Source organism: Notothenia rossii, assembly GCF_949606895.1.
Source record: "Notothenia rossii genome assembly, chromosome: 6".
Taxonomy (NCBI): domain Eukaryota; kingdom Metazoa; phylum Chordata; class Actinopteri; order Perciformes; family Nototheniidae; genus Notothenia; species Notothenia rossii.
In genome coordinates, this window is record NC_136909.1 from 59,679,700 (window position 1) to 59,751,788 (window position 72,089).

The 72,089-nt window shown below is 43.7% G+C and overlaps 1 long non-coding RNA gene across 2 annotated transcripts; it reads right to left on the reverse strand.

Moving 5' to 3' along the window:
• Window positions 1–47,403: 47,403 nt before the first annotated feature.
• Window positions 47,404–49,259, reverse strand: LOC307042645. Of its 2 annotated transcripts, none has more exons than XR_013809207.1 (3): window positions 49,090–49,259; window positions 48,536–48,650; window positions 47,404–48,187 (listed from the first exon to the last, which is right to left on the reverse strand). It is a non-coding gene; the product is annotated as an uncharacterized lncRNA (long non-coding RNA). The 2 variants fall into 2 exon arrangements; XR_013809208.1 differs by having other exon boundaries at window positions 49,027–49,259.
• Window positions 49,260–72,089: the final 22,830 nt, after the last annotated feature.

Consider the following 72,089-nt stretch of genomic DNA (forward strand, 5'->3'; position numbering starts at 1 on the left):
TCAGCAACACCCTTGTTTGCCCTGGGGAAAACTGAGTGCATGAAGGATGTACAGATAGCGCATGAATGTCACTGACTCGCTTGGCTGATGCCAGAGCCAGTAACAGCACTGTCTTTAGTGACAGGTGCTTCATGTCAGCTTCTTCCAGAGGTTCAAATGGGGTTCGAGTGAGCCCATCTAAAACCACTGTCAAGTCCCATAAGGGCACCAGTGACCTGGAGACAGGGAGGAGCCTGCGAGCTCCCTTCATAAAACGGCAGACCAGAGGATGCTGGCTGGCCGTCTTACCCTCAAAGCCCACATGGCATGCAGCAATAGCAGCCAAGTACACTTTGATCGTGGAGAAAGCTCTGTGTTTTTCAATCAGATCCTGTAGAAATGATAAAATCACTCCAACAGGACACTGAAAAGAGGTGTGCCCTTTTTGAAGGCACTATTCCTCAAACACTCTCCACTTACAGTCATAAAGAGACCTGGTGGAGGAGGCTCTCGCACTCTGAATAGTGTTTATCACCTTCTGCGGGAGACCCACTGTACTCAGATTGTACCACTCACGGGCCAGGTCCATAGGGCCATGCGCTCCGGGTGTGGGTGAAAGATCGTCCCCCCCGCCTGAGACAGTATGTCTCTGCGCAGGGGGAGCTGCCACGGCTGACCGCACAGCAACTGATAGATCTCCGCCAGCCAGTACATTGCAGGCCAGTGCGGAGCTATCAAGACCATTGCGTTGCGCTGTTCCCTCACTCTGGCCAGAGTTTGGGGTATCAGCTCCAGGGTTGGAAACGCGTACAGGAGGACCGGAGGCCAATTGTGCGCGAGCGCGTCCACGCCTAACGGTGCGTTTTGATCGTGCATTGAAAAGAAAAGCTGACAGTGAGCATTTTCTTTTGATGCGAACAGATCTACCGCGACTCGGCCGTAACGCACCCACAGCTGGCTCACAATCATTGGATGTAGAGTCCAGTCTGCATATAGTGGTGCACCTCTGGACAGTAAGTCTGCCCCGAGGTTCAATACCCCTGGTACGTGCGTCACTCTCAGAGAGAGGAGACGGCCGCAGCTCCACAAGATCAGTTTGCGTGCCAGCATGTGTAATTGGAGAGAGCGCAAACCCCCTTGTCGGTTTATATACGATATTGCGGTCGTATTGTCCGTCCTCACGAGGACATGGTTTCCTCTGAGAAAAGCCAGAAAGCGTTTTAGGGTGAGAAACACCGCTAAAAGCTCCAGGTAATTTATGTGCGCCCGCTGGAGGACTCTGCTCCAGAGACCCCTCACCGGGCGACCCTCGTAAATACCTCCCAAGCCTGTCAGACATGCGTCCGTGGTGACCACCTTCCGTGAAAGGACAGTCCCCATCGATACGCCCCGTACAAGAAAAGTCGGGTGTCGCCAGCGGCGCAGTGCCATTACGCATCTCGCTGTAACCATCACTCTCCGCGCACCATGACGCGCGGGGTTTAGTTTTAGAGCGGCTACCCAGCGCTGAAACTCCCTCATGTGTAAGCGTCCCAGTCGTACGACCAGGATGGCTGACGCCATGAGCCCCAGTAACCGCAGGCATGATCTGAAGAGAACATGTTTGCGCAGCTGGAAATGAGCGAGGCAAGCTCTGAAAGCTTTCACTCTTTCCGCCGACAAGCGGGCTGTAAAGGGCACCGAGTTTAGGCGTAAACCCAGGAAGAGTACAGTCTGTGCTGGGCACAGCCTGCTCTTTTCTGTGTTTATTATGAAACCCAGGTTGAGCAGGCGCTTTACGAGGACATTTGTCTGCATAATAGCCTCCTGCTCCGACTGTGCGAGGAGCAGCCAGTCGTCTAGGTAGGTTGCCAGGCGAATAGCCTGTTTTCTCAACGGGGCTATCGCGGCTTCCGTACACCGTACAAACACTCTTGGACACTCTGTATTCGTAACAGACACCCTGAAATGCGAACCCCAGATATTTCCTGTGTGGGTAATATACTGGGATGTGGAAATATGCATCTTTCAGGTCGACTGATGTAAACCAGTCGTTTTGTCGCACGAGACGCAGCAGAGATGTGTGAGTGAGCATTCTGAATTTGTATCTTTTTAGATACGCGTTCAGAGCCCTCAAATCTAGTATTGGCCGAATTCCGTTCCTTCCCCGTTTGGGAACGAGGAAATACTTGGAATAAAAGCCGCTCTAACTCCGCTCGGCGGGTATTATAGGTATAGCCTTCTTTTCTAGAAGCGAGAGGATCTCTCTTTCTAGAATGTGGGCTGACTCCCCTCGGGCCTGTGAATACAGAACGCCCGAGAAGCGAGGGGGGGTGACAGCGAATTGGAGTCTGTAGCCCCGTGTAACTGTCTTGAACACCCAAGCAGACGTTGTGAGCATCTTCCACTGTTCGCTCCTTAGAGCCAGCGGAGATGTCACGTCTTTTTCCCTCTGAGTCTCTATTTGTTGTGTTATGGGGCCCTCTAGTGTCTGAACACGGTGGTACCCAGATTTGACAGTCCCCACAGACACTGCGCATGCGCGTGACGGAGGAGCCTTCACAACCCCAGCCGGAACTGCGCCTGCACGTGACGGTGGTAGCCAGACAGCCCTAGTCGTCACTGCGCATGCGCGTGGCGGCGGTGCCTTCACAGACCCGTTCATTGTCCGCCTTTTGAGAGAGGCCGTAGCTGCTCTCAAAAGGGGAACAAATGGCGGGCTGTTTATTGTTTTTATTGTTTTTATTGTTTTCTCTTTCATCTTGAGCTGCGCCCTCAGCCTGAGGCCTGGATGCGTCAGCGGAAAATGCTTTATCCGAGAAAACAGAACAATATTGTGACATGTGTTTTGGTGCACTTGAAGATGGCGTTGAGGCATCTCTCGAGGCAGCGGGAACACATCTGGAGCTGGGGAACCTTCCAGCTCCATCACCGAGGGAAGAAGAGGAGGCTGTCAGGCCGCCAGCTTCTTCTTCCTCGACTGCTGGCCGAAATTTCGGGTTGGCTGCGCCTGGGCTGCAGCCGGAACCGGAGATTTTCTGGGCCAACTCGCCCTCGTCTCCTGCCTGGGCTGGGGACTCGGGCGGGCTGTGACCTCTGCTGTTTTGGTACTTTAAACCGAGCGGCTGACGTAGCTTGGGCGAAGGACTGCCGCTGCCCCTGGGGAACGATGGGCATGTCCAGCACATCCTCTCTTTCCCGGTCTGGGAGGTTGGTGAGGTTGAGCCATCTAGCTCTTTCCTGCACCACCATAATTCCCATTGCCTTTCCCGTGGCCTGGACGGCGCAGCGTTGAACGCGGAGACAGATGTCCGTGATCGCGGCTATCTCGTTCAGTACTGCCGCCCAGGATTACTTGACAGATCCTCGCAGAGCTCCGCTTGGTAAGCGGTTAGCAGCGAGGAAATGTTCAAAGCCCTGGCAGACAATGCTGCGGCTCTGTAGGACCGTTCAGTCATGGTTGACTTGAACCGGTCCGCCTTTGCCAGCAGTGTGGGGTTCCTGCTCGGTGTAGTCGCCATCCTCGGGAGGAGGTGAGCTGCCACCAGCGGTTCCATCGGCGGTATGCGGAGCAGGCCGAGCATCTCCATACCGTCGCAGTCTAGGGAGGAGGCACTCTGGATTGGGGCCTTGTTGCTGAAAGGCCGGTCTCTCCACGAGAACGACACCTCATCCAACATCTCCGGGAAGACCGGCAGGAGTTGCCTCTTTGTCCTCGTTGCTTGGGGCAAAAATGTCCCCTCGTAACGGGACCTGGAGGTCTCCTTGGCCATTTCGGGCCATGGGATGTCTAGTCTGGCTGCGGCACGCTGACATACGGCCTGCAGGTCCATACTCAGACAGGGCGAAGCTGGTGTGCTATCGCCCGGGAGAGCAGCCATCGCTCCCGGCGTTGCAGCCTGAGCCGATGACATGAAGACGTTGTCTTCCTGCTCATCAGAGTCGGACAGGAGGAATCCAGAGGTTTCATCCTCTTCGTCCTCTGTATAGTCCAACTCCAGGACATCTTCTGCGGGCGAGACCATGGTGAGGTCCAGCCGGGGGCCCCAGCTTGGTATAGCGTGGGGCCCCGCTCGCACGTCCCTCGCTGCCACCGAGTCCCAGCCTGACCCGGCGCGGGACTCCTGTTCTGCAGCTGCCACTACTGATGAGCCCCAGACCGACACAGTGCGGGGCTCCATCTCTGTGGCGGACGCCCCCGTGTCCTGATTTCCGTCCGGTAAATCAGAGGACATGAGGGAATCCTGACCCGACAAGCTAGCTTGGCGAGCTAACCGTCGGCGGAGGCTCTTCAAGGTGAAACGGGCACAATGCCCGCATGAGCAGGGGTTGTCGATAGCCTCCTGGGCATGTTGCAGCCCGAGGCAGGACGAGCAGACCTGGTGTGCGTCTGTGTCCGAAATCTTCAACCCGCAGCCGCAGAGCCGAGCCTCCGATTCCCTGGCTCCTCTGGTGTGAGGGAGAGACGGGTCCATCTTGTTCGCCATTATGGCGACGTGGGAAGGACGCGCTCGTAGCAGGTGCGTTGCTGAGAAAAGAGAATCACAACCTGTCGTTAATCCGGAGAAAAAGCGACGGTGTAGATTTTATTCTCAAAGAATATTAACTGGTGTGTTAATACCTTTTTTATCTTCTACTCCTCTGGTGTGAGAGAGAAAAAGAAAAAACGTCCTTGCTACCGTGGTGTCGGTAATGAGGGAAGACAAAATCAAAACCTTATCTTTATTTCTAAAGAAAAACGGCGAGGTCGATTTGCAATACTAACTGGTGTGTTAGTATTAACAGTCTTCTTGCAGAAGTATATATAGAAGTAGCCGGCGAGCGCCCGTCAACCGAAGTTAGCTTGGATAGCTTGGTTCCGTCTGTGGACTGTGTGAGCTAGCCCGGCTACCAATATAGAGATGTGCTCTGAAGCGAGAAGAGGTGTTTGAATGACGCATGCGGCATAGCGCAAGCTACTTATAGGGGGTGGATTCCCTGACGCTGACGTCAAGATCACCAGCCAATCAGGATTGGCGTAATGAGATTGATGCTTCAGTTTGCTCCGCGATGAGGCGCATCCCATAGTGAGACATCAAACGGAGTGTTACGAATGAGAACTCCTCATGTTGCTCTCAAAGTGCACCAGATTGATGCTTTTAACTTCAATATTTAAAAAAAAATCTTCCCGGGGGAGCAAGCCCCCGGACCCCCCGAGAGGAGGTTAGGTCCCCCCCACTTAAATCATGTTCACATGGATAGGATACTAAATACATTTGCACACATCTTGTGTCCATATCTCTCTGTTTTGGTGGTCATGCCACAACCGTGCACTTGAATGCATGCATGCATGCGTCAAACATGAGTCATGGTGAGATATCTGGATTAAGAGGTTGCTTTTTCTTTGCACAGCATGAAAGAAAGGCCAAATGAATGGGCTGTGATTTTAGTTTTTTTAAGCAGAGGTTGAGTTCAATAATTTATACGGCCCTCGGAGGATGTTGTACAAATTGAAAGGAAAAAGGTTCCCCACCCCTGCTGTAAATAATAATAAAAACCCTTGATTTATAACTTAACATCTCTGTCTCCTATTGATCTGAGTAAATTATAAAGAACAGCCAGTTAATTGAAGGATTATAGCACAGGCCATTGTCAGATGGTATATTACGCTGTTTTTTTTCTGCTTCGAATAGTTCTCTCTTTTTTCACCATACCTGTGTTTGCATCACTGGCTGTAAAAAGCACGACCAATCATCTGAGCCGGCCCGGCTAAAATAATTGGATGGCCTACCTGCCTGTCAGCCTTCCAACTGTGCACAAACTTATATCGTGCCCTCATTGGTCATGTGCACGTTTGTGTGTGTTGGAGGAGGGGCTCTGTAAGGTAGTCTGAAGGAAGGGGCAGATTTTTTTCGATTGTGTACTTTCAGATTCTAGCGCACTCGAGCTGGTTTTTCCATTCTTACCTCCTTACAATTAATAAATGCAGGCACATTTTTAGCGCCTATTCATACTAAATCAGTTGTCCCTCCCCCTGGTGCCAGGACCAACAGATCCATCTCAAAGCTCAGCAGCCCTGTCCCCCCATAATGCTGAACCTGAACCAGCTTTTCTCCCAACTGAAGGAGGTGAGCACCATTGTGTTGAATGACATGACACTTAACATATTTGAAGGGAGACTATATATATATATAAAAACTAAAAGCTAACATCTAATTTTAATTATACATTTCAAACACAGTATTTTCCCAGATAGCCAATGATCTATATAAAACTAAAAACTGCTTTTAGTCTATTTGGATGATGGACAGTTTGAAGCGTTGAGTGAGTCTGTATTAGGTAAACTACATGTTAATCACCGACATTTTGGTTATGATATTAATACTAATGTTATTATATTAAAGCAGGGGTGGGGAACCTCCGGCCCCCGGGCCGTATACGGACCGCTAGACCATTTGGTACGGCCCTTGAGGTAATTTATAAACAAAGTGGCCTGTGCCTGGTGGTGGGGCCCAATGTGATATATTTTCATGGGGCCCAAAATCCCTGGTGGCGCCTCTGGCTGTAGTACATCTCTATATACATCGATTCAACATTACGTGTTGATAGAAATCCACATTTAATGAAATAAGACCCCACGGTTTGATGATTGATAGGTGTGTGGGCTGTCTTTCATTTTGACACACAGAACAATGGGGGCTATCCACATCCACCCTTATCCACAATGTAAATTAATTCACACAGCCTCTCCCCTCTTCTCTCTGTGAGGAGCAGCAGGTTCAGCTTTCAGAACAAAGTAACCAAAAACTAAAATGGCATTCATTTTTTTAAATATCTCGTGGAGTAATAGATTTATTTATTTTTCTTCTCAAGAGAGTAACAGAATGTGTATTTTATGTTAGTATTTCAAAAAATCTCCTGGGGGAGAATCCCCCCAGACCGTCCTGCAGGGGTTGGGTTTTCAGCATGCCAACTCTTTCACTTGTGGGGAAATTGCAGGATTGGCTCCAGTTCGCCCTTTTTATTTACTACAAGAGAAATGTGCCTTTTTATTTCATACAGTTCAATTTGGATTGAGACAGGGAAGTAATCGAAACCTCACGCGTGGCATTTCACTGTCAAGCGGAGCGTACGTAATTGCAAATACTGACTTGAGAGCCCCACCACTGTATGGGTTAGCCGGCCCTACCATAGCCACTGTTTGCGGTCTACAATGACAGAGAAGAGTCTGTCAAGTTTGGCTGTACTCAGCATTGAATCAAAACGCACCATATCTTTAAATCGTTTGTGAGGCGTTTTGCTGATTAAGATGGTAATCGCCACATTCAGCTGTTATAGGCATGCCAACTTGATGCTCTGCTCACGGATGAGTTGATGAGAATAATAATCTGTTAAAATGATGACCTTACGTGTGTAAATATATTTTTCTTCTTTGTGGGGGTCTGCCCCCCAAAAACTGTTTGAAGTCCTGAGAAAGTCAAATAAGACGGTGTGTAAAACTACACTTCCCAGCCAAAAAAAAGTAACCACTTTGATTTAACCAGGCCAGTAGGTAAGGACTTTCCACTGGATAATAACTGCAGTGATGTATATGTTTGAGCTGAATACACGTTTTTTAACCCTAACTGATGGAGTTAGTCACTTCTTTAATGTTTGTTCTTTCTGATGTAAAGTCAAGGTAGGAAGTGTTTCCAATGAAGTTGTGGGGTGCTGAACTGTTCTTTTGATTATTTTGATTTATGATAGTAATGACTTATCTTTCAAATTTGAAGGAGGGTGAGCAAGCATCTTGAGGAACATTCATCATTAACTCCTCCAAAAAATATAATTTATTTAATAATAACACTGAATATGTGAATCATAACAGTGATTGACAGCTGATAGGAATAATATGATTGTTAATATTATCCTATTCATACAGACACACATCGATGAGACAGTTAATTAATGTACTTACTGCAGCAGTCTGCATAGATTTGGTACCCCTGCTGGTCTAAGAGTGAAACCAACTCATTCAGGTAAAATGCATTACATTATGTCTGCCACCTTATATATTTATATGTAAGGCTTTACTGATGTGCCACAATAATGTCACCTAATGTTATTGATTTAAAATATCAATATTGTGGCTTTCCAAGTTAACATTGATTGATATGACTGCGATTAAATCAGCATATACTTCTGCCAGGGGATGCCACCCCTGAAATTCTCCTGCCACCCTCTTGCCACCCCGTGAATATTTGTCTAGATCCGCCCCTGGGTGTAACTAAAGTCTGATTTAAGGGTTGTTTATATTTCAAATCATTAATCAGAATCTGCAAAGTAACTAAAATAAATGTAGTGGAGTAAAAATACCAGGTTAACCTCTGAATTGTAGTGGAGTAGAATTACAAAGTAACAATGAGCTGTCATGTGGGTATATATTAATGCTGCCCATTATGGATACAAGCGATTTTCCCCCATTTAGTACTTACATGTTTTAATACTATCAACTTCTAATTTTGGGAAAAACGAAGACTTCTTTTAAAACTATAATTCCCAGTAGAGACGTGCCATAGAGAACATGTTGCGAAACACAATAGCCAGCATGTGTAGTTCTCGGGGGGCGTTCGAGTCCAGTTTTGAATAGTCTGCCGTGGTTTCGTTCCATTTCAAAGAGCTTGACGCTCGGCGTAACCTTGGCGCACTGCCACTCCAACATCCAATCCTAGAGCTTGAAGATTAATCACTGGGTTTGTCAACGGGACTGCAGTCCCAAACGATAGCTGGGGATTATGGGTAGTGTAGAGTTTTCGGCCATCTTAAACTCCGAATTTTTCTTTTCGGATATCATATCTTATTAACACCATATCCCAGCGTGCATTGCGGCTAAAACATCCAATCAACGAGCTTCAAGCTGAGGATCTTGCGTAATCAGGTCAGTGGGTTTGTGGTGTGTATCGCTCGAAATGTCCCGTCTGTTTCCGGTGACTTTATTTATGGCTAAAAAGCATGCTAAAAAGCCCAAGATTATAGAATCAAACGAATAAATAAAAACAAGGATAATTGTGTGTTATTGTTGAGTAAACCCCACGCTGTATCTCTTATTCACCCCACGCTGCATCTCTTATTCATACATTCATCAACTTTTTCTTTCCTCTTTTCCATTATGTTGTCTTTTGCTCGTTGTCCTATGCTTGCTCCCCCCCTGTGTTGTCCTCTGCCTGTTCATGTAATGTTCATGTTCAATTTTCTTGTCCAATATGTTGTCTTCTGCCTGTTCACCCCCTTTCTGTACTTTTAATTTTTTTTGTAAGCGACTTTGGGTTATTGAAAAGCGCTATATAAATAAAAAGTTATTATTATTATTATTATTAAATAACAGTGTGTTATTTAGAAAAGAATAACAAATTAGAAGGAAAAAATAGATTTAAAAAAATACAGATTTCAGTATCTTGAGGCTAGTAAAAACAAATAAATAAAAAGATAAAACACTGGCATGTAATTTACGTTAGAATAAATAGAATGGTTTTGAATAATAGATGAGAGTAAAATCTAAGTTACTTTACAGCCCCGCCCACTTTTGGGGAAACCAACGCTGTCATTTGAACGGCGATCAAGCCTGAAGCCACAGAGATCTTCTGTTACTGTCCTTTATTCTTAGAGGAAGTACAGAAACACGTAACTCTGGATTTGTTTTTATGTTTGAGGTGCAATAAACGACAAAGCAGCTTTTTGGCATGTTAAAACTATTATTTTCTGCATCGCTCATGAGAGTAACAGCTGGCGAAATTACAGCCTCGCCGCATATATCGAGCCCGATTGTCGATTTCAAATGTTTGCTCTAAAATGATATTTATAAATGACTATTATTGTTATTATAAGCAAGACAATACATGTCAAAGATATGTAGAAAATAAACGTATTTAAGATACGTTCGTAAGAAACGTAACGTGGGAGAAAATATGTTTCTAGAAGATATGTAGAAAATAAACGTATTTGAGATACGTTGATAACAAACGTAACGTGGGAGAAAATACGTTTTCTGCTAAACGTAATTGAGAATGCATTTTAGTTCTGTGGGAACGTAATTTTTAGGAGACAGGTTTGCCCCACCATACGTCATCTCACATAATTCAGAGCTGATTGGCTGTAAGTACGTGTGCCGACTAGAGACGTGTCCTAAAACCCGGAAGTAAGCTGCGCATGGCTTCCCTCCAGAAAAAAGCAATGAGATTTCTCCATAGGATTTTAGAAAATAGCTCGAAATAAGATCTGTGGGAAACGTACCAGTTAGATAAATGCACGTTTTGTTCAGCCGGAAAATATCCACATGTCTACCCTACTTTTATCATTTGATCTTTTGAAACTACAAGAAGATAAGGAGTACTTTTACAAAAAAGTAATAGAGATTTTTGTCCAGAAGGATAGGCAAATGGACTTAATCTTCAAGTCAAGGTAAGACCGCAATTTTATTGAAAATGGGATCTTACTAAGGGAGAACAATTCAATATTTAAATGATAAAATTACATTTTTTGGGTATCCTTTTGTTGAAATTTAAAATTCATCGAAGCATCAGACAAAAAACGTTTTTGAAATAATATTAGATTTTCATTTAGGTCAAAATATAATATTTGTAAACCTGAAGAGTCAGTGCCAGTGCCTCACCAGCCATGAACCTCACTGCAGAAGCTTATATATTTAAGTTTTTTGTGCCCCACCAATTTTGTACATATAAAACGACAATGGCCCTATTGTCAAAGTAACTGGCAACTGAATATGTTTTTACGTTTTGAGGGTTTCTGCCCCGTTGCTGTCAAACTCTGTTGGTTTTTTTTTTTCAATCAGCCAGACTTTAAATAGTTACATAGCCCATAATGTGGTCCGTCTTTTTGCCTCTCTTACTTCTCCGCTGTTTTCTTGTCCCTCTTGTCTTTTTATTTTCTTCACTGTGACTCATCAGCTAACTAACTAACTAACTGGACCTCGTCGAATTTGAGTTGAATACCCCTGTCCTACACCCTCTTCAGCGAGCGGCATAGGAAGACAGGGCCCCTAAGTAGAGGGCTCCGCCTGTGCTTATATAACTAGGGTTACAATACGTAACCCCCCGTTCTATCCCACAAAGGCTCCCTCTACTGGACCCTATGGGTGGGCGGAGCCCCGATGGATAACCGCCCAGTCGTCCTACACGTCGACCCACCACACTGCCCCTGACCGGCTTTTGGTTAACAGCCACCGCACCCCAACTTCCTCTCATCCGGTTGTGACCGTGGAGAAGTCGGGGCCGCAGCCTACTTGGCTGGGTAGAGCCTAATTAGTCTGAATAAGCCCATAGCTCCACCCTGCAGGTGCCAGCGCACGTAACTAACAGTGCACACTACGCTTCCCAGGTCCCTAAGGAGCATGGGAAAAAACATAAGTGCATTATGTCCAGGGGTCAGATACAGCTTACTGACCCACATGCTGGGAACAAAGGAGAGGTTCGGTCTGAGTGTCGGTCTGAGTGTCGCCCCGCTACGGTCACCCCGAATCAAAAGGCAACTCGGGTGCACCGACAGGACGGTCAGCTCGCATACTCTGTTGGCCAAAGTCAAGGCAAGCAGCATAGCTGTTTTCCATGATAGAGCCTTCAGGGAGGAGAGCTCCAGAGGCTCAAATTGTTATGTGACCAAAGCCTCGAGCACCACCGGCAGATCCCATTGCAGGGTGGAGACATGCACCACTGGGCGCTGTCTCATTCTCCCCTGCAAGAAACGCGTCATAAGCGGCTGACTAAAGGCTGACCTGCCGCCAAATCCCTCATGGCAGGACGAGATGGCTGCTGCATACACCTTAATTGTGAAATGAGCAAGCCCCCTGTCCACCAGTATCTGTAAATTGGACAGAATAGAGCCCAACGTACAGGATAGAGGCTCTAGACTCCTTCCTTCACACCACCGCTGGAATCCCAACCACTTCGCCCTGTAACAGGCTGTGGTGGATCCTGCTCTTGATGCCTGGATAGTCTGAATAACCTTGTCAGACAGTGCCCCCCAGGTTGGCCCGCCTGTTCTCCTGCCCCGGGATGTGGAGGGCCCTCAGAGACAACACATTCTCTGAGGCCCTGTTATACATGCCCACAGCACCTCGTTGGAATGCGCACAGCGTAAAGCAAATACTTTCATTGATCTGTTCGGCAAAGTTAGGTTTGGAAACTATATCATTTCCTTTTGGCATGCATAAAACGGCATAATACCGGAGCCTCGCTGCGGGGAAACTTTAGCACTGTTCAGAGTTTGTTCTAATCCGTCAAAATGACGGTTGACTTTCTGATTTTTCTGCCATTGTTAAAAAAAATCTGTCATAGACGGAAAATATTCGGTTAACGCGACCTCTGGCCACGAGACCCAGAGTCTGCATGATGGTCAAAGCCGTCACCATTGCCCGCTGTCGCAGTCTGCGAACAGCCCGCAGCAGGGATGCCTGTCTGCTCTCTGACAGGGTGGCTCTAGTCTGCCTGCATCGAGCAAAATCCCCAGATACTCCACCTGCTGGTGAGGTATGGGACTGCTCTTCCCCCAATTGACCGCAAATCCCAACTTGGTTAGGTGAAGGATCAATTGGGCTGGTCTCGGCGGCAGTGGTGGGGAGGAGCGGTAGCGCCGCCATGGTCATCACCAGGGGGAAGTCCTGGCGGACAGACCTGGGTGGTAGACCTTCGTAGAAGCCGGACCCGGAAGTGCCTGACAACGAGGAGTCCTCGTCATCCTCCTCCCCGGGAAACGGAGCCATCCGCGCCGCTGGAATAGCGAACGTAAATGGCACTTCCCCGGCCATGTCCTGGTCCCCCATCTCCACCACATCGAGCTCCTCCTGGTTATCTGTGTCACCAGCACGCGGTGAGACGTAATGCGTCTGGAAATGCTCCCACCGGTGCTGGCGTCTGAGCTGTGGAAGCACCCGGCAGGCAGAGCAGGGTGGCGAAGGCTTCACGCCGTCCACGGCGTGGTCAGGCCCTAAACACTCAAAACAGAGGTGGTCGGCGCCTGCTATTAAGCCGGGGCACGAAGGACAGGCTCTGGTCTCGAGGATTGGTGACTCCATGAAGGTATGATACTCTTTCACTTTCTTTCTTCTTCTTCCAAATGTTTCCACCTTTCTCTGTGTTGCTGCTCGCTGAAGAGAAAAAGGATGACAGTTATATACTGTGGGCCTGCGGGCGCATTCAGGTAGGCTCGCCCTGATTGACCGGCTACGTTTATGCATCTTCAGTGTTCGAACGTGCCCGTATCGTTGATGAGGGGAGTACCCATAGAGTCCAGTGGAGGGCGGAGCCTGTGTGAGATGGAAATAGTTCTCTGGTAATTCTGCTCAAAGTGCACCAGATTAAAGCACTTTAATTTAAAATGTTTTTAAAAAATCATTTAGCCAGCTAAAATCTAGCCTAGGGCAGCAAATTGGTCAGAACCGGCCCTGCTACTAATCATCATCACACAAACACGAGATCACCGTGAGTTTAGCGTAGGGGATTCAGTTCATTTATAGCCTAGCATTAACTTTTCACTTCTGGTGATTGCATTTACACTTAAAAAAAGTGGTGTTGAACAAAATGTGTTAAGTATCATGAATGTGTGTTTGCCACGAAGTTTATTTTCTACAATATGCCAAAATCCAATTGAAAATCACATTGTTTTGTGCCGAGGGACCCTTTGTGATGCTAAATTCCGGGTCAGCCTACAATAATTTGCCATCAATGAATCACCCTATTGGACCAACAATTTGGAGTGAAGACCACTGGTAAAATGTTCTCTCACCTTAAAGAAGCATCAAAAGGTATTAATGAATCCCCCAAATATGTGGCTAAGAGGACATTCATTTGAGTTTATCTTCCTGCATTTGCCAAATGATTGTATGCATTTTTCCCTGTAGGCATGAATGATTTGGAATAACAAGCAGGGATTCACACACAGAGTCTGATCTGATTTAACTGAAGGGTCTCATGTCATGACGCTGGAGCTGCACATACTGTATGATCCGGGACATGATTCTACAGTCTCTTTGTTGGCCCATCTCTTGAGATAAATGCTTTTGTCTTTCATGGACAAGGAGGAGAGGCCTTTCTTAGAGTTTATAGATCAACCAGACAACACGAGGCACACTAACGGCATATGTTGTGCTTTAATGTAGATGCTTGTCTTACGTTATCACAAATCATCTTCAATTTCTCATGGTATCCTGTCCCTAAATGCCTTCGGTTCCCTCTCATATTTTACATTTCTCATGTTTCGTACTTCTCAATCCAGCTCCAGCCTCGCAGACAGGACTTGTGATAGCAGGCTGTGATTGTCATGCTAATGCCTTCCTTGACTTAAATAACATGCTGGAGAGACTCGTAGGGTGCGAGAAAGAGAGAGGCAGGCGGAGCTGCAGAGAGACAGAGAGGGGGGATTTGAGATGGATAGTTCGAGGCTTACGGGAAAAAAAGAAACAGAAGGAGTCAGGGGGAGAGATCAAAGAGGGAGAGGAGACAGAAAGAGGTGGGCAAAACGTCTTATTAGATATCATCACCTGGGTTCTTGGAAGCTACATTTTTAATGGTGCCTTTGTGTGAAAGTGTATAGAGATTTGTGTCTAAGACTACTGCAGTGGTGCAAGGAACTTAGTACAATTGGACATCAATTGCACCCACTAGTGTTCATTTACTCATCTTTGGGATAACTGCAAACCCTGTGTAAACTGTAGTATAATTACTTCTGAAAAAATAACCCTGATGTCATAATGATGTCATTTGGGTTATCTCTTATTTAAGGTTCTCCATCAACTGTTTTGACGGGTTAAATTTCTTTAGCTGCCGCAGGAAGAACATCCTCTGTTGGCCTTTTTTGATGAGGGATAAGATGTTCTGCTCATACTTGAGGTCCTGGCTGATGATGATGCCCAGGAAGAGGGAAGACTCCACAGTGACTGGGTACTGGGGAGTCACTGTGTTCCAGGTAGCAGTGAGCAGATTCCTGATAGATGCGGGAGGAGGCGGTGTGAGCCTAGAGCTTTATTTGGTGTCTTGTTGATCTTAAAAGTGACAGTAAAATTGGTTTGGCGTTTAAGTTATTGGTCATTCCTGCAGCAGGGGCCCTTAGTCTTGTTGCTGGTTAGCTGAGAACTGGTGCTGGAGTTTCTCAGAGTACAGTCATATCTCTCACTGTCTGTATACCTTGCCTAGTCCCCACTCGTCAACACCTCTTCCTTTTCCAACCTTAGCTATCTCAGAGACTTGAACCAGCAACCTTTTGGTTCCCAGGACAGGTCCCTATACGGACTTATTCACCATTGCCTCACAAAAGCTTTCCTATAAATCAAGCTCACATTATTTCGGAGGGAAATATTGCGCTGTAGTTTTTTTGTAATTTAGGATAAGAAAAGCTAAATATAAGTTTTGTCTTGTTTAGTCTTGTTTAGTCTTGTCTTGTTTAGTCTTGTTTAGTCTTGTCTTAAGTTTTGTCTTGTTTGTTTTGTCTAGTTTTGTTATTATTATTATTACTATTATTAACATTGTATGTGTAAAGTTATTTAACTTAGTAATACTTTAATGCATCTGTTATATTAACCCAGTGATATTTTTTTGTATGTGTCTTTTACTATCATTTTGAATTCTCTCTGACCTGTAATGGAGAATATTTACAAAGGCGTTTTTTACAGCATATATTTTGACATGTCACAGCAGGAGAAACATTACTACAGTGACTAATCTTATTCAGCTGTTTCAGTTTCAAGGTTCTGGTATTGTGTTTGCTGACTCACTTTTGACTTGAATAGAAAGGAGCCATTGTTAATGTTATAAGTTACATCAGCTGTGGCTAACGTGTTTGCTAACACCTGTCTATTTGCACATCAAGCCGACATGATTCACGGCCCGGTTTTCCCATACAACTGCATTATCAATTAACCATCATTATCAATTACATTTTCATAAATTTCCCCTGGATTAAGTTTTTTGACATATAACAATGTGTTTCTAATTATAATACATTCCTTGTATGTAAGTTGATGTATGGGTCATCAAACACAGGTATTTTACAAAGGACAGGTGTTTGTGTCCCGTGTGAAACCAAAAATCAATGATGACTTCAAATACATTTGTAACTTCAATTGCATAACATATACATTTTAAACCAAACTATGATCCATTACAAAACCAAACCATAAGTGTCTATTTTTCTGACTCCAATCCATCGATCAATCAAAATACTTTATTGAGCACAGGGAGGAATTGTTGAATTGAACAGTTGAACCATATTAGAATCAAATAAATAAATAATTTATATAAACATACGTTGAATTAAAAATGTGCAACAATTCATTGTAGCCACAGGGACACAGCTCGATGGCAACATTGTTGTCTGGTATATTGTGGTGCAGCCATGTTTCTGTAAAGCACACTAAACTAAACTCCATATTCCGTCTGACTCATAGCTAACACTGTTAGCTTATCCATTTTTAGCCAGTGATCTTAAGTTGCCCATGATGAGAGGGGAGGGGAGCGGAGAGACATGGCTGATATCTCCTTTTCTCCATAAATCTGGACCCAGCTCTCCTCCTTCGTCTCCACCAATAGTCCTTGTACAGATCACAATGCTAGCCAGTGGCATGGATGCACAGCAGCAGCAACTCAACTGCGAACATCTCTTTACAAGAAAGTTCAGAGAGGCTACAGCTTAATGAGTTACTAATACAAGTTATTAACAGAAATCAATTAAGATGAAGTAAGTTTAAAATAGTAAAGGAACAACTGCAACAGGCTGCACATGCTTCGTGGCCAGTCGATTAATGTAAGTCCAATATTCAATATAGACTTTTTGGTCTGTTTTGGTCTCCACCAACCATAAATAACTACACTGAACAAAAATATAAACGCAACACTTTTGTTTTTGCTCCCATTTTTCATGAGATGAACTCAAAGATCTAAAACATTTTCTACATACACAAAATAACAATTTCTCTCAAATATTGTTCATAAATCTGAAAAAATCTGTGATAGTGAGCACTTCTCCTTTGCCGAGAAAATCCATCCCACCTCACAGGTGTGGCATATCAAGATGCTGATTAGACAGCATGATTATTTCACAGGTGTGCCTTTGGGTGGCCACAATAAAAGGCCACCCTTAAACATGCATTTTTGCTTTATTGGGGGGGTCTGGGGGGGTCCGAAAACCAGTCAGTATCTGTTGTGAGGGTTAGGATTAGGGTTAGGGTTAGGGTTAGGGTTAGGGTTAGGGTAATGTTGTGAATCGAGTGGCCCATGGTGGTGGTGGGGTTATGGTATGGGCAGGCGTATGTTATGGACGACGGACACAGGCCACTCGATTCACAACATTACCCTAATCGTAACCCTAACCCTAACCCTATTTAGGGGCAATGGATGTCCACTCGCGGGAGACGACAGACAGTGGTGCGGTTAGCCAAAGTGACAGACCTAATGTTAGCCCTATTTACAGGCAATGGACGTCCACTCTCGGGAGACGACCGACAGTGGTGCGGTTAGCCAAAGTGACAGACCTAATGTTAGACCTATTTACAGGCAATGGACGTCCACTCTCGGGAGAGAGACCTCCAGCATGTGTCCCTGAAATGGAGACTGTTTATTTCACTCATCCAGGACAGAGACCGGGGAAATCTCCTCTCTGTGGCCCCTCCAAGACCCCCAAAGGACGGACCACAGATCTCCAGCATGTGTCCCTGACATGGGCACCTCCATAACCTTGCACACCGTGAGTCCCCGGACTCCCGGACTTAAGCACTCCCCCACGGACTAAACCCAGATGTTCACACCCTACAGAACTTCATGCCCCTGGTTACCCTAAAGGGGGTGGATTTTGCGGTGCTTTACCGTCCGTACATCGGCATCCATATTCGGCCTTATTCACGGCACCACCATCCCTTCTGTGGAGGATATTCTCATGCTCCTGGTAACCCTTTAAATAGTCTGATACTGTCAGGGCTCATCACCGCACTTTACAAGCCAGAAATAATGTTTAAATGGTCGGGGAAAGTGTTTTTAAACGTCTGGAAGAGAGTTGTAGCCTGTCATTTTGCAGGATATAATTGAACATGTAACCTCTCCTGGAAATGCACAGAATATGTCCATTTCCAGGAGAGATTCCATGTTAAATTATATCCTGCAAAATGACAGGCTATAACCCAGGAACAAGTGTTTGAAAGGCGGGGAAAAGTTGTTTAAAATAGTCTTATACCTCCAGGGCGCATCACCGCATTTTACAAGCCAGGGAAGGTGTCTGAATCCTGGGTAAACATATTTTAAATAGTCTGACACCTGGCACTGTATTTGCCCCTGGGAACCTTCAAGGTTATATTCATGTTTTATTATTTATTTAATAATCACATGATTTTTACAAAAACAGTATACACAGTATACATATATACAATAATAATAATAATATAACAATATACATAATAAAAACATGAAAAGTGGTGAAAATGAGAAAATGTATCCGAAAATAGTGCCTCATAATGCGGGCATGTGGACAGTAGCCAGAGACTCACAGGCACACACACATGCAGAGATCCAGGGGGCGGAGCACATGGCTTTTTTTACCCAGAAATAAGTCTCTGAGAGGCGGGGAGACTCAGAGGACAGGCTGCGTCACCTCACTTTGTAACCCAGGAAAAGAGCAGGAATTCTGGCTGCGTGAGTGTTAAAAGTGCATTCATCTGTGTTAATCCGACAGCCGCAGAGGTGCTGACGGAAAGCAGGCGGAACAAATGGATTATTTTAACCAGGAATAAATGTTTGCAAGGCGGGGAAAGTGTTCCTGCAGCCCCTCCATAACGGTAATAATGATTAGAAATGATTTCCAGGGCAGAAAGCGGTTTTTAAATGTGGAAAACAATATGTTAAACTGTTTAAAAAGCACAAAGTGATTTGAGTGCAGTTCTCATGTGTCCCCACAGGAGGGCGCGTCGTCCCAGGGAGCACAGTGCATGGTGACAAGGTACGATTTATACCCTAAAATAGCATGCTAAGCGTGGGTGGATTAGTTTCAAAGCATGCACACTCTGCTCATGTTAGACTTACATTAAAATAGACCGGGAAAAACACCTCTATTTAGCCCCTCACAGAGCCCCAAAGGACGGACTAAGCAGCTCCAGCACGGCTCCCTCACATGCACACTCTGCTCATGTCAGACTTACATTAAAATAGACCGGGAAAAACACCTCTATTTAGCCCCTCACAGAGCCCCAAAGGACGGACTAAGCAGCTCCAGCACGGCTCCCTCACATGCACACTCTGCTCATGTCAGACTTACATTAAAATAGACCGGGAAAAGCACCTCACAGAGCCCCAAAGGACGGACTAAGCAGCTCCAGCACGGCTCCCTCACATGCACACTCTGCTCATGTCATACTTCCATTAAAATAGACCGGGAAAAGCACCTCACAGAGCCCCAAAGGACGGACTAAGCAGCTCCAGCACGGCTCCCTCACATGCACACTCTGCTCATGTCAGACTTCCATTAAAATTGACCGGGAAAAGCACCTCTCTTGGGCACCTCACAGAGCCCCAAAGGACGGCCTAATGACCTCCAGCCTCTCTCCCTCACATGGAGCTCAGGTTATTTCATACCTCCAGGAGAGGGACCGGGAAAACCACCTCTCTGTAGCCCCTGACAGAGCCCCAAAGGACGGACTGAGGACTTCCGGCAACAGTGGTACTTCCATAACCTCATGCACCATGAGACCCCGGGCCCCCGGACTTAAGCACTCCCCCACGGACTAAACCCAGATGTTCACACCCTACAGAACTTCATGCCCCTGGTTACCCTAAAGGGGGTGGATTTTGCGGTGCTTTACCGTCCGCACATCGGCATCCATATTCGGCCTTATTCATGACACTACCACCCCTTCTTTGGAGGATATTCTCATGCTCCTGGTAACCCTTTAAATAGTCTGATACTGTCAGGGCTCATCACCGCACTTTACAAGCCAGAAATAATGTTTAAATGGTCGGGGAAAGTGTTTTTAAACGTCTGGAAGAGAGTTGTAGCCTGTCATTTTGCAGGATATCATTTAACATGTAACCTCTCCTGGAAATGCACAGAATATGTCCATTTCCAGGAGAGATTCCATGTTAAATTATATCCTGCAAAATGACAGGCTATAACCCAGGAACAAGTGTTTGAAAGGCGGGGAAAAGTTGTTTAAAATAGTCGGAAAAGTGTTTTTAAACGTATGGAAGAGCGTTTTAGCCTGTCATTTTGCAGGATATAATTTAACATGTAACCTCTCCCGGAAATGCACAGAATATGTCCATTTTCAGGAGAGGGTCAATGTTAAATTATATCCTGCAAAATGACAGGCTAAAACACCCAGGGATACGTGTTTGAAAGGCAGGGAAAAGTTGTTTAAAATAGTCTGATACGTCCAGGGCGCATCACCGCATTTTACAAGCCAGGGAAGGTGTCTTAATCATTGGTACACATTGTTTAAATAGTCTGATACCTGGCACTGTATTTGCCCCTGGGAACCTTCAAGGTTATACTAATGTTTTTTTATTTATTTAATTATCACACCATTTTTACAAAAACAGTATACAAAATAAACATAATAACAACATGATTACAACATGATTAACAGGGGCCTGGGGGCCATATTAGCCGTCTAACTTGTACAGTGCACCGGGGAAAAAAGGTTGAGTCCACTGCCCCTTTCCCCTCATCAGGAGTATCAATCAGTCCTGAAGAAGAGGTATCGCTGCTCTCCGCCCCTGAGTCCTCTTCGGAGGTAGCTGACGGTGGTAGACCTCCTTCTGATGATGATGCTGCTGCAGCTGCTGCCGCCGCCCTGAACATGGAGCGGATCTTCAATGCCTCCTTTATTCCAGGCGTATTCGCGTAGAACCGGTCTGCAGTGCTTACGTCGTGGCACATAAACCTAGCGAGAATCGACCTGCTTTCTGGATCTTGGTGATGCTTGATATTGTCAGCCAGGGCAGTGCGCAAGATGGTGAAGGTGACGGCTGTTTCTAGCCCAGCATCAGCCCAAGCCCTCTTCAAGTGAGCGTTCAGGTTCTTGGAAGCCTGCTTCCCCGATGTGAAAAGGAAGAATTCACTCTGAGGACCCGACAAGCCCTCTTTTATCCCCATCCACCGCATGACCCAGCTAAACTCCTTTATTGTAAGCACCAGCTGTGCTTCACCAAATGTCTTGGCAGTCTTGTGATCCTGCACGTGGATGATGTAGCCCTCAGCAGTGCCCCTTCTGTCCGCCTCAAAGACCTCCGTGTTGGTCATGTTTGCGTACACACCCGGACGGTGGCCATACAGGAGGCTCCAATGGAGGGTTAGATAGCCATATAGCAGGTACTGGGTGATTGAGGTCGGATTGCTAGCCATCAGGTCAAGGAGATCAGGGATGCGCTTCTCAGCGGCCGCCATGGCGGCGAGAAGCTCCGCCTGGCTCGGCAAACGATCCAGCTTGTCCCTCTTCACCTTAAACTGGTGGAGAGTGACAGACTTTTTCAAATCGTTAATGTTGGCTTTCACCTCTCTGATGATGTGGGTCATATCAGACTGGGTGAGCCTGCACCCCCGGAGCTTTGATGCAGACATGTACCTCAGGAAATGGTTCACAGTCTTCAGGAACAACAGCGATGTTGTGACTGTCCGGCCCGACTCTGAAATATACTCGCTCCAGCCACGGACCCTCTTTGTGTCTTTTAGAAACAGTCAGTCTGACAGCCGGTCAACACCATGGGCCATGAATACTAGGAAGTTCTTTATCCGGCTGACATTGGACATACAATTCTCTTTCCGTTTTACTGTCGGTGCGAGACCCTCACAATGACCTCTGTATGTCTGAATGTACGTCTCCATGCTTTTAGGCAACGTGATTTCACGCATGGTATTCCCCCGTCCCTTCCCAGTGGACCATTGATTTTGGGGAGAGGGCCAGTCCTTAGCCAGATTAGCTTTCAGCTTATTGGAGACAGACGCACGGGTCTTCTGGCATACAGGGGTCTCACTACCGGAGGCTTCTACGGACCGCATGACAGTCTTCACCGGGGTCTTGCTTCCGGAGGCTTCTGGGGACCGCATCACAGACTTGAGAGGGGTCTCACTCGCAGAGGCTTCTATGGACCGCAAGACAGTCTTCACCAGGGTCTCACTACCGGAGGCTTCTGGGGACCACATGACAGTCTTCACCGGGGTCTTGCTTCCGGAGGCTTCTGGGGACCGCATCACAGACTTGAGAGGGGTCTCACTCGCAGAGGCTTCTATGGACCGCATGACAGTCTTCACCGGGGTCTTGCTTCCGGAGGCTTCTGGGGACCGCATGACAGTCTTCACCGGGGTCTTGCTTCCGGAGGCTTCTGGGGACCGCATGACAGTCTTCACGGGGTCTTGCTTCCGGAGGCTTCTGGGGACCGCATGACAGTCTTCACCGGGGTCTCACTACCGGAGGCTTCTGGGGACCGCATGACAGTCTTCACCGGGGTCTCACTACCGGAGGCTTTGTCGGACCGCATGACAGTCTTCACTGGGGTCTTGCTTCCGGAGGATTCTGGGGACCGCATGACAGTCTTCACCGGGGTCTTGCTTCCGGAGGCTTCTGGGGACCGCATCACAGACTTGAGAGGGGTCTCACTCGCAGAGGCTTCTATGGACCACATGACAGTCTTCACCGGGGTCTTGAGAGGGGTATTGCTGCCGGAGGCTACTGTGTTCATGCCGGGGGTACTTGAGATTGCTACGCCCTTAAATCGTATACATTCTTCGTCTTCCTCAAGCAGAGCAGCAGTGGCATTCTGCTTCCTGGGCTTTAGACCCTGTTTTAGCCTGGAGCGCAGGGTCTTCACCTCATCAATGAGGGCATCCTTCTGAGCCCTCAATGCCACATTGTCCAGCCTCACCTGCATGCAGTCCTCTTCGTCACACTCGGTATGTGGGGAGAAGGGTGGAGGGTGCACCGGGTATTCCTCCTCATTGTCTATATCCAATAATGTAGCCATTCCAATGATGGGATTAGTCTCTCGGAGGTCATGGAGCAACTGCATGGCCACACTATGCTTCAGCCTTGCCATGACCTGATGTGCCTCATCTCGGGAGAACTCAGGGTGGTCACGAGTTACATGACGGTGTAGTTTCTTCCCAGCATACGAACACCCTGTGATGGGACAGGGTTTGGTCCGAACATTTATTCTACCACTGGCCATTTTAAGAATGATGCCTCTTTCCTCCAGGTTCCGCACTGCATGTTTGTGCTTAAGGTGCTTATTCAAAGCCAGATAGCGGAGACTGCACACCGGGCATTCGGTCAACATCCTTCCCAAAACACACACAATGAATTCTATTTAAATGGTTTTCTGTTTCTCCGTTTATATGCGTTAGCCAACTGGTGATTGCAACCATGGGTCCGATAAATTCAATGCAGGGAACACGGACCAAGGGGAGGACTTGGGTTACCACCTGGTTAAAATGGTCCCACCTCCGCACCAACGCGGGGCTGGTGATGGGTCCGATACATTGATTGTTTTTTGTTTCATGGTTCTGCCACGAGCTCACAAGACAGTTTTGGGTACAAAAACGTGGGGATAACAGTACCTCCGGGCGCTCCATCCCGCTCCGGCTTTCGCCGCAGCGGGGGGAGGAGGCATTGAACCCCTCGCACCTGCCCCCGGAGGAGGCAGGGGAGTCAGGTACCCGGAGGCGCACGGTGGACGGCCAGGGCGAGACCGCCACACCGCACTGGAGTCAGAGTTCCGAGTTTTTCGAGCCAGGTCCCGGTGAAACGCAGTACGGAGCACCCGGCAGGAACCTCCAGCAGACCCCCCCGCGCGGTTCCCTCGTCCCTCGGAAGAGGCGGAGAGGTGGGTGTTTTTCATCTGCTGGCGGACTGCCGGGGAGAACGTGCTGCTCGGGAGCCAGGCTCAGAGTTAGTGGCAGTGAGTGCCCGTGCACCTACTTTTTACAGCAGGCACGCGCTGGTATCGGGGTGGGGAGAGAAGGTAGAAGCAGAGGCTGCAGAAACAGCCAGAGCCTTACCCTCTAACACACCCCTCATTTGGTGCATTGAACCCCTCGCACCTGCCCCCGGAGGAGTCAGGTACCCGGAGGCGCACGGTGGACGGCCAGGGCGAGACCGCCACACCGCACTGGAGTCAGAGTTCCGAGTTTTTCGAGCCAGGTTCCGGTGAAACGCAGTACGGAGCACCCGGCAGGAACCTCCAGCAGACCCCCCCGCGCGGTTCCCTCGTCCCTCGGAAGAGGCGGAGAGGTGGGTGTTTTTCATCTGCTGGCGGACTGCCGGGGAGAACGTGCTGCTCGGGAGCCAGGCTCAGAGTTAGTGGCAGTGAGAGCCCGTGCACCTGCCTTTTACAGCAGGCACGCGCTGGTATCGGGGTGGGGAGAGAAGGTAGAAGCAGAGGCTGCAGAAACAGCCAGAGCCTTCCCCTCTAACACACCCCTCATTTGGTGCATTGAACCCCTCGCACCTGCCCCCGGAGGAGTCAGGTACCCGGAGGCGCACGGTGGACGGCCAGGGCGAGACCGTCACACCGCACTGGAGTCAGAGTTCCGAGTTTTTCGAGCCAGGTCCCGGTGAAACGCAGTACGGAGCACCCGGCAGGAACCTCCAGCAGACCCCCCCGCGCGGTTCCCTCGTCCCTCGGAAGAGGCGGAGAGGTGGGTATTTTTCATCTGCTGGCGGACTGCCGGGGAGAACGTGCTGCTCGGGAGCCAGGCTCAGAGTTAGTGGCAGTGAGAGCCCGTGCACCTGCCTTTTACAGCAGGCACGCGCTGGTATCGGGGTGGGGAGAGAAGGTAGAAGCAGAGGCTGCAGAAACAGCCAGAGCCTTCCCCTCTAACACACCCCTCATTTGGTTCATGAGCACTGGGCAGAGTCCCCTGTCAACTCTCCTTATATTCCTCCGGAGACCAGTTGGGACATGGCAGCATCCCACTTCGCCTGGTACACCATATCGTTAAATGAGCTCAGTAATGTACTGCACAACATCACATGGGTAAAATGAGCTACGTAATGCCCTGCAATATCACATTTGGTTTATTTCCAAAAAGCCTGGAAAAAACACATATCCGTCATGTCCTGTAAAATATCATTCTTTGTTTATTTCCATCCTCCAGGCAAATACACATATCTTTGTCTGCTCCAGGAGCACCCGCAGTTTGGATGAACCGACCGCCAAGCACCGGAAGCTGGACCCGGGGAGGAGGCCCTCCGATGGCGGGTCAAATTTGCTGATACCGCAGCTGGCTGGACACTAGCCGTAGAAGAACACCCGGGCGGGACCAGGCATGTCCCTCTTTGCAGACAAGCATATATGCGCTCCGGCATTCGCCGCTGACTTTGTCAGCCCCAGGAGCAGAGTCAAACCCGCAGTTTGGATGAACCGACCGCCAAGCACCGGAAGCTGGACCCGGGGAGGAGGCCCTCCGATGGCGGGTCAAATTTGCTGATACCGCAGCTGGCTGGACACTAGCCGTAGAAGAACACCTGGGCGGGACCAGGCATGTCCCTCTTTGCAGACAAGCATATATGCGCTCCGGCATTCGCCGCTGACTTTGTCCGCACCAGGAGCAGAGTCAAACCCGCAGTTTGGATGAACTGACCGCCAGAGCACCGGCACGAGGCCGGGCCGGCGGAGGCCTTCCGATGGCGGGTCACGTTTGCCATTCGATCAATGTCTTTGCAGACAAGCATATATGTGGTTGTTACGCAGGATCAAACAGGTAGTTTGATGAAGTAGGGTCCTGTGCCCGGAGCAAGGCCAATTGCTGAATGCCGCAGCCGACTAAGGCCGCTATGCCACAGTGGAGGATGAGAGAAACAGGTGTTTTTCTTGCATTCCGCGGCGAAGTGGGGAGGTGGAACTTCCTCCCCGCTACGGAACCCGTGGTGGGACCCCTGAGTCAGACGGTTCGTCTTGGAAACGCTTCATATCGGTCGGCCTGGGAGGTAAGAGGCACGCAGGGTAACGGACACGCAGGGTTACCCCCGTGCAGCCCACGCAACACGGAGGAGGCAGGGGAGTCTGGTACCCGGAGGCGCATGGCCGCAACACCGCACTGGAGTCAGGGTTTTGAGTTTTTCGAGCCAGGTCCCAGTGAAACGCAAGACTCCAGCAGGAGTCTCCAGCAGACCCCCCCGACGTTTCCCTTGTCCCTCCCGGCCATCAGAGTCGAACCCGCAGTTCGGAGGAACCGACCGCCAGAGCACCTGCACGAGGCCGGGCCGGCGGAGGCCCTCCGATGGCGGGTCGCGTTTGCCATTCAATCAGTGAGAAATCAGAAGAGGAAGGGAAAAAAAAGACTAACTTGTCTTTTTGGAGTTCCATAAAAAATGGGTGAAAATGAAAAAATGTATCCGAGAATAGTGCCCCATAAGGCGGGTAGAGTCCCCTGTCAACTCCCCTCGCATTCCTCCACACTCACAAAGTAACACTTTACTTTTTGGAGAACCATCAAAAATGGCTAAAAGTGTTGAAATGTATCCGAGAATAGTGCCCCATAAGGCGGGTAGAGTCCCCTGTCAACTCCCCTCGCATTCCTCCAGACTCACAAAGTAACACTTTACTTTTTGGAGAACCATCAAAAATGGCTAAAAGTGTTGAAATGTATCCGAGAATAGTGCCCCATAAGGCGGGTAGAGTCCCCTGTCAACTCCCCTCGCATTCCTCCACACTCACAAAGTAACACTTTACTTTTTGGAGAACCATCAAAAATGGCTAAAAGTGTTGAAATTTATCCGAGAATAGTGCCCCATAAGGCGGGTAGAGTCCCCTGTCAACTCCCCTCGCATTCCTCCACACTCTGAAAAAGTCAGAGTTATTTTTTGGAGAACCATCAAAAATGGCTAAAAGTGTTGAAATGTATCCGAGAATAGTGCCTCATGAGGCGGATCGAGTCCCCTGTCAACTCCCCTTGCATTCCTCCACACTCTGAAAAAGTCAGAGTTATTTTTTGGAGAACCATCAAAAATGGCTAAAAGTGTTGAAATGTATCCGAGAATAGTGCCTCATGAGGCGGATTGAGTCCCCTGTCAACTCCCCTTGCCTGCCTCCGGAGCCCAGTTCAAAAACTTAAAGTTTGGTAAGAACCATGCTGGGGGGTCTCCGGGCAACAAAATGTATCCGAGCCAGAGTGCACATACAGCGGATGAATTCCTCCATGAAGTTACACAGCCGTTTTTTTTCTGAGTCCTCTCAAAAACCGGGTTTCCGATTTCGTGCAGACAGTAGCTTGGAAAACATGAACGGTTTTTTACAACGGAGGAGGGGAAGTCTGGATTCCCCTCTCCGTTGTACATTGCAACGGGGGAGGGGAAAAGTGTTCGGGGCTTCGTCCCGAAGCTCCAAACACTTGAGCATCCTCCCTTCTTCTGAGCCCCTTCTCCGTTGTAATTTCAAAAGTTCATTTTTTGATTATTTTAACATATAATTGACCGTTTTCTTTCATTTTTTTTCTTTCCACGGGTGGGGGCCTATGGCAGGCCGCCTATGAGCTCCCAAATTTGGCCCGGATCCTCCGGGATTTGTGGGATAAGCTCCATAAACTGACAAAGTCATCCAAATATGTCGCTTTTATAGCCCAAAGATATATAATGCAAATACATTAAAATAGTAAAAGGTACAATTGTGCTCTGCATTAACCGGAATTTGATTTATATAGCCCCGAAAAAATGATTAAAAATCATTTTCGTGGGGAAAAGTGTTAAAACGCCTGATTAAAGCATATGCAGGACCCCAGCGGGCTCCAGACTATGTGCATTGTGTCGGGGACCCTTGTGAATGATAAGACCCATCATTTAAATGCAAAAACCACCATTAAAAGTCACTTTTAGGGGGAAAACGCAGGCTCTGTCCATTTCGTTAACAAACTGATTGGCAAATGGACAAAAGTGTGATTAAAGCATATGCAGGACCCCAGCGAGCTCCAGACTATGTGCATTGTGTCGGGGACCCTTGTGAATGATAAGACCCATCATTTAAATGCAGTGGCGGGCCGTGCATTTCACACCTAGGCCTTCAGTGATGTCCTACACAGTCCTACCTGAATTATTCCACCTCTTAATACCATCATTATGACGCCATGGCTCTAGAAACTATACATTTAGACAGAAACGCAGTATAACCGGGCGTTGCATCACCTTAACATAGTCAAGTACAACAGAGTTATATTAATATTTCCGAAGCATTTATAATCAATATATCCGCATTTACAATTAAGAGTGTTAAACTACCAGCTTTAAGATCGCTTGGATACGGTCAAAACTTAAAAATAAAAGGGGCTTTTAAGGCATTAGTCTACAAAGTTGTATTAAGTCCACCAAACCAAGTTTGTTCACTAAACAGCGCATTGTCGCACCCAAAGCAGTTTCATTTAAGAAACGTGACGATAAAGACACAAACTATTCACTGAAAATAAAAGAAAACAAACAAATAATTTGCATTTGTTCATGAGGATATATTTGCGACAGTGGTGAAAGTGTATTCCTAGCACTGAATGTCCACTTTGATAAAGGTTAAACCAAAACAATTCAACAAGTCTCCTTGAGTACTTTTACTGCACAGCTGAGCCAGTGCGCCACACACATCTCTATATCTCTTGCAGAAGCATCAAACATTTTTTTTTAATATATTTGTCATTTTAATTACATATATATTAATTCGTTAATATTGATTTAATATTAACGACATAAAATGACAAAAATATATTAAAATAAAAAATAAAATGCTTTGTACTCACCAAAACAACTGATTATTTGAATACAAAATCCATCCTCCTTTCTTTCCTCAAGAAGACTTCAATGACTCTGTTGTACAGTTTATCTGTGCGTTTCAGTTCCACCAATAAGTCATTTTCTATAGACATGAAGGCTAATGATGAAAGCCTAGTCTGTCCAGTAGAATTTCTGGCATAAGTTTTAATTCACTTTAAGGCCGAGAATGACCGCTCGACAGAAGCAGTGGACACAGGGATAGTCACTGCCACACATGCCAATGTGTAAAGCTGCCCCATGCTCTCACTCAGATTTTTCTGCTTAAGGAAATCAAGGAGATCAATGGGACTTTTCCCTTCAAAATCAGTCATGGCATACATTACAGTCAGTTCTGTTTTTAGCCGGGACAGATCGAACAGTGTTCTGTGACTCTGTGTTAATTTGGCTAAGGCTGTATGCGGGAATTTTTTCCGGTAGGTCTGAAAGTGCTGGGGGTCCAGGAGGGAGAGAAACATTAATTTTTCGTGGTCTTGAAACCTACTCCGTATCTGGCAAAGAATGTTGTCCAGAATATTGCTGTGGAGTTGTTGGTAGTATGCGCGAAGGTCTCCTTGTGCTGTACGTGGGCCTCTGCGTGTGCTCGGACCACTTGAGATGCGCGCTGTGTCCTCGTAGATCTGACGAAACTGGCACCTCTCTCGCTCAATTGTGTCACAAAACTCGTTCACCCTTGTCAGACAGAATTGTACATCCAATGTTTGTTTCTGTAGTATTCCAAAGAGCACATCTGAATGCTTAAAAATCCCATTGAATGTTTCAAGCAAAAAACAAAACTCAAAATCATCCAGACGTGCATTAAATCCATCAGCGCTAAGCATAGTATCCCCATCATACTCCTCATGATGTTCCAGTATGTGGTCAAACACCTCCTTTAGGGAAACTCTCTTCTCAAAGACTGCATTGACCAATCTCGATGTATATTGCCACCGCGTTGGTGCAACATTAGGAAGACGACGCTTGCAAATGTCATCCAGCAGTTGCGTGCGCTTAGGGGATCTGGAGAAAAATGCTGCAAGGCCATTGAGGCTGGCAAAAAAGACCTTGCATTCTTTAAGCTTTGAGGCCCCTTGAGTCAGTACTAAATTTAGTCGATGTGCATAGCAGTGAATGAATAAGGCCATAGGTGCCCTCTCCTTAACTTTAGCCTGCACCCCGTTTAGTCCAGATGCCATGACCGCTGCGCCATCATAACACTGTGCCACAACTTTATCCAGACTACATTCATATTCCTCCATGAAACGGAAAATAAGAGCGGCAATGTCATCAGCTCGCTTGCCGCTTGTAACATCTTCAAATCTGACAAACCGCTCCTTGACACCTGTGTCCGTCACATAACGCAGGACAAGTGCCAGTTGTGCTACATTACCCACGTCTGTCGTTTCGTCCACCATAACAGCGACAAAGGGTGCTTTTTTAATCTCCATTTTGATCTCTTCTCCCATCACTTCAGCAATAGCATAAATCAGGTCGTTTTGTATTTTGCCTGACGTCCCAGTAAACACTTTGTTTGTGGACAGGTGGTAATGCAAGTCTGTGTTGTTCTCAGCAAGCAAAGAAAGAAGCTCCACGTAGTTTCCTCTGTTTCTGGACTCGGCGCTTTCATCGTGTCCCCTAAATGAAAGTTCCTGTTTACCCAAAAACAGGACACAATCAATCAGTCTTTTCAATATTTCCCTATTTTTGTTCACCCTTTCGTTGTGGAGCTCCGTTTCCCGGCGCACTTGTTCGTTGAGCTGTAGATCCACTCGGGTGTCCCCAAAGGTTTTCAAAAGCACCATTGCTTGTAAGTGCCCAGCCGTGCTTTGGTGTCTCGTTGCTGCCTTGGTTAGACAACTCAAGTTTGCAAATCCAGTGTGGCTCCAAACACCAAATCGATCAGTTGCAAATAGCAGGCATTCCCAGCAGTACAATTTGCAGTGCCTCTCGGAGGCTGTGAGCCAGGGGTACCGCTCGTAGTTAGTGATTTGAAAGTGGCGGACAAACCCTTTCCCCCGCTGTGATAGGCTCGCTAGCGTCGGGGTTGGCCGTTCTCTTCTCACGATGTCTAGCTTTTCTTGAAAAGTTCGTCTTGAAAATGGCGTTGTAATTATATCTGCGACCAAATCGATCTCTTCTCCTCCTTCAGCCATTGTGGGTTGAAAAAAAACAGCTTGTAGAAATCTACACAAATTAGCTCGTTCAAATTCAAGTTCAGTTTGCTAGCTCTACATAGCTCTGCCTCTCAATATCCAATCAAAAGACATGCACGTGCTAACGTCATCGTACGCCTGCTAGCTGGCCCGTTGTCGCCAACTCAAAATCTGATTGGTTAACGCCACAGTTTTGTTTCCGTTCACTTTAATCTACAGGCGCCCGCACTGTTGATTCTGAAGGCCTAAGGGCAGATTTCTTGGACCCTGGCAACACATTATGGCTGAAATATGATTGGATAAAAGCTCTAACATAAAGGCCAACCCTCCAAATCTCGTTCTGAGGCTGGAAGCAGCGCAACCAAGAGGAAAGCTATGAAATGAAGAGAATAGACTACAGGGAATAATTTAATACATATTTGTGGAAAAAATATATCAAAATTTAATTTATATTCTGATGATGTTTAGGCCAGCAGAGAAGGCCTTGCTGGCCCTGACGGCCCACCACTGTTTAAATGCAAAAACCACCATTAAAAGTCATTTTTAGGGGGAAAACGCAGGCTCTGTCCATTTCGTTAACAAACTGATAGGCAAATGGACAAAAGTGTGATTAAAGCATATGCAGGACCCCAGCGAGCTCCAGACTATGTGCATTGTGTCGGGGACCCTTGTGAATGATAAGACCCATCATTTAAATGCAAAAACCACCATTAAAAGTCACTTTTAGGGGGAAAAAACAGGCTCTGTCCATTTGGTTAACAAACTGATAGGCAAATGGACAAAAGGGGGAACACGGCCCAGCCGCTGCTCCACTGCTCCAGGCTGTGTGCATTGTGTCGGGGACCCTTGTGAATGATAAGACCCATCATTTAAACGCAAGGGCCACCATTAAAAGTCACTTTTAGGGGGAAAACGCAGCCTCTGTCCATTTGGTTAACAAACTGATAGGCAAATGGACAAAAGTGTGATTAAAGCATATGCAGGACCCCAGCGAGCTCCAGACTATGTGCATTGTGTCGGGGACCCTTGTGAATGATAATACCCATCATTTAAATGCAAAAACCACCATTAAAAGTCACTTTTAGGGGAAAAACGCAGGCTCTGTCCATTTCGTTAACAAACTGATAGGCAAATGGACAAAAGTGAGATTAAAGCATATGCAGGACTCCAGCGAGCTCCAGACTATGTGCATTGTGTCGGGGACCCTTGTGAATGATAAGACCCATCATTTAAACGCAAGGGCCACCATTAAAAGTCACTTTTAGGGGGAAAACGCACCCTCTGTCCATTTGGTTAACAAACTGATAGGCAAATGGACAAAAGTGTGATTAAAGCATATGCAGGACCCCAGCGAGCTCCAGACTATGTGCATTGTGTCGGGGACCCTTGTGAATGATAAGACCCATCATTTAAATGCAAAAACCACCATTAAAAGTCACTTTTAGGGGGAAAAAACAGGCTCTGTCCATTTGGTTAACAAACTGATAGGCAAATGGACAAAAGGGGGAACACGGCCCAGCCGCTGCTCCACTGCTCCAGGCTGTGTGCATTGTGTCAGGGGGCCAGGTCAAACCCCTCCATGCACACCGCCAGAACCAGAACCTCACGCCCCTGGTGACCTTAAAGGTGTTTGTCTTTGTTTGTTTTTGTATTCCACATAGACAGGCTGGGGTTCAGCACCACGGACAGAGCCTGCCCGCTACCTCCAGGGCGCATCACCACATTTTACAAGCCAGGAAAGGTGCATGGATCCTGGGTAAACATTGATTAAGTGTTTTTAAATGTGTGGAACAGTGTTTTGTCACTTTCAAAACTCTCCTGTCATTGACCGGAGAATTTGGGTCGATGTTGTATTCAATCTGGCCATTAATATTCCAGTGAGACGAAGTACGTACATTGACCGGAGTGATCCCATGTTAATTTTGTCCAAAAACCGGAACATTCCCTACCCCGAACCCTAATCCTAACCCTCACACCAGATACTGACTGGTTTTCGGACCCCCCCAGACCCCCCAATAAAGCAAACATGCATGTTTAAGGATGGCCTTTTATTGTGGCCACCCTAAGGCACAACTGTGAAATAATCATGCTGTCTAATCAGCATCTTGATATGCCACACCTGTGAGGTGGGATGGATTTTCTCGGCAAAGGAGAAGTGCTCACTATCACAGATCTTTTCAGATTTATGAACAATATTTGAGAGAAATAGTTATTTTGTGTATGTAGAAAATGTTTTAGATCTTTGAGTTCATCTCATGAAAAATGGGAGCAAAAACAAAAGTGTTGCGTTTATATTTTTGTTCAGTATATAATGCTTATTCTTCACTTTATCTTTAGCTCGATGGAAACTGCTGTCTGCAGTGGAAAGAAACAATAAGAATGAATTGATTGGTGTCCCTATTCATAAACAAATGTGAACCCTTCAATCACTCTTCTGTTGCAGCAGAAGCAAACCAGTAATTGATGGAGACATATACTGTGTGCTAAATAAGCATGTTGCTCCGTCAACCTACATACTCGCTGGGAAGGCACTGCCTGTTTTTCTTTACACAGACTTCTACTGTAGTTGTTTGCCTTGCGTGCAAAGCATAGGATGTATGCTAATGCAGTGTACAGAGGCTGGAGACATGGGAAAACAAAAATAGCTTTATTGGTGTCTTGTTATCACTGTGTTTCTCTTCAGTATAAGTCTCCCTTTGCAGAGGTTGCCTTCCAGACAATTGTTATCTCTGAAGACCTGTGAAGACTTACATCGGCTTTCAAAGCATATGAAGGTAATGAAGAGAAACCCCAACATTTTTTACCGAGCTCAACCCCATTCTGCTACTTCACAGTGGCTTACTGTCAACACAACCACACCTGATTTCCACTCTATGATTTGACAGTGCGAGGTAGCTTTTCAGTCTGGGAGAAAAGACGTCTCGGTGAGGGACAGGGACGTGCACACATAGACTCTAGGTAGTGCTTGAGCACCTGCCCGTTTTGCCCTCTGGAAAGCAATGTGCCCTTTTGAAAGTTCGTTTTTTACAGTTTTGTTTTTGTTTTTTTACAGTGTACTGTATGTGGCTCATGGTAACATCGATCAATTCTGGATTAAAAGCTTCTAATATATACAACAATGCCCCAAATGCGCGTTGTAATTTTGTCCGACATCCCCACACGTGCCCCGCGGCACTCCCGTATGTGCACTGGCCGCAGCCCCTCCCTTCCCTGCTTTCAACGTGAACACGCAGCGCGCAGAGCAGACAGTCAGTCAATCAGTCAGACAGACAGGCCACGGCGGGTGTGTGGTGCAGCAGCACGCAGCAACACGATTAAAAGTGCCCTGGTGACGACCAAGTAAGTAACCACCAGGTAACAAATACAACGAGTGTATTGTTTAATCCCCTAAATAGTTCCCCAAACTAAACTATAACTTCACTTATTTTCTTGCATCCATCCATTTAGTCTCGTTGTGCACTTTTGAAAATAGCAGATCTCGCATTGCGTGGCATTGTGAGCTTGTAGTCTCGTTGTGCACTTTTGAAAATAGCAGATCTCGCATTGCGTGGCATTGTGAGCTTGTAGATGGCTTTTTTATATTATTTGACAATTTGGCCAATGTTTGACCAGTTTTTATAGTAGTTTGTTGATTACTTTTGATGCAGTAATGCAATTTTTTCATTTCATTTTATTTATTTCTGAGGTATTAAAAAGGTCTTAAAAGTAACTTGTTAATAAAGTATTTAGTCAATCAATCAATGCTCACTCAAGTCATTATTTAGTCAGTTATTTATTTCATAGACACTAAAGCCTGCATGCACAATGTGGCACTGCAATCTTTGTTTGTTCTGTTGTTGCTTATTTAAATTGTTACAATAATTGATCAGAAAACAACCTGTTGAATATTAAAACATCTGCATCAGACAGCATATGGTTATTGAAATAAATATATATGCAATTACGACATACAAGATGTGCCTTTAATAAATCTCACACTACTAAGGCAGCCGGCGGTTCGACCAGGGGCGTCAATCCCGGGGGGGGGGGGGGGGGGCGGCTTTGTCCCCCCCTAGCTTCAGATTGAACCCCCCTAAGTCATTTAGAATAATTCAAATAAATGTTAAAATAATTAATTTTTTGATAATAAATCAGTAAAATCAGGCAAAAATAAGAATTAAATAACATAACCCTAACCTAACCCTAACCCTAAAACCGAAATAAAGTAACCAAAAACCGAAAAGAAACTAACAAAATCCGCCATTATCCGGCAAATTTTCGCGCACAATTTCGGAGCTCACAATTTCGGAGCTCACAATTTCGGCATAAATGTCTGTGCACGCCACTGGTGAGGGACACGTCTGAATATTTACTTTAGCTTGTTTTCTTGTCACAGCCATCGGCCCCTGCTGCGCTGCTAAATTTCCTAATGCGTCAAATATTTTTGCGAGTATTGTGATGCATGCCAAATAGTCAAGTCAGGTAATTGTGAAAATAACGGTGCTGTCTATCAAAGCTTTGTGTCGGGTTCCAATACCTGCAAATCTGTGAAGATCTAATCCTACCCTCTCCCCCGTATCCCCTCTTAGTTATTTATAGCTTCCTCAATATGTGACGCAACACGATACAAGAGAGAGAAGAATCATGTGATGGTTTTAATGCAACAATCCACTGGATTATGGGGGCCTAAGAGGCTGCTACAGCAGTCTGCAAACATCAAGAAGCGTACACGACAGCCAAGCAGGCAGGGTTGAAGCCGGCCAGCTCTCCCTTCCCTCCCCTCCTCCTCCTAGAGAGAGAGCAGGACAGCTGGGGAGGGCATGGTGTGCAAAGGACCAGGGAGCAGGGATGGAAAGGGAGGAATTAATCCAACAATAACCGGTGTGCAACTCCTCTATACCCACAAATTGAAGGTTTGTCTTCTAAACAGAAGAATAAATATCACTCTCAATGACACAAATCTCTAAGACTCACCATCAGCAGCCATACTTATACTGTGCAATTAATTCAGCATTAATTTCTTGATTAATATCACTGACTATATACTTGTTTTGTATTGGAGTAAAATGTGCACATGATACTTTAAAGAACCCTATTATGCATTTATTTTTTTCCCTTTCCTGTAGTGTGTTATACAGGTTTTTGTGCACGCAAACGGTCTGCAAAGGCTAAAATCCCTGTCTTCCCTCCAGAGGGAGTTTCTCTCCCACAAACTCCACCCCCCCCCTGCCTGAAACGCCTCCATTGGACTCCTTTGTTATGTAACATAGTGACATCACTATGTAACACTTGCGCTTCTATTGGTTAGTGCTCCAACACATGATAGGCTAAGGGGGCGGGACATCTATAAGCGGTTGACCAATCACAACAGAGCCGGCCAGCTAACCAATCAGAGCAGACTGGGTTCTGGTTTCAGACAGAGGGTGAAAAGAGGTGCTGCAGCACAAGCAGTATGAGAACAATAAAGAGCTTTTTGAACATTAAAGCATGGAGACATGTCACAGTAGAGGCTCTGAATACAAATATGTGCTTTAGAACACATCATAGCACAGAGACAGCTCTGGTTAAAGTCATAAATGACATTTTAATAGCCTCAGACAAGGGACTTGTCTCTATTCTTGTTTTGCTCGATCTCAGTGCTGCATTTGATACTATCGACCATGGTATCATATTACAAAGACTAGAGCACTTAGTTGTCATACAGGGAACTGCTTTAGGCTGGTTTAGGTCCTATCTATCTGAACGCTCTCAGTTTGTACGTGTCAACGATGAATCTTCCACGCAAACCAAAGTTAGCCATGGAGTGCCACAGGGCTCAGTGCTCAGACCTATTTTGTTCACATTATATATGCTTCCGTTAGGCAATATTATAAGGAATCATTCTGTACATTTTCATTGTTATGCGGATGATACTCAACTATATTTATCAATCAAGCCTGATGAAATTAATCATCTAAATAAAATTCAAGACTGCCTCAAGGACTTAAAAACGTGGATGACCTTAAACTTTTTGATGTTATACACGAACAAAACTGAAGTTATTGTACTCGGCCCAAAGAATCTACGAAACAAACTATCTAAAGATATACTAACTATGGATGGCATTAATTTGGCCTCCAGTGAGACTGTAAGGAATCTTGGTGTTATATTTGATCAGGATTTATCATTTAACGCCGACATAAAATCAATTTCAAGGACCGCCTACTTCCATCTACGTAACATTGCAAAAATCAGGCATATCTTGCCTCAAAACGATGCAGAGAAACTAGTCCATGCATTTGTTACTTCAAGGCTGGATTATTGTAACTCCTTATTATCAGGGTGTACCAAGAAGTCAGTTAAGTCGCTTCAGCTGATTCAAAATGCTGCAGCTCGTGTACTAACCAGAGTTAGGAAAAGGGACCACATTACTCCTGTTCTGGCTGCCTTACACTGGCTCCCTATAGAACACAGGATATAATTTAAACTTCTTCTTCTCGCCTACAAAGACCTTAATGGGCAGGAGCCATCTTACCTTAAAGAACTCATTATACCCTACTGTCCTACTAGGGCATTGCGTTCCAAGAATGCAGGGTTGTTGGTTGTTCCTAGAGTCTCTAAAAGTACAATGGGAGCCAGAGCCTTTTCTTATCAAGCTCCATATTTGTGGAATCATCTTCCAGTTTGTGTTTGGGCGGCAGACACCCTATCCGTTTTTAAGAGTGTGCTTAAGACCTTCCTTTTTGATAAAGCTTATAGTTAGGGCTGATTAGATTCAGCCCCTAGTTTTGCTGATATAGGCTTAGTTTGTCGGGGGACATCTTACTTCTTCCTTCTCTCTGTCTATACCTGTGTACTCTCATGTTCCGATTAACCCAGCTTCCCCAAATTTCTTTCTTTTTGGTGTCTATATAAGCCGGGATCCGGAGTCATGGATGATCCTGTTGCTGCGGTCCTGTGTCCTGGATCGCAAGCCCTGGATCTTGAGTCGTGGCTGTGCCTGTTGCTGTGGTCTTGGATCATAAGTCCTGGATGGATATCCTTGTGGATTCATCTTCCTATTATACACCCATGCATTTCCAAACATTTGGACTACCTATGTTGCAACTGTATTATCTTTTCAATTTACACACGGCATCTATTGCACGTCTGTCCGTCCTGGGAGAGGGATCCCTCCTCTGTTGCTCTCCCTGAGGTGTCTCCCATTTTCCCCTTTAAACTGTGGGCTTTCTCCGGAAGTCTTTCCTTGTACGATGTGAGGGTCTAAGGACAGAGTGTGTCGTATTGTCATACTGATATTCTGTACAAACTGTGAAGTCCACTGAGACAAATGTAACATTTGTGATATTGGGCTATATAAATAAACATTGATTGATTGATTGATTGAAATATGAACCTGAAATGTAATGAGCAGAATATGTCTTCTTTAACTGTAGATGGTAGAGAGGTTGTTGCCCCCCAAACACAAACTGAAAACTGCTTCTGGAAAGTTCCAAGGGGTGAAGTTTCCAGCCATAAAAGCATAAATGTTATTGTCTAATATAAAGGAATACATTCCAAAAAGAAAAAATATGATTTATATACTCAATTATGAGTGGTCCTCAGTATTTCTAAAATCATGTCTGCAACCCTGGGTGCAATTTTTCAGTATTCATAGTACTGACTGGGAATATCATATTGCAAATGTGCACTGGCTTTAAGCATGTGGGCAAATGTCAGTTGTAACATGGGAAAGCATTTCTCCCTCTCACTGTGATGGAAATCAAGTATTCACTTAAATACAAGCTGTGAAAAGAGCTACTAGCGGTCACCCTCGATATAAGAACAGACACTGATGTTAATTCATGATGTAATGTAGCTGGTGGTAGCTTCAGATGTCAACAAGGAAAACACATTGCAACCTCTAATGCCAGGCCTTTTCTGCTTCTTTTAAAAAAAAAACCTGTAGAGGAATGCCATCTAGTGGTAAAAACTGCTAACTTGAGGTGTTGGAGGACACAACAAGGTGTCAGTGAATCGTTTTTATTTACAGCATGTGTGTAATATTTATGCTATATACAGTGTGCACATTTACAATTCTTGTGTTTATGATGTTTTTATTCTATTGTATTTTATCTTTTATTGACCTTTAACTTTATATAAATATGTTTATTTAATTGTTAAAGCACATTCTTACATGAAATCCTTGGGTTTCTTTTTATTGCACATTCTTACGTTGTTATTATTAGTATGTTATTTAAAAATCTTAACTTTATTTTTCCTTTTAATGCTTACTTTAAAGCTCACCTATTATGCTAAATTTGAACAATATATAGAGTGGTGCAGGGATGACGTATTTTTGTAGGCCGAACCTGTTTGATGAATGCAGTTTTGGTTCAGTCGGATAATCTCCACAGACACCCTACTTTTATAATTTTCAAATCATAAATCTAATCGATACATATTACTCGATAAATATGTGGAGACGTGTGGACATGTGGAGATTATCCGACTGAAAAATATGTGCATTTATCAAACAGGTTCGTTTTCCACAGATCTTATTTTTTACAATATTCCAAAGTCCTATGGAGAAATCCCATTGCTTTTTTGCCGAGGGAACCCATGCACAGCTCACTTCCGGGTCGGCCTACAAAAATAAGTCATCACCGCACCACTCTATTATAGGGCCATATCTATACAAAATATGTGACCTGCTCCTTCGAAATCATTCACATTGACCCGAAGACAAATTTTGAGTTGTATACACTGTTGGAAAGAGGAGATTCATAGCTTTCTAATGATATTAGGATTGTTGTTGTACTCCAATATTAAGCGAAATATGTCAAATTATATGACTATCACCGAGTCATCATTTTGAGAAAAAGGCCAACAAAGTTTCCTCTTCTCTGAAATCCATCGATCTGATTGATTATTAATGATCAAAATACTACGGAGGGAAGATATTTTCGTTTGGATTACTGGTCTGGGGGAAGCTCGCGAGTGTGTGTGTGTGTGTGTTCGTGTGTGTGTGTATACGTGTGTGTGTTTGTGTAATTTTGCGTTTGTGCGTATTGTGTTTGTTTCCCGGGGAAAACACTCACGAGAAACACCGTCTGTCAAGTTACTCCGTTCTCCGCTTGTAAATATGCCGTTACAAGCTTCAAAGTTGTATTTATTGTCTGCATTTGCCGAAACAAGTTTAATATTCTGAAAGCCAAGACTTTGTTTCATTGAAATCAGATGAAAACAAACTGTAACCATGGGCGTCACAGCCATTATATGAGGGTGGGACAAGTCCCCCCCACCTTTTAAAATGATTAGTTTAGACCTCCCCACTTTTACTATAAGGAAAGTCCGTGAATCGGTCTATCCACTCTCTGTAAAGAGCTGTGTCAGTGCTTCATTATCAAATCCATTCCACTTGCTTATTGTGAGAATGCCCAAATCAATTAAATTCCGTACCATGTTTTCACTGCTACGTTTTGTGTTTTACGTTGCACCTCAGAGACAGTGTGATTATTGTCAGGCCTATAAAGTTTGGCCACAAAAAAAAGTCAGCTGATCAAATGCATTTGCCTCACTTTTTGAGCTTCACAATACTTGAGCCTTGTACCGCAGAGTTTGCAACATCACAAATAAATGGTGCCAATCTTCAGTCAGATGTGAATGTGTAATCTAACATTTTCAGTAAGAATAACGGACAAAAGGAGTGCAAATACTATTTATTGAAATGTGAACTAAAAGTGATCAAACATGAACCATCACCATTTTTTGTAAATAAAAACGAAATAATATACATAAATTACACTAAATGTTAATCTGTTAATTGACAGGCCAGGCCTGTGCAGGTGGTAACAGCTATGCCCAGCTTGGGCTAAGGTCTGTAGGTGCAGCTGGTGCAGGTCCTCCTCCCTCAGGTCTGGTCCTCCTCGCAGGGAAAGACCCTCAGTCCTCTCTGGCCAAACCAACAGACAGGACGTTCATAAAGCTGAGGTCTCCCCCAAAGTCTCTAATCATCCATCCTGTGAATATGAGAGGGGAACAAATAGTGTAATAGATGCTTTGGACAATAAGAAATATAAAGTTAACTGTTGAGTTGCTCAGTTTTTTTAATTGACAGGGTTTAATAATACAAACAAAAGGAGAGGCACCGTAAAATAAAGATGGGTCTTTCAATAAATTGTGTTGATTTTGTCCTTTGAATTGTTTGTCTAAAGTCAAGTAGCTAGAACTGTGACTTATAGTTTGAATGATACAGTCTGGTTATAATGTGTGGAGGAGGCATCACAGGTAAGAGCACCATTTGTTGTGTTCCATCCACAACAAATGCACAGATTGATGTGTTTTATTGAAATGAAGCTCAGCGCAAGTTCAGGCAGGAAGACCTATCACTTCGTATTGCACGTCATGGCAACACTCGCTCCCTTCACTAAATGAGAGGGAGCGCCACTTCTCAGCTAACCTATCACTTCCCCCCCTTCACAAGCCTAATTATCGCACCTGTTAATCCCTCTATATATGCTCTCCCCTTTTCCATCAGCTGTCTTCCAGGTGTCAACGCGCAAGCAGCAGCAGGGCTTCGTCCCAGCTCCAAGTATATATTCGTCAGCTCTGCAGTCTTGCGGATTAAGCTACAGGCGGCGTTCCCCAGTTGGCTAGCGGTTCTAGCCGGCCACCCCGCAAAAACCCGGACACGGAAGGGAAAGACAAGGATACTGGGCTCCACGGAAGTTCCTCCGGCATAATGGAAATGGGCTACTTCAGGCAAACAATTGACGAACGCCTTCAGTCTCTCGAGAGGGCATCACTGGCATCAGGGCCGCTCAAATGCGGCGCTTCCGGCCTTCACGCGGAACGGGCCCTCATCGCTTGCGAAGCTTCACCCACTTCCGGCTTCAACCACAACCCCTCTTGCAGGCAGGCAGGGCTCAAGCTACATCTCATCGAAGCTACTTCTCCTCCCGGCTCAGTAGCAGTACTGGTCACTAAGTGCGTCTTAGGTGGCAAGCAGGTAGTGATGGCGAGATGAAGCCTTATGAAGCTTTCCAGCCAATTGGTTCGCAAAGGGTTCATCTCATGAGGCTTCATCATGGGCTTCATTTGAACACAAACCCCCTGTTGGTCAAAGCGTGTAAAACAGGCAGATTGGAAATCTCAACAGTGTGCTCTATCTCATGCCGAGTTCCCAATAAGTAAAGCCTTAGAATAACTATAAACAACGGACATAAAATCCTATTTTCTTGTTAACAATATTGTTTTCATTCCAGTTGAATGATTGTGATTGAAAAGCCTATAGGAGGCTGGTAAACATTGCAAAGAGGGATTCGTATTCCTTAATATTATTCATAAACTTAACCATGTTGTAGCCTGAGAAGGCTAAACCATATCAGGAATACATTTATTAACTGCATTATCTCATTTAGCTGTAGCTTCTACAGTATAAGCAAACCCTGCGGTCGTGGGTCGGCTGCTTTCCAGCTGAGCCACAGCCCACACGCTGAATCTACCCGAAAACACTGGACTATATCTAATCTGCATTTATTCATTTATTTATTCATGTTTTATTCCTACATTTATTTATGCTTGTATCTATTTATACTTATGACACGTTCCGACCTCTATATAAGTGAGGGTCTGAGCTCTTTTAATTCCATCGTGTCACCAGCGGACCCGGGTACAGGAGGGTTAATATGGTTCTTGTTATACATCCACGGATATTATGAGCGTTGTGGTTCAACGGTTCAACCGATCCGAATCGCTTCCCGAAGCAGTCACGTGGTATCGACAGGCAGCGAGGTGCCGCACTGGCCCAAAACGATACAAGCCTCGATACATGCTTCACAAAAAGCTTTGAGGATTACTCGACACACGCTCCAAAGCCTCGTCACAATACGTAACATCACTACTAGCAGGTTCAGTGCGCAGCAGGCTCGCCTCCTTTCCCTGCGCCTCACCGCTAAAACAGGTAAGAAAAGAGAAGAAGAAAAAAAGAGAAAGAAAAGAAGAAAAAAGAAAAGAAGAAAAAAGAGAGAAGAGCAAAAGGAAAAAGAGGAAGAGAGAGAACGGAGAAGAAGAGAAAGAAAGAAGAGAGAAAAGAGAAAGCAAGAGAAGAACGAAGAAGAGAGAAAGAAAACAAGGAAGAAAAGAATGGAGAAGGAAGAGGGAAAATAAAGAGAAAAAGAAGAGAAGAAAAGAAAGGAGTAAAGAAGAAGAAAGAGAAAAGCAAAAGAAGAACGAGGAAGAAGAGAGAAAGAGAGAAAGAGAAGAAGAAAAAGGAGAGAGAAAAAAGAGAGAACATCGTTGCCTTTAGTTTAGGGTTAAGGTGAGTTCCAGGCAGTGTCGGGTGTAACGCGTTACAGCATGGAGTTATGCAGTTCGGGTAACTACTACCCGTCATAATGCTCAGTAAGTAACGCAGTTTCAAGCTTCAACACAGCCACGGATGCTGCCCATCTGTGGTTTTGGGGGGTTTCTTTCAGGGAGAAAGAGAAGCTCATGTAAGATGATAGAAGACAGTCTAATCACCCAACCAGCACATCAGCATCTACGTCTTACCGTGGCATAATCAAACTGCTAATTAAGCTAGTCCTATATCATGGGTCATGTCTCAGCATTTACCTAAGCAAACATTATTTCATGCTGCTCATATTGCACTCATATATTTGGTTTCATGCTCACTGGCTTATGTTAAGCGGGGTATGATATTCATGCATCATTGTACTCAAGCTAACAGCTGCATTACATTGTATACATCGCCCTCTTCGCCGGCCATCGGCTCGTGCCGGCTATCCAAGATCTCTCCAGCTTACCTATGGTAAACATGCATATAACTGGTGGTGGTGTCTTAAGAGCATTTCAGGGCTCGTTCAGGATAGGAAACCTCCCGCAATCAAGGTAATCATTCCTCTTCCCTACAACAACCGCTTCCTCATCCTACATTCGTCCGGACCTCAGTGTCGTGCTGGCTATCCAAAGGTCTCTCCAACCTTCAAATTGGTACGTATGCATATAACTGGTGGTGGTTCTTAGCATGTCAGCACGTATATTCGCCCCGCGGCTCATGTTTATCCTTGCATGTCTAACCCTGTACGTCCAGGTTGTAACCTTCGGGTCTGTATAAAATGTGTCCCTGCGAAGTCAGGTTGCCCCGTACGTCCGGGATGCCCTGTACGTCCGGGATGCCCTGTATGTCCAGGAAGCCCTGTACGTCCAGGATGCCCCGTACGTCCGGGATGCCACAAACCAGACCTGCATCTATTAATGTAGAAAATAATCAGCACATTAAACCATTATGAAAGTAATCATTAGTTAGCTTATTGTGCAAAATGAGCTCCAACTACAACAGTTAAGTCAACTCGTACATCGGTAATAACAATAAAACAAATGATATAATATAATAGTATAACTAGTCTACTTTAAATACTTTAACAACACTTTCCTAATTATACTAGCATACTTTTACTAAAGTAACATTAACACGTTTAAATGCAGGGCTTTTGTAAGAGAGTATTTGTATAGTGTAGCATGGTCAACTTGACGGATCTAACCGAAGTGATCGTTACGTTACACACCCCCCCCCCCCACACACACACACACACACACACACACAAAAGGACACGGTAACGTTGTGATTCACTTCAATTAATGATAACTACGGAGCTTGCTAACAGCAAGGCACAAGGCTACTTCACTCATTTAGCTAGCTAATGTAAGATACAAATGCTGTCGAGCCCTCACTGCTTGTAAAATAAAGAGCACAAACTGACTACTTACCCGAGCGGCGAGCCCCAATGTTCTCCGTCATTTTTCTCCCGGGTTGTTGTGATCACATGACTGACAAAGCTGTGCTCTGATAGGTTAGAACTCGGTTTGATTGCATTAGGGCTCGATTGCTTATCCTGTCTGAGTAGCCCGAATGATGCTGCATCACAATTTGGGACATCGAATTTTATACACCAAATGTTTTGACGTCGAATTTTTTTCAGAAAAAATTCAGATACATGATTTTCAAAGTAATTATTTTCAATGCTATATATTCGGTGTCTAATAAAATTAAAATACTTCTGTCTCTTGTTTGCTTCCATAATTTTACCTCTCATTTATCATATATGAAGAATTCATTTTTCAAACATTGATCAAAGCCAATCTTAAAATGATTAAACAAATGCCTGTTTTCAACTCCTCAGTGCACACAAAAACATAACTTGGAGAAATAAATACATACGGATATTTTATTTAAAACCACCTCGAATATGTTGTGTTAATGTAATTAAATGTTTTCTCATAAATGATGCGGTAAGCAGGAGGACAGAATTACGTCTAAACTGACGCCGTTTTGCCTTTCTATAGGTTGTATACGAGCATGGTTTTATATACTATCATGTTTAATCATGTTTTATGCCATTTGCCAAGACTTGATAAGTCGCTCATAAAACACAGGAGGTATGGAAACTAAGAACACCACATGTGATAAATTGTACAGCTAATATAACATTAGTTGTATTTCCTTTAACTGGTGGATATAGAGTTGCTGCAGTGGAGACCACCAAATACGAAAACATAATTCAGATCCAGTCGTCATGACTCCACTCCGGAGGGATTCCCCGATCATTTCTTACAGTTTCTCATCAAGGGGGTGTCTCCTGTCCCCGGTGCAAACACACTGCCTGAGGAAGGCTATGTGTATTTTTTTTGTCATGAACCTTTTTCGGACCACTTATATATTTATTTTGGTGACGACCCGACCTCCATGATGCTACTCTGGTTCAAACTGCATCCACCAAACAATATGATTTATCTCGACCTCCCCAAAATAACCAAAATCTGACACGGTGTGAGATGTCTTTTTTTAGCTGTTCTGTCGTAATTTCCTGCCATCTTCTTCATAAAGTCATTCAAAATGAATGAATGAATGGGCGTTTCTTTGACTATTTATAGGCAAATATGGGCGTTACGTGAAGCCCGCAAAAGCTGCACCGCATTTCGAGTCGACTGTGATTCATAAAGGGAAACTGGCGTAGGAAGTGCTGTACGCACTTTCCTCACCGGTACGCAATGTTTGGTGAATCGGAAAATGTCGGAACATTTCTGGACCTATTTTTTGGATTTCTACTACGTAAGCAACCTTCCCACTTGAATCCTACGCACGGCGTTATAAATGAGGCCCCAGGTGATGTAAAAGGACTCTGAGTGTTTAGAGATAGTTCACTTTTTATATACAGTATATTATATATATTATATTTTACTTTATTTTTTCTTTTATATTAGTCTAAGGGTGCGTTCACACCTGCCTTGTATAGTCCGGTTTAATCGAACCCTGGTGCGTTTAGCCGCTTGGTGGGGTTCATTTGGGTCGGTGTGAACACAATCCGAGACCTCTTAAGTGAACTAAACAACCGGACTCTGGTCCGCTAAAATAGGTGGTCTCGGAGCAAGGGCGCCGGAAGCACTTTACAGCCCTGCCCCACATTTTCGCAGCAGCAGATGCCGCGGAACACTGTACACATCCCGTTTCAATAATTCCCCTCTACTCTAAAGTTTGCATCTAAAACGCGATCTGATCTAGCTGTGTATATTTTGTTATTTTTGATTGTTATATTCAATCTCATTATCTACAGGCATTTTTTAAGCTTGCAAAGGGAAGATGACAGCTCGCCTCTCACTCGCCACTCTGCTCTTCCACAGCGCCGCTTCCCCTCCCTCCGCTGACATTATGAATGTAAGGCATATATTAATCTTAGATAACACGGCAGGGTCCGTTACAGTTTGTTTTCATCTGATTTCAAATAAACAAAGTATTGGCTTTCAGAATATTAAACTTGTTTCGGCAAATTCAGATGATAAATACAGCGTTGAAGCGTGTAACGGCATAAGCGTCGTTGAGTTGTGAAAAGCGCTATATAAATAAAATGCATTATTATTATTATTATAATTACAAGCGGTAACTTAACGTCACAGCAGGCATAACAACAGCCGGTTTTTCTCGTGAGTGTTTTCCCCGGGAAACAAACACAATACACACAAACGCAAAAATACACAAACACACACACGTATATACAGGGCCGGCCCTAGACTTTTGGGGGCCCTAAGCGAGCTTTGGCTTGGGGCCCCCCCTCACTCTAGCGCGTTCTCACTACACACAACACGGAACCAAGTTTTGTCTTATGATGTTAGCATAAGCACACATATTGTATAAATAAGCATGTAAACACCGTGGACCTAGCCTCCTCTAGGGGGATCCGGGGGCACGCTCCCCCGGGAAGATTTTTTTTTTAAATATTGAAGTTAAAATCATCAATCTGGTACGGTGGCCGGCAGGTGCAAACGCGGAACAACGGCCAAAAACACATACATTAGCAGGAAACAGCTGCAAATCCTGAAATGAAAAACAAGGCACCCCAAGGCACCAGCGTCTGATCGGGTAAGACTAATTAAAAATGTAATTATACCATGTAGGTTTGAATTTGTGAACATGAAATCAATAAATCCCCTTGTGTGCACTTATTTCCTGGGTAAACATAGGATGGAGCACCAACCCCATTCCAGGAAGAGGTCCAGTCTGCCCCGGGTCAGAACCACTTCTATAGGTAAACGATGTTGACAGTTGCTTCGTGACACAGTTGTGTAGTGTGTATCTTTATTTTACATTTGTTTGTTTGTATAGAGTAGCTTCCAATCACAGTGGGTAACATTGCCAGGAAGCAGAACAATTATACTTTTATACATTTCCAAATGACCCACAATATCTGACATCTTAGTGAAGACGATACAAAAAACACCCACACATATTTTTCAAAGATCAGATATTGTTTCTTGCATCCATTTCAAATGTTTACAAGGATTGTGCAGGAGTATGACAAAAGTACTGTTGTCAGTTTAAAGCCAATGTATTGGAAAAACAGGAAGAGGATCGACATTCTTTTGTAAATATGACTGTCATGCATATATTATGTATTTGAAAATAATTATTCAACTTTCTTCTCACTGCAGCAACTACATAAATGTGTATGCACTTATCATTATTGATAGCCAGTCTGAGCCAGAAGACAAAATGGAGCAAAGGTATTAATTGTTACTATTACCACTTAGTTTTTCTATTCTATGCTGTCAATCTTATTACTAGATTCATCATTTAATATTACAATACATCACGTTGTCTTTCCCAGCACAGAATACCTGACTGCGGAGGAAAATTGTTGCAAAACTCTCTGCGAAAAGAACAAATACATCTTTCAGCAGGTTCAATATTAATAGAGCCAATGTGTGGGATGGAGAAATCCGCAGCTTTCAAGGTGCCTCATTCGACCCCTTTCATGAGATGTCAGTTAAGTTCACTGATGATGAGGGAAAAACTGAGGATGGAGGGGACACTGGTGGTCCCAAGCCTGAGTTCCTGACCCTCCTTATGGAATGCCTGAGAATGCGAAGAAAACATCACGTCAGCAACTGTTTGTGCCCCATGGTGGTGTGACTTTCCCAGCCACTGTCTCAAAATCAGATTCTAAATGTATAATGTTCTCTATAAAGATAGAACTAATACACAATTATGAATGTATAATATAAGCTGTGTTGTGTATTTAATGCATTGCTCTACAATTTAATGATGGCTTCTACATATTTCACATAAACAGACAATGAAAAAATGTGTCCTTCATGCTGATAACTAGTGTATGCATCTGCCAATTAGTATTCTAAACAGAGTAGTGGGTTGAATCCTTATTTCTTGCATTTGAAACAGAAACAATAAAAAAAGTTAACTTACTGTTGTGTTAAACTTCTGCCAAAAACTGTACATGTTTGCCACAGGAGCCACAGGAGCCACAGGACACTTGAACTGTCCCCAGATGTTGGCCACAGAAAGGACAAAACATGGCGGTCTGAAAAGACATACATTGATGTAGTAAATCCATTTAATCAAGTCAATCAAAAACACTCTAATAGTGGTTAGCTAAATAAATAGAAAGATACATCATGTTTATCACTGAATCTATGTTTTGTCTCTCTCCTTGAATGTCTTCTCTATATTTGTTCTTGAGCATGTCTAATGCAAACTACTATCCTGTCATTACTTTGTCCCTCTTCACATGTTGTCACTTCTCTCTCTCTCTTTCTCTATCAATTCAATAGCTTTATTAGCATGACCATAGTTACAGACAATTGCTAAAGCTCTGTATAGTTGCAACATCTATACACAAATACATACATATAAACAAACTGCTAAGAATTCAAATGTCCCTTTTCCGCGGTACTCACTATGGCCCGTGTTATTTGCCTGCACTTGATTTGTCATCTCTTTTAACAATGTTCTTCCCTCACTTTATCTTCTCTTCACGTGAAGCTCTCCTCTCCTCAGCTGTTGTAGTAGTTAGGGACGCTAACGCTAGCTATATAAATATGACGATCTATGTATTAAAACAAAACTTACATCTACATTATATCTTTCTCCACTTAAATGAACTTTCTTTCCTCCCGATTTCCATCACTCTTGTTCGTTCTCTCTATGTCTGGTCAGACATCAATCTGTTCCATGTAGCGCGCCCCCTAGAGGCCTGGAGCACTTTCGGAATGTTTTTTTTTTGTATGTGTTTTGGGATTTGTACGTGCTTTGGACTTTGCATATCGTTTTGGTATTTGCAGCGTTTTTTTGTTGCGTTTGTTTTCGGGGTTTGTGTGTTGTATTTAGTTTGCATCATTTCTGTAAATGCAGCGTTTTTCTGTTGTATTTGTTTTCAGGGTTTGTTTGTTTTTCATTTCATTATTTGCAGGTGTTTCCTGCTAATGTATGCGTTTTGGGCCGTTGTTCCGCGTTTGCACCTGCCGGCCACCGTAATCTGGTGCACTTTGAGAGCAACATTAAGAGATCTATGGATACATCTCTCAACACCCATATGAAACAGAACTGTAAACAGATTTTTCTGTATGGATATTTTACAAATCACTTTAACTGTATTCTTGTTTTGTCATATAGTATTTCATAACTGTTTTTCATTTATTCTCTCAGGCTGTCAATCTTATAATGTTCACATAGAAACTAGCTGTCAATAGGAATATCATTCAGAAGAATTATAATTTCTTGCAAAGATCTGTCACAAAAAGAGGTTGCACATTTCAATTCTGGTGTTGTTATGGCAACGTCAGTGGCCAAACAGCCACATTTACTGCTGCAAATACGTTCAAACATGCTGTCGACACGTAAAGCAGTGGCAACTATGCCACCATTTCAGCTGACTTTTTCTCAGAAATACTCAGAATTGTTTTTCTTACGTCCATCTTCAAGAACTCTGAGACCGACTGAGTTTATTTTAAACATTGTCACAGCTCACAGGATAGGTACCTGTGTCAGCCAATAAGACAGATGTTTATTTCGATTCAACTCTCTGGTTGGTCAGGTGTCTTGCCTCTGTTGAATTCACTGAACACGGGAAATTACATCCTGCCGTCCTCTCTTGTGTCATGATGAGGTTTAGGTAAAGCACGGTTAATGTATTATATTATTGACTCAATAATATAATACATTATTACATTATTACTATTACATTGCATTTAGCTGACGCTTTTATCCAAAGCGACTTACAATAAGTGAGTTCGACCAACAAAGTACAAACTTGAAGAAAACAGAATCATATAAGTACATCAGGTTTCATAGAGCTAAAACATTTCAAGTGCTACTCAACTGGCTATAGATAAGCCAGTCCTTTATTAGTATACAAGTGCTTTGTTAATAGTTCTATCGTTCGAAGTGGAGTCGAAAGAGATGAGTTTTCAGTCTGCGCCAGAAGATGTGTAAGCTTTCTACTGTCCTGATGTCAATGGGGAGCTCATTCCACCATTTTGGAGCCAGGATAGCAAACCCACGTGTTTTTGCTGATGGGAACTTGGGTCCCCCTCGCAGTGCGGGTGCAGCGAGCTGTTTGGCTGATGCAAAGCGGAGTGCACGTGCTGGGGAGTGCGGTTTAACCATGTCCTGGATGTAGGAAGGGCCAGATCCATTCACAGCATGGTACGCAAGTACCATTGTCTTGAAGTGGATTCTAGCAGTTACCGGAAGCCAGTGAAGGGAGCGGAGGAGCGGCGTGGTGTGGGAGAATTTAGGAAGGTTGAAGACCAAACGAGCCGCTGCATTCTGGATGAGCTGCAGAGGTCGGATGGCACATGCAGGCAGACCAGCCATGAGGGAGTTGCAGTAGTCTAGGCATGAGATGACGAAAGCCTGGACCAGAACCTACGTCGCTAGGACCAGAATCTGCGTCGCTACATGACTTTGAGAGTAGGCAATCTAGGCATATTAACACAATTAATTAACACAATTAATTAAACATACTTATCACGGCGACGGTGTACTGATATCTTTAATTAATTAATTATTCTTTTTTGGCTAGGGGGCCCCTTAGTGGCTGTGGGGCACTAAGCTGCCGCTTATGTCGCTTAATGGGTCGGGCCGGCTCTGCGTATATACACACACACACTCGCGAGCTTCCCCCAGACCAGTAATCCAAACGAAAATATCTTCCCTCCATTACTACTTTGATCATTTGCTCCACTAATAATCAGATTGATGGATTCAAGAGAAGAGGACACTTTGAAGGCCTTTTTCTCAAAATGATGACTCGGTGACAGTCATTATAGAATGTGACATATTTTGCTTAATATTTGGAGTGCATAAACAATCCTGATATAATTAGAACCCTAGGAATCTCCTCTTTCCAACAATGTATACAACTCAAAATGTGTCTTCTGGTCAATGCGACTGATTTCGATGGAGCAGCAGGTCACTTTGCATTAGGTAAAAATAAAGCAGGCAGACATAACAGGAAGAATATGTACATTGTAATCCAATCAAATTGGACATTGTCACACCATTCAAATGTATCCATGTACATTACTATGGGGGTTATTCCCTATCTTTATTCAATAGCTTGGTCTTTAAATTTGAGAGCATACTTTATTGATTTCACGTTCAGAATATGTATTTCTTTCCCTCAAACTCTGTCCTCACACTCAAATAGTGCCTGCTTGCGCTTAGATTTGCTCTGCTTCTGCTCAAACTGTAGCTTGCAATCAGATATATTGCTGCTTACAGATTTCCTGTGTTCCAATTTAAAACCTTCTCCTCGCACTCAGACTGTTTCTGTGCGCTCGTGAAATGTCTGCTCTCAGATTTCTTCTGTGCGCGCTCGGATCTTTTGTGCAACAACCCTGTCAAAATCCCTCAACCAATGGTGTCCTTGCGGGTGCGTTCGCTTTACTTATGGTGCGTTCGCTTTTTCTTTTTTTTGGCATTTTTTTTTTACTTATGGTTTATAAACTACCGTCCTCCACGGCTTTATGTACTTCACCTGTTTAATTTACAACTTTTTTTTGGGGGGGGGGGGGGGGGGGGGGATAAGCTCAGTTAGTATATATTTATAAAACGGACAAGTCAAATCAAGCAATCTGATGTTTCTTAGCCGTGATATAATGAGCGTATATCCCGGGTATAATTGTAGTTACTTTTCACAAGTCAGTATCCCTCCGCGTCTGAGAAAAGCTACAACCGTACGACTGTTACATTACGTCCGTTACGAAACTAATTAACTAACTAACAAAGCTTAAGATGGAAACATTTAAGGCTAACTTCGACCTCCGGAGTGGCTTTACGATGGAGGAGTGGATTGAGAAGTGAGACTTTCAGGGGTGTGTCCCCATTGGCTACCCAGTTTTTGAGTGACAGCCCACTACACCACAGATCATACAGTGCAACTCATGCAGCAACTCCGGAGTCCACTCGGCCATGTTAGTGTCGGTGCCTCCTGGGGAGTTTTCATGAACATATCGGACTTATCTTATGGATTGCTGTGCATTATACTTGTGATGTGTAGTTTATACTTTATTCCAACTTTAAATATGTTAATACCTGCACACACTGCTGCTGTTAAATAATTTCCCAATTTGGGATTGATAAAGTGTCTGTCTATCTATTTATTTGTTTTATAGATTAAAATGTATTTTCAAGCTAAAGGTGATACACAATATAAACTGTATACTATTATTTTTTCAAAGACATGTTACATTTCAAAAGCATATATTGCTATGTTTAGGACAAACAATTAAAGACTGCTTTAATTTAACAAATTCTACAATATAAAAGTGGCAGATTTGCTTTATGAAACAGACCAGACCCAGGCTGCATACAAACACAATTAGGAACATGCTCACATCTTACTATGTTGGTCTGAAGAGCTGAAGCATTCATACACAATGGATACAAACTGTGTTGTCTCATTCTATATCCTGTGAGAAAATGATATACATTTATCATTAAAAATTCGACATACTATTCCTAGCCTGAGGAAGATATGAATAATCAACAGATTTGAATGGAATCTCTAACATTTTCATGTAGAATAAAGACAAAAGTGTGATTATACAAATTACATTTATTGAAATTTGAACCAGAAGATTAAGTCTCAAAGAATGTTTTAAATAAAAGGACATAAAACAATAAGGTGGATAATAATAACATCTATTAAATGTATATGTAAAGACAATTGGTCGAATGAAATGACACTGAGCAATGCCCAGCGTGGAGGAAGATGGTGCAGGTCTTTTTCATGCCCCCCCCCCCCCAAATGGGGACGCACCCCTGAAAGTCCTGCCCACCTGGGACGTTGTGTCAGAATCTCAAACAAAAAGTGAAGGAGCACAAATGAGAGTAGGCCTACTGCAGCGAGAGCAAAAGTCTGATCATTGAGAAAGAAGAAACAAGAACTGCAAACAAAAACCTATGTTAAAACAAAGAAAAAATACTTATAGTTTACATGATTACATAAATGATTTGTTTGCAACTTATAGTTTTATTTTGAAATGTATTTAATTTTGCTTGACTCAGTTTTTTTTCTTTTAAACTCATAGTAAGCTTTATTCTTAGAAAGTGTTGCTTTTTCTTTACGATACAAAACTTATCCCATACAGGAAGCGGCGCTGCGGAACAGCAGAGTGGCGAGTGAGAGGTGCCATCTACCCTTTACAAGCTTCAAAAATGTACTTATCAAGTGATTTTGGAAATCAAACTTTCATATTCTGAAAGCCAAGACTTTGTTTATTTAAAATCAAACAAAACACCCGAACCCCGAATCACTAATTTTTACGCAAATCGACGTTTATTTTGAAATGAGCCGTTGCAACTTCCGACTGATTTCGATAAGAGCGGGTCACATATGTCTCGGAAGTGTTTTGCTGAAAATACCAAATAGATCACCCATTGTAGCTTGCCACATACACCTCTATTTCTGGGTCTGGCCCTTTAAATGGAAATGAGCTGCTGCTGGCCCTTTAAATGGAAATTAGATGCAGACATTCTTCTGCAATGAGAAACATGTAAGGCCATTTGCTGACATTGTAGTTGATATATGGAAACGCTAGCTACTTCGTTAGCCCAGTTAGCACTGAGTCAATGGCTTGTTCAGTGTAATATGCCAACCTACTATGAACAAAAGCTAGTGGTTCATATTAGGCTAGCAAGAACGTGTTTACAATTGCAATCTTATACGGGTAGTCTGCTACGTTTCGGTCATTCTTTTTAGCTTGCATAAAAACAATGTTTTCCTTCGCATCTCAAGCTCTTGGTAGCCTTGTTGTTTAGCTCCGTAGCATACATGCTAGGAACGCCAATTATAATGTACTGACCGTATGGTAAATTACCCGGAGTATACTGTCTGAGTATTTCGTGTGTGATTGCAGACATTCTCCAGCTATGAGATACCAACCCAGTCTCATACAAAAACGTGTAATAACTACGTTGGTCCACAACTTGGGACGTAGTATTTCTACAAAAACGCCTCTGAAATTGTAAGATCCCTACGTTTTTTTTCACCATTCATTCCAATGGCTGGCGTCTATGTCACGTGATCTTCAAATTTCTCCCTGCAGAAAAAAAAAACATGGCCGAACTTCGTTTTATTCTCTTTGGAAAATGCCTATTTTAAGGTTAGTTTGGCCATTAAAATGCGTTTTGATGTCATTTGATGCGAGAAATATGAGTTGTTATTTCAGATTATGTGTGCAGTGGATGTAGATGATCTTTAGTTTGCTAGTTATTATTAAGATTACTTCAGGAAATTGTGTCTATACAACGTTTTCATTGTTACCAAGGTGGTTGCTAGGGACGCTGCTATCGATATTATTTCTGTTATGTTGTGTAACTGTTTAATGGTGTTATCTTTATTGCTACCCCCTTCCCCATCAATTTATAGTGTTGGTCCACAGCGCAAACGTATTAGTAAAACCTGCATCTAAAATTGTGGCATATATACGTTATTTTCCCCTGTGCAATTCTCCATTTACTCAACAATAACACATAATTATCCTTATGTTTATTTATTTGTTTGATTAATAAACACAAGTTGGAGTCCGTCAGGACCGAGGGTCGGAGCAGCTCATTTGCTTTAGATAATATTACACCCGGAAGTAAGTATTCTCTCCGCTTCGCTTGACAAACCCCGTGATAGTCCTCAAGCTCTGTGATTGGATGTTTGAGTGTGCGCCGAGGGTTACGCCGAGCGTCGAACAACACTTTGAAATGGGACGGAACCACGGCAGATTGTCCAAAACTGGATTTGAACGGGTCCACCCCGTCCCCCCCTCCCCCACCCCGTCCCCAGAACTACAAATGCTGGCTATAAAGACGTTTTCGTATTTCCCATAATAAGAAGTTGCCAGTATTAAACTGTGAACATCCCTGGAGGTTTAGGGGATAGGAAACACTCAAATGTAAAACATATAATTAATAAATGGGTGAAAATTGCTTGTGCCCATAATGGGCAGCATTAATATATACCCACATGCCAGCTAAGGTCAGAAGAGCTTTATTTAACAGCTGGTCTTATGTTTGTGACCCCTCCTGTTGTTAATTGATAAGCCTGAAACATGCACTTGTCAAGGTTCAGAGGCACATTTTGCAAATATGGCAGTGGCCATCGATCACCTTAAGATAAGATATACTTTATTGATCCCAAGTTGGAAACATTTGCGTTACATCAGCATGTGTAACAGTTGTAAATATGCAGTGGTGTTTATTTGTAAATCATTTAGTATAATCACACAAATTCTGTGTTTTATATTGAATAATGCTGTGTTCTTTATTTATTGATTGTTCAATACCTGACAAGGCCGGAGATTAAATATCTACATACATCTTATAAGAGTATAATACATATGTATAATATCAGTTAAAATAAGTGCTTCAACATAGTTAACACTGCTGGAGTTATGCACAAATATTGATAGATGTCTTGTAATGCACTATTGAGGAACCTGCGACCAAAGTTTTTCATTCATTGCATAACTACACCGTTTGTGTATATATGTCAATAAACTTTAGAAAATCTTTAAATCTTGAAAGGGATGTGCAAAATAGTCATTATATACATTCTCTAATTAACTATTAGTAGAGAATAACGAGTAATGAATATACTTTATAGGGATCCTATTAATATCTAATAATAAAAATAATGAAATTCAATAACATGCTTTAACCACCAGGTGTCCCTTTATATCAGCTGTGCACCTTTATGCTGTAAATAAAGCCTACCAATTGGATCAAATATAAAAGTCAGCCGAATTAGTGTTGATACTGCAAAGAGACGTATTGTGTGAAAAGAAATGTAAGATATTGTTTAATTGCTGATATATTTATGATCCACGTCACGTTTTCAGTGTTGGCGGCAGTTCCTCATGTTTGTCTAGAAGTCTTCTCATCAGGGCTCTATAAATAGAGAACTACAGCAGATATGTAATATTTAATGCAGCCAAACCGTGTATTACAATGCCGTTATGTGATGACTTTCAAAGACAAAAGCAAGCACACTCGGAATAAAGTATTATTTTATTTTTAAAAAATCTTTTCGGTCTGTTTCCGGTATTTGTTAATGACGATGTGATGTGAGATGTGAGACTGGAATTGCACAAGGGAAAATAACGTATTTATGCCACCATTTTAGATGCGGATTTTGTTAAACTAATAAGTTTGCGCTGTGGGCCAACACTATACATTGACGGGGAAGGGGGTAGTAATAAAGATAACACCATTAAACAGTTACACAACATAACAGAAATAATATCGATAGCAGCGTCCCTAGCAACCAACTTGGTAACAATGAAAACGTTCTATGGACACAATTTCCCTAAGTAATCTTCCTAATAACTTCTTCGGAGTAAAGAAAAGCGATTGGCCTTCCAGCGTGTAAGAAAGTCGGCATTACATTGCTGCTGCTGCCCCTTTGTACAAATTCGTCCGCTATCAGAATCAGAATACCTTTATTAGTCCCACAGAGGGGAAATGTGCAGCATTACAGCAGGAAAGAGCCACAGACAGCTTAGTGTTGCATATCTTACATGCGTTAAAAAAGTACTAAGTTATAATATAATAAACAATATGCTAAAAAAGTACTAAGTTATAATATAATAAACAATATGCTAAAAAAAAAGATGAAAAGTTACATAATTTTCAAAAATACAGATAAAAAACAAATCAAATCGACAAATCAAATCCTGTAGCAGTTCTTAGGATTTAGCAGCCCTGTATATGTTACAGTTATTAAAGATGGCATATGTATATTTAAGCAATAGCTCACGACAGGCAGACGCGTCGGGCCGAACCACGCCCCTTAGCTGTGATATAATGAGCATATACCACGGCCTGAAGTGAGCTATTGCTTTTATAAAACGGTTACCAAGTGTGGCAATATGAAAAAAAAATACACACTCTAATTTAAATAGTTTTTATTCGTAAATAATGATGTTCAAAATAAAAGAGTCCCTCCGTTGCCTTCTGCACAAAACACAAACAGCAAGCGAACATATTAGACAGAGAGCGTTGATCCATTATTTGGCTGTTTATTTACATTAATGTGTATGTTGCTGTTTATTGTGCATCCACTGAAAAACTGTCCAGCATCAGTAGCATGGCTTACGTGGTCACTTGTATAGGTTGAGGTTGTTCGAGGCTGTTGCTTGGCGTGGCGAGAATATTGCTCCACTTTCTCCGGTCCCCGAGATTGGGCTTCCAGTAGCTCTGGAGAGAGCTTTCGCACCTGTGGCCACTAACGGTCATAATTTCTCTGCTTTGTTTCAAGACCCGCATCAGAAAGCTTTTGAATGGTGGTACTTTTCCAGTTGGTCTACCTGCTCTTCACGTAGCTCTGCATGTCGTAGTTTAGGTGCTTTTTTTTCTGGAGATAGGCATTGCTCAATCCACTCATCCATACTATAGTAAGACCCCCCCGGAGGTCGAAGTTAATCTTAAATGTTTCCATTTTATGCTTTGTAAGTTTGTTTCGTAACGGAAGAAATTTAAATATATTTATAAAACTGAAAAGTAAAATCAAGCAATCTGATTGGTCGATAGCGTTTTTGCGGACCTCTTTGATTACAGATTTGAAAACATCGTAGCACAATTCATTATGTTAAACCTTCAAAGTATCTAGATATCCCTGCCCAAAACCAGCACTTACCTAACAATGGCTTGTAAGAGGTCATGGAGTCATGGTGCTGCTGGACCTTGAGGTTCTGACCTGGGTTGATGTCGAATAGTCCGTTTTGCTTAGGAACCTTCCTAATGGAGTGAAATGACCCGGAAATCCCTCAGTGGCAGCCATGATAAGAGCTGTTCGAATTCTCTATGATAGGAAAGGGGGTTTTAAACTTCCTTTATAACCTCCTTTAGCTTAGGAACTACTGGACCTTCCTCTACAAAAGAAAAGGAGAAAATGCTGCCCCACGATGCCTTGCGGCCGCAGCATTTGCCATCACACAACAGTCGGCCGTTCACGGACAAAACCGATTATGACCGAGAGATTATATCATGAAAGTTACGGTGCATTTTAAAACGTATGTGGTAACTTGCCAAAGTGCTTTGTTTTGAACGTTCATCAGTATTATAATCAAAAAGAGAAATATGATCGTTAGTTTTTACTGAAATTATCAAATAAAGTCAACATTTCATACTCTTTACTGAGCTGTGTGGGGTTTGTTCAACTTTTAAAGGTGGGGTATAGGTAAGTTTGAGAAACCGGCTCGAGATACACTTTTTGTTATATTCCATGGAATGCTCTCAACATCCCGATAGTGTTGGGTTCAGAATTCCAGAAAAGACAGTCAACTTCTATGTTTAACTATTTATTGTAAAGAGAGCAAAAGACATATATTACTTGGCCGATAGCAGCGTCCCTAGCAACCACCTTGGTAACAATGACAACGTTGTATGTACACAATTTCCTGAAGTAATCTTCGTATTAACTAGCAAACTAAAGATCATGTGCATCCACTGCACACATAATCTGAAATAAAAACTCATATTTCTCACATCAAATGACATCAAAACGCATTTGAATGGCCAAACTAACTTTAAAATAGGCATTTTCCACCGAGAATAAAACGAAGGTCGGCCATATTTTTTTTTTTCTGCAGGGAGAAATTTGAAGATCACGTGACATAGTCGCCAGCCATTGGAAATGAATGGTGAAAAAAAAAACGTAGGGATCCTACAATTTCAGAGGCGTTTTTGTAGAAATACTACGTCGCAAGTTGTGAACCAACGTAGTTATTACACGTTTAGATGTGAGACTGGGTTGGAGTATGAGATCCTCAGCTATTGTGTGTGGTTTCTTGCACTTTGCAAGTATGACGCCAATTGTGCTTTGCTGTTCACTGATGCAGCTTTTACCATGCGATTTCCCTGGTTATGGTATTCGCTTAATGTTGCCTTGAAGAAGTCGAATGGCTTCTTGACGTGACTGGGGTGTGATGTCTCTATAGAGAGCAGCAGTGACGCGTCGTAAAACCCGGAAGTAAGTTAGCATTTTTAGCACTTCCGGTTCCTTCCTCAAAAAGCAATGCATTTTTTCCATAGGGTTTTGGAAAATAGCTCGAAATAAGGTCTGTGGTTGACACAAATTTAAGAGGTAATTGACGTTTTGTTCTACGACATTAAATACATCAGCAGTGACCCCACTGGGGATTTTTGAAGAGTTTACGTGTCTGAAAAACGATGGTTGTTACCGAATGGCTGAATAGGACTACAGAAATTGTCGAGGCCGTTGTACGTCATTACGCCGAACACGTAAACACTCCCGCTAAGTTTGTTTTCCCCTGTGTTCTGCTTAAAAGCAAGTACCTGCCTATCTTTAGTATCTGTATATCTATATCTGACCATTAGAATCTGTATTTTTGAAATTGTCGTTTTTAACACCGTAGTTTTACAAATTATAGAATAATTAATTACCAGTGTTTTCCAATTTTACTCGGCAGTTCGTTTCGTTGGCTAACGTTTGCTAAAGCTAGCGCTACTAGTTAGCTACGCAATGGTTTGTTGCTTTGCTCCGGGTTGCAGCCACAGGTCTTCGCATGAAACGTGCTTGTTCTATCGTTTCCCGGCCAATGTTTTCCAAAGGAGAGTCTGGATTCGTGCCATGAGGTAAGCTGACGTTACATTTTTGTCCATGTCACGGTGAAATGTAAATAATGGGTAGTGACTGTATCGCCGTTATAGAGATGGCGCTGCTGAAAAGACCGCAACACAAGTAAAGATAATGAATACATCCTATTAAAACCTGTGTGGCTTATATGATAAGTCTTATTAGTACAAGCAGCATAACGTTTCACCATGTAACTAAAGATTGTAGTCAGGGAAATCAGTTTGACATATTGAACTAATAACAAATCACCTCTGGCTGGCAGAGAACTCTCTGCTCCATAGCTTCTCTTGGACGTAAAATCACATGTACATTTTACATTTATATTCAATTTAATATTCCATCCCTCACATACTTTTGTATATATAATAACTTATATTTTGTTTTTCTTGTTATGCTGCTGCAACACAAACATTTCCCAAATTGGGATCAATACAGTAATATCTTATCTTAATTAATTAATTAAGAAATATAACTATTATAATTAGTGTAGCAGCTGACACCTATTTTCAATATGGATTAATCTACCATTTATTTCTTTAGTTCAATTTTCATCTATAAAAATGTCAAAACAGTGAAAATGTTCACGAGACTTATCAAAGTGCAAGGTTATATCTTTAGATGTTTTGTTTTAGCCTATGTACTGTATGTCTTAATGCTCTTACAGTATATGTGACGGTGTGACTTCCATGAAACTATATTTTATATCTTCCCAACAGACGAGCTGACAGAAAACCTAACACTCTAACAACCACAACATTGCAAAGGCGAGTAAATGTAAATTAAAAACAATTCACAATGTTATTATTTCTTCTTCTTTCTTGCAGTGAGGTGAAGCTGACCTTGCACTTGGTGCCAGTAAGGATGTTCCTCACACAGGCTGAATGTTTCTCCTTCCTTACTGACAAAGAAGCCCTTGATTTGCAATGCTTCACTAATTGTCATTTCCCTTGCTCCGTAGGGACACTTTACCTCAAGCACAGCGGAAGACACTACCAGACCATCTGGAGATGCCCCCAACATTCCTGATTGGGAGAGCCACAAATCTGACTCATGGACCTGCATCTGAGTTGCAGTGGTGAATGCCCTGACGCCCTCACATTCATTCATAGTCCCCCACTGTACAGACAAAACACCATCAAGGGCCTGTTGTTGCCTTAGCACCCTGGCAATAAAGGAAGCAGTCACACGCTTTGACCTCAGGACAGCTCCAAAGTTGCTGGCAGTCAACCTTCCTTTCCTGAACAAATGCCAGTTTGGGCTGGTTCGCTGACCAGTGGTAGCCACCTGAATTGCCCTCTGTTGCTCTTCAGACAATGCCATGCTTGCCACAATTGCCTCAGGTCCCTGATGCCCAACAGATTTGATAATTTCAGGAACAGTAAGTGTTTCCAAGCTGTAGTGTTTCTCTACTGGCTCGGGGGAGAGAAGCCAAGAAATTCCTGAGAATCTGCCTCCGAGTCTGTCCCTCAGCCAGTCACGATCTTCGGAGGTAGGCTCTCTTGTCAGCGGGTTAAATTAGTTATTGGTTTCAACAGTCACATTAAAACAGTTACTAAATCAGCTTACTATCACCTAAAGAACATATCTAGGATTAAAAGACTAAAGTCACAGCAGGATTTGGAAAAACGTGTCCATGCTTTTATCTTCAGTAGACTGGACTACTGCAATGGTGTCTTCACAGGTCTCACAAAAAAATCTATTAGAAAGCTGCAGCTGATTCAGAACACCGCTGCTCGAGTCCTCACTAACACTAAGAAAGTGGATCACATCACTCCTGTTCTGAAGTCTTTACACTGGCTTCCTGTGTGTCAAAGAATAGATTTCAAAATACTGCTGCTGTTTATAAAGCACTGAATGGTTTAGGACCAAAATGCATTTCTGACCTCCTGCTAAATGATGAACCATCCAGATCTCTCAGGTCTTCAGGGACTGGTCAGCTGTCTGTCCCCAGAGTCAGAACTAAACATGGTAAAGCAGCGTACAGTTATTATGCTCCAAATATCTGGAACAAACTCCCAGAAACCTGCAGGTCCGCTGCAACTTACTACTTTTAAATCCAGGCTGAAGACTTTTATTTTTGTCGCTGCTCTTAATTGAACTATTAATATCTTAGACTGCACTGTAAATTTTATCCATGTATTTTTTCTTTTAATGTTTATTTTATTAGCTTTTCTTTTTAATGACTGATTTTAAATGCCATTTTCTTAATGTCTTTCATTTTTTGTAAAGCACTTTGAATTGCCTTGTGTTGAAAAGTGCTATATAAATAAACTTGCCTTGCCTAATAAAGATTTCATGTGACACATAAAATTGATTTGTTGATGGGAATTAATGTGAATAAATTAACTCGGTCTTAAAAGGTTAACGGTACTCTTGCTATCACTACTCACCGACACTATAAACCTTGTCCCTCATGCTAGCCCTGACAACACCGGTAAGCACACCTTCATCTAGGCTGCACTGTAACGTGTCCTGACTTGTAGTGGTTCTCTCCTCTATCTACACTCTTCTTGTCATCTTTGTAAAACGATATCAGACTGGTAATTGACACAGCCATGACTTCTAGTTAAATTCAGTGTGGCTAAAATGAAAAGCTTTGTTAAAATATGCAAGCACGCGAAAGTCAAATTCAGCTTTATTGTCAAAAATTGTGTTATACATCCAGAAATATCAAAATATCGTTTCCCACAGTGTGACATGTATACATTAAACAAAAAGGGCCCAGATAAACGTGGTATACATTAAACAAAACGGGCCTAGATAACCGGGGTATACAGTTTAAAATGTTAATATATTTAAAGTTTTCAAAGTGCAGTTTCAGTGCAAGTCAGTTGAAACGATCTTAAGTTGGCGTGACGTTGAAGTCGTGCGACCCTGCTGCTCTACTGGCTTGTAGTTCGTTTATAGCATAACGTTAGCATTTTGCTTCTGCCGACTAGATTTATTATTCAAAAATTATAAAAGTAGGGTTGACATGTGGATATTATCCGGCTGAACAAAACGTGATCCATCTCTTAAATATGTGTCAACCACAGACCTTATTTCGAGCTATTTTCCAAAATCCTATGGAGAAATTGCATTGCGTTTTAGACGAAGGAACCGGAAGAAGTTTACTTCCGGGTTTAAGGACGCGTCACTGCGGCTCTCTATGTGTCTTCTTAATTTGTTGGGTTCATACTGTCCGCCCGCCGCAAGGGTTTTCAGACATAAAACACACAGGGGTCTCTCCTCACCTCCCACCACATTCGTTGTGAAGCCAAGAGCAAGATAATCTTCGTCATATTTTCTCGACTTGGTTTTGGGTTGAGTAACGTTACCGTCACATGTGTTTGTCTCTGAAGCATCGCCAGTGTCCCTGTGAAATATTTCTCCATTCTGTAGGTTCCTTTACATTTCACTTTATTCTTCTTTTACCTTCACCTTCCATCCTCAGCATGTACATTCCACACCTATGTCCTACAGCGCCCTCATGCGTTTTGAAGTGTAACTACACGACAAAACAGTTTAGTGTTCTTTTTTTTTGTCATAATATTTTTTCCTCGTGGTCTCTCGTGCCCCCCCTGTCATGCCTCTGCGCCCCACACTTTGAGAACCACTGGCCTAGCATAACATTTATTCAGCAGGCTACTTAGTGTGCTTTCGTAGTTCAATACACTGTTCTTGCTTTCTTTAAAATACAACACATCAAAGCCTGCATAACTCCGCATCCCAAAGCCTTGCTCAGTCAGATATTCTCCCAGGAGTTTCCCCCCCGCTGAGACACAACCCTGAGCTGCACTTTAAAATACTGGAACTGTCAACTCTAGGAACTTTTGACACATCACCGGTTTTTTTGTGGGGGACATCTGCCATTATTCTCTGTTCCCAAAGGGCTGTCGATGGTCCACATACTTGACCTTCCGGCTTCTTCATTGTTCGGCCTTGTAACAATACTGTTCAGCCTGCATAGGTCAGCCAGCCTGGAATAAACACAATAATCCAATAGAGTGGTGCAGTGATCAGGGCCGTCCCTGGCCAACTTGAGGCCCCACGCAGTTATGTGATGAGGCCCTCTGTGTCGCGATCGCCGTCGCCGTCGACGGGGGGGGGTGCTAGTGGAGCGCGCTTACAGTAGGTGCGCCGCATGCGCTTGGGACGACCACGAGGTGAGGCCCCACGCAATCTGCGTGATCTGCGTGTAGGGAGGGGCGCCTGGGGTGGCCCTGGTAGTGATGACTAATTTAGTTGGCGGACAAAGAATTTTGCATTGCAAGGGTTCCCTCAACAAAAAGCCAAGGAATGCTTCAATTGGATTTTGGAATATTGCAAACAATGTTATAATACTGGCATGTTTTATTGACTGATTAATCAATTGACTGATTGATTGCTTGACTTGAATTCAAAACCACTGAGCTAAAGGCGGACTTGTTTGGCATGATGATGTTTAGTAGTCTCGCTTAGCCACAGAAACCACAGTTTTTAGGACACTTAGAAGCATTAAATGGTTAACTGACATATTTTATCTCGTAGGACAAAATGTGAAAATCTTTTCAGCTTGTGTTAACATCCAACCTTACTTCAGGCATCTAACTGAGGGGCTCCTCCCATCAGCTGTGAAAGACAAACCAAATGCTGAGACATCATTGATCGTGGGCTGTGGTATCAAGTCGAACACTGCTTAAATGTTTAAAAAAATATCTATGACAACAGATTGAGTGGTCTTAATACAATCAGTTAACTTCAGATACTATTGGCTTCTCCCTCACTGTTAATGATTGAGCAGCGAGGAGCTGTGCAGTGTTTCCACAGAACTAATCCTTTTGAAGATGGAGTTGCCTTCTGAATGAATGTCTCAGTTGGCTACTGTACAATGCCAACTAAAATAAATAGACTGCCTTGTCATTGAGGGGAAATGCGAGCATATGTATGATGAGATTAATCGCCCAGCTGATGAAGTAAAAATATTTCTGTCTATTACCTTAACACGTCGGAACAGTGCACAGTCAACAAATCTAACAGTGGTTCCCCTCTGTCTGGCCTCTCTATCATTGCTCAGCAGCCTCAGGGCATAATAGCAATCTCTATTCCTGCCCCCCCCCTCCGGGCTCAGCTGGCTCCCAGACAGGCTTTCTATCATCTCTAGCACGCAGCACAAGATTATATTCAAATGGGGCGTGCAATTAAGATGGATCTGAGTTTGAACACATAACATTGATCCAGAGCAAGTTTGCAAGAGTGTGATTGCATTAGTAATATTAAAGCAAGGGGTGCATCGCTGAGGATCTCACATTACTCACTACATCTGCTGCTACCAGGTACTATGGAACTAGCTTGGAGTAAAATTCTCCAGCATACAGTAGGTTACCATGTAAAACAGTCACAAATGTAAGGGTGAATATGGTTTAGACTAGGGCTGACAACATAAACAACCACAATTCATCTGGAAACATTAACGCTTAAATAAATCTCATTAGCAAATTTGACCCTAACTTCCTCCCGTAATTCCAATCCGAATGTGTACCATGAAAATACACGGCCTATGTATTGCACATTATACAGAGGATGATCACAACGGCGGCGGATTTGTCTATACTTAACTGAGTGTTGGTACATTTTCAGATTTTTCAAAAAGAGTGGTGCAGTAAAGAGTCCTAACAACTCGAAAAAAAACATTGTACCACTTCCGATTCCCTAATCTCAAAGTCAGTGGTTTGTTGATCGTGTTTGTGAGTAGAAGCCTGAAATAAGGTCTGTGGTTAACACAAGCTTACAAGATGTTTTAAAATATGTCAGTGAATATTCGACTTGTGAATGTTCAAAGGTTCTATGTGATGTACCATGCGACTATAATTTAGTTTGTTTATAGCAGGGGGAACCTTTTTCCTCTCAAGGGCCATTTCAATTTTTACAACATCCTTCGAGGGCCGTACAAATTATTGAACTCAACGTTTGCTTAAAAAACTAAAATCACAGCCCATTCATTTCGCCTTTCTTTCATTCTATCCATGTGGACATGATTTTGGGGGAGGGGGGGGGGTCTAACCTCATCTAGTGGGGTTTGGGGGCATGCACCACCAGGAAGAGTTTTTAAATGTTGAAGTTAAAAGCATCAGTCTGGTGCACTTTGAGAGCAACATGAAGAGATCTATGGATACATCTCTCAACACCCATATGAAACAGAACTGTAAGCAGATTTTTTTCTTTATGGATATTTTACAAATCACTTCCCTTTTAAACTGTTTCTTGTTTATTAATAACAACTTTTGTTTACTGTCATATTAGTATTGTATACCTGTTTACTTTATTCTCTTGTTTTTCTATAACTATATTGATCATATAAAGATGTGCCTTTACCTCACTGGTTGGAGAAAAAGCTTCTTATATTCGTTAGCATAGCATAGCATCTAACCAGATGCTAATAACAACAAAGTTATTGACTGTATGATCAGTATGACAGATGAACAGATAGTCACTGGGCTTTCAACTAAAGACACAGCCACGCAAAAACTGCGGCATGTGTACAGCTCCTTATGGGTATTGCAATTTGTGAAGTCCCGGCCCGGAGCCGCGTTCTGGTGCTCTCCGTTAGAACTACACCCCTGTCAGACGAGACATATACCACGTGATGACACGTTAGGCTCGTGTTGTGTTCAAGGACCCTGACCTTGGCCAGGAAAAACCGGCACTCGCTTGTTTAATTATTTTGTGGTCTAGATTTCTTGAATTGTTTTCTTTTTTGCGTGTGTTTATAAATTACGTCGAGGGCCGTACCAAATGGTCTCGCGGGCCGTATGCGGCCTGGAGGCCGGAGGTTCCCCACCCCTGGTTTATAGCAACACCTTAGTCTTTTGTTTCTGCTGATTGCATTTAAGCTTAAAAAACCATAAAGAAGTGTTAATATGTGGATATTATCCTGCTTAACAAAACGTATAGGTATCATACAAGTGTATGCAATATACTAAAATCCAATGGGAAAATCCCATTGCTTCTTGTCGAGGGAGCCTTTGAGATGCTTACTTCCGTGTTGCCCTAAACAAAGTACGACCTCACTGCACCTGCTACGGTGGGTGAAGCAAGCAGGACCCAAATGCAGATTACACTGATATTGCCTTTATTTCAAGGATAAAATAATAACTTTGACAAAACAGAACACTCACCAGTGAACTCAGTCACAAACAGAAGACGAACCAACACTGAACACAGGAAGAGACCAGACTAAATCACGCATCAGTAGGGACACCAGGGTGGGTGGAGGGGGTCAGGAGGACGGGATTGAGCTGACAACCCAGGGGCACGGCAGAGGACCAGGAAGGGGTCTCGGGCGAACGGCCCGGGGGCAAGGCAGAGTCCACTGTGGGAATCTCGGGCGGACGGCCCGGGGGCAAGGCAGAGTTCGAGGAGGGGCAAGGACCACATCGGGCGAACTCAGGGGGCCGAGCATGAGGGCGAAGGCAGCGGCAGGAAGAATCAGGGGGCCGGGCCCGAGGGCGAGGACCGCGGCCGGGAAAGTCAGGGGGCCGGGCTCGAGGGCGAAGACCGCGGCACTCAGGGGGCCGGGCTCGAGGGCGAAGACTGGACAACTCCGAAGGCCGGGCAGGACCAGGTGTCGACCGGACAGGAACCGGAGCCGGTGGGACAGGTGTCGCCAAGATCCCCCACGGAAGAGGACAAGGAGCTGGCAGGACCCCCGGCGAGAGAGGTGATGGCGGGGCCTCCAACGGAACAGGACAAGGGGTTGGCAGGACCCCCGTCAGAAGAGTTGTCGGCGGGACCCCCAGAGGCACAGGACACAGGGTTGGCAGGACCCCCGGCAGAAGAGTAGTCGGTGGGACCTCCAACGGCACAGGACATAAGATTGGCAGGGCCCCCGGCAGAAGAGTAGTCGGCAGGACCTCCAACGGGACAGGACATAGGGTTGGCAGGACCCCCAGCAGAAGAGTAGTCGGCGGGGCCGCCAACGGCACAGGACATAGAGTAGGCAGGTCCCCCGGCAGAGCAGTAGTCGGCGGGACCCCCAACGGCACAGGACACAGGGTTGGCAGGACCCCCGGCAGAAGAGTAGTCGGCGGGACCCCCAACGGGACAGGACCTAGGGCTGGCAGGACCCCCGGCAGGAGAGTAGTCGGCGGGACCCCCAACGGGACAGAACATAGGGTTGGCAGGACCCCCGGCAGGAAAGTAGTCGGCGGGACCTCCAACGGCACAGGATATAAGGTTGGCAGGACCCCCGGCAGAAGAGTAGTCGGCGGGTTATCTGGCGCGCCTCTGCCAGAGCAGCGTCTTGCTGCTGAACCCCGGACGCTCCCATCAATCGATCAGAGCAGGTAGCCAAAGAAAAGGTAAAATCCAACAATTCCTGCTCAAAAGGATCTGCTGGGCCCATATTTGGTTGGTTTGTACTTTTACGGTGGGTGAAGCAAGCAGGACCCAAATGCGGATTACACTGATATTGCCTTTATTTCAAGGATAAAATAACTTGGACAAAACAGAACACTCACCGGTGAACTCAGTCACAAACAAAAGACGAACCAACACTGAACACAGGAAGAGACAAGACTAAATACAGGGAGGGGTAATCATAGGACGAGAAACAGCCGGGCAGGGGAGGAGAAACACAAGGGCCACAGGTGAACACAATCAGACAATTAGACACACCAGGGAAACTAACAACAGGGAGGATAAACACAGGGAGAGGGACCAGACAATACACAAGGAGGAAAACAAGAAAGGGAGAACCGAACAGCAAAATAAACCCAAACATACAAAACTACAAACGTGACATAACATGAGGATCGTGACAGCACCACTCTAAACAGAAATCATGTTATATAAAGAAAAAATACCTCTGATTTCTCTAGCGAGTTTGTCATGCATTTTTAATACTAACACAATGTAATACTAGTATTTAACCTTGGAATTAATATTATTTTATATTTTTGGGGTACATAGCCTGAGATTCTGTGGTGTATATTATTTATTATTTAATTTGAGTGTGTTACTCGGGCAGGTCGAGGTGCTGCAGCATAAAAGGAGAGGTACTGCAGCCTACTGGTGTGGTGGCTGACTGAAGCAAACAGTTTTTAGACCTGGCTGGTTGGGAGCATCACAGCTTGGTTTAGTATTTAAATATCCGTTTATAGAAGTAGTTTGTTTAAAAACGTTTATTTATTTTTTGCCTTTTTTGGAATAAACCATTTTACTTTTCAATCGCATCTGGAAATGTCTTAAATGTTTTCTCTCAAACTACAAGCGTCTATTCCTTGGTCAGCCCCATGAGTGAATCACAGACAAAGGACAAAAACAAATGGATATCGTGGTCACTACAAACACCATTGCAACTTTTATCGAGTGGTACCAGTCTGTCCTGCTGCTTTAACTTGCTGCCTCCCATTAGGTACTGATCAGGTGTGCTGTTCATATGGGCATAGACATGTCTCATAATTATTTGTGTGAACATAAAAAAAATGTGTCTGTAAATATGTGATTTGTAAATGTAAAACACCATCCACAAATGCATTTAAAAGATTTGCAAACTCACAAATAAATTTGCAAGTGTAAAGCGGATCTGCAAATACGCTAAATATTTTCACAAATAAAAAAAAGATCTTTGAATATCTCTTTAACATTTACAACTTTCGATCAGGCATTTGTGAATCCATTTTGTATTTGTCGACCAAAAATGCACTTGCGGATCTCAAATCTCTGCTCTTGGATCTCACATTTCTGTTTGTGGATCGTCTTTTTACACACACGGAATTTTGAGACATATTTTCCCGCCGGTCTCGGCTAAAATCTACTCGTGTCACTCGATTATTTTCGGAAACCACGTGATGGCCCGCTGATGACGACATTTCCGCATGATTTCAAAGTAAGAGCATGATGGTTTGTTTAATGCTCTGTTTTTTTATTATAATGAAGAGCGGAACGTTAGATGCATTCTTTATCACCATCATCATCATCATCATGTTATAGTGATACAGTTAGTTTGTGTTTAGTTTGGTTAAATATAGCATATATCAAGCACTTTCGTTGATGTTGAAGTACAGGCTATAGCCTACGCCACTTTCGGGTCCCGGGGGAGCAGCTGGCAGCGAAACAGCCCAGATAAAACTCTTTCTTCATTGTTTGTTGTGTATTCAGTCAAGCGGGTCAAAGTTACAAAGCACTTCACATCTTATTAATAGGCCTAATTTTTACTAACCGATTTTAAGCTGTTGACAGTATTGTGAATCTTGTAATAATGTTAAATTGAATCTCCATCTTGCAGCTTGATTGTTCTCCTTACAGAGGGAAAAGGTGCATAAATTGGCGTGGTGGTCTGATATTGACATATGTGATATTTCAGTATTTTGAACTAAATCTACTAGTTTAGAGGAGATTAAAATATAGTCTATCCATGAAAATGTAAGATGCCTCTTAGAAAAGAAAGTAAACTCTTTTGATATAGGATGCCTTACTCTCCATATATCTACCAACGCATCATTATTTTTAATGATACTTAATGCTAGGTTAGCTGATGAATTGCTTTGGGTATTGTTAGAAATTAAAATCAATGTTTTGATGGTATAATGTAGTTTAAACATACTGTCAAGTTAAATGCTCTTTTATACTGAAAAACCAGAAATTCTTGTGCACAACCAGTTAAGCTTTTATTCTGAAAATCCTTCGTCTCCGGTTAGCATTTAGCATGTGGCTAATATACGATTTCCTAAAGAGGTGAATTTAGTAGCGAAATGACATGGAGTGGTGCAAACCGAAACGTACTGATTTAACACTACAACTATAGATGTCGAGATACTACCATGCTGAATATTAAATGAAGGTACAGTTTATTGGAATACATTATTGTTTAGAGACGAGAGTAGCATGTGACAACATCCGGAATGACCGGAAACCAAACCAGCCGTGAAGTATTTTCTGTATTTTTTAGAGTATTGATTACAGCGTTTAGAATGTGTTACATGAAAAGTGATGAAAGAGAAGATGAGGAGAAAAGGCGTGTTAAGCCTATATTGAAGGTGAAAAGTACCAATCCTCTGTTTAAATGCAACAACGGACATTAGAGACGAGGCAAGCCGGCTGGCGGGGAGGAGCCAGCAGAGGATATATATATAACAGCACCAGACGAGGGATTCGCCTGAACAATATTCTGTCTGTAACACTACCGCGCCTTTTTTAATTAAAGTATCCCATTTGAATCTTCTCAGAGACTCCATTTAAAGCTTCTCTCCTGGACGTGAGAATAACGAACATATTTAACAATTGGCGATCCGCCGACGTGATCTCGTTCCACCGGGAGAGCAGTTGCAGTTTTCAAAGGAGCTTGAACAATGTTGGCAGACATATACTCGGGCCCATACAGAAAGGTAAAGAAGTACCTGTTTATTCAAAATCTTCAATAGATTACATAGTGAACAATAGGAGTGTGTGTCTGTCTGGTAAGTTGGACTCCTGAGAAAGACTGCCTAGATTTAAGTTAAAACAAGCCTAAATTGATAAACATTGGTATCCTACCACACGTGGCGTTGCTTTGTCACAGGCAGGGTGAGTTCAATTTCTTTTGTTCTATTTAACCCTGCATTCTATTCGTTTGTCTGTTATTACATGTCGGCTAGAGGCCAATCACTTCAATAGGTGTCTCTTGTTACGTTTTAAGTTAACGTGAATGGTTTTAGGCCATTAAGCAGTCGGGACTGCTTGAGGCAAAGACACAGCCAAAGTTGGAAGCTAAGGTTATTGGAGTGAGTGTTTGTGTTAACAACAGTGTGAGGCTGTTTTAAAAAAGTCATTTTTCGAGGAAAAGGCCTGAGGAGTTTGAAGCTTTCAGTGGTTACTTTTTTCTGTTTTCCAAAAGACATTGCATGTGGATTACGACGAGAAAAAGCG